The sequence below is a fragment of the Lolium perenne genome, chromosome 3 (genome assembly GCF_019359855.2).
Source record: "Lolium perenne isolate Kyuss_39 chromosome 3, Kyuss_2.0, whole genome shotgun sequence".
Taxonomy (NCBI): Eukaryota; Viridiplantae; Streptophyta; class Magnoliopsida; order Poales; family Poaceae; genus Lolium; species Lolium perenne.
In genome coordinates this window covers 142390838-142462926 of record NC_067246.2, presented here as the reverse complement: position 1 = coordinate 142462926, position 72089 = coordinate 142390838, and the positions used below count along the sequence as shown (strand labels likewise).

At 41.7% G+C, this 72089-nt stretch overlaps 3 protein-coding genes and 2 long non-coding RNA genes across 6 annotated transcripts in view; 4 read left to right on the top strand and 1 right to left on the bottom strand.

Annotated features, from left to right (window-relative positions):
- Nucleotides 1–905, top strand: part of LOC127293469 (dual specificity protein phosphatase PHS1) — a 5638-nt gene extending 4733 nt beyond the window's left edge. For both annotated transcript variants that reach the window (XM_051323102.1, XM_051323101.2), the window contains 2 exons: nt 71–228; nt 315–905. In XM_051323102.1, the coding sequence (XP_051179062.1) occupies nt 71–228; nt 315–684 (528 nt within the window). In that variant the 3' untranslated portion in view covers nt 685–905. The remainder of the gene's footprint in view (nt 1–70; nt 229–314) is intronic.
- A 37998-nt stretch (nt 906–38903) lies between these two features.
- LOC127293470 (phospholipase D zeta 1) lies at nt 38904–48011 on the top strand. Its single transcript, XM_051323104.2, has 20 exons — nt 38904–39343; nt 40061–40162; nt 40535–40653; nt 40818–40959; nt 41114–41281; nt 41370–41543; nt 42043–42282; nt 42368–42484; nt 43124–43263; nt 43347–43496; nt 43607–43763; nt 43837–44376; nt 45163–45273; nt 45463–45609; nt 45685–45882; nt 46036–46137; nt 46433–46564; nt 47058–47123; nt 47334–47395; nt 47520–48011. The coding sequence occupies exons 1-20, from the start codon at nt 39104–39106 to the stop codon at nt 47776–47778; spliced, it is 3366 nt and encodes a 1121-aa protein (XP_051179064.1). The 5' UTR covers nt 38904–39103; the 3' UTR covers nt 47779–48011.
- A 3261-nt stretch (nt 48012–51272) lies between these two features.
- On the bottom strand, nt 51273–56733 carry LOC127293471 (uncharacterized). The gene is made up of 7 exons (XM_051323105.2): nt 56276–56733; nt 55784–55981; nt 55378–55650; nt 53919–54021; nt 53735–53853; nt 52790–52966; nt 51273–52209 (listed from the first exon to the last, which is right to left on the bottom strand). Exons 1-7 carry the CDS (start codon nt 56567–56569, stop codon nt 51460–51462), a joined length of 1914 nt encoding a protein of 637 aa, XP_051179065.1. The 5' UTR covers nt 56570–56733; the 3' UTR covers nt 51273–51459.
- A 6048-nt stretch (nt 56734–62781) lies between these two features.
- On the top strand, nt 62782–63116 carry LOC127293473 (uncharacterized). The gene is made up of 2 exons (XR_007845861.1): nt 62782–62860; nt 63026–63116. It is a non-coding gene; the product is annotated as an uncharacterized lncRNA (long non-coding RNA).
- An 8011-nt stretch (nt 63117–71127) lies between these two features.
- On the top strand, nt 71128–71451 carry LOC127293474 (uncharacterized). The gene is made up of 2 exons (XR_007845862.2): nt 71128–71195; nt 71361–71451. It is a non-coding gene; the product is annotated as an uncharacterized lncRNA (long non-coding RNA).
- Nucleotides 71452–72089: the final 638 nt, after the last annotated feature.

The window sequence follows — 72089 nt, the reverse complement described above, 5'->3', positions numbered from 1 at the left end:
GTTTACTATTTTGTTACATATACTGGTTGTTTTTTCGTGTTGATGGAAAACCATGTTACCACTTGTGCAGATTAGTGATGATGATGATGCAAACATCAGTGATCTTTTTGAAGAAGCATCAGATTTTATCGATCAGGTCGATGTTGTTGGGGGTAAGGTTCTCATTCATTGCTTTGAAGGGAAAAGTCGGAGTGCCACAGTTGTCCTTGCCTACTTGATGCTCAGAAAGTAAGAATCTTAGCTATCTTCATTCATGTCTGATACTTTTTTCACTCTCAAGACAAAAAAAAAAGAATGACATTTATTCTGTCCAGGGGCTTCACTCTCGCGAAAGCCTGGAACTTACTAAAGAAAGTACACCGTCGGGCACAACCAAATGACGGTTTCGCCAAGGCCCTGCTAGCTCTAGACAAGAAACTGCACGGCAAGGTGTCGATGGACTGGCAGCAGAAGCGTCCAGAGATGAAGGTGTGCCCAATATGCAGCAAGAACGTGGGCCTGAGCACAAGCTCACTCAAGCTGCATCTGCAGAAGGCGCACAGGCGGCTATCTCAAGGCAGTGTGGACAGCGCCATGACCATGGAGATCCAGAAATCGATCCAGTCGCTCCGGATCAGCCGTGGTGGGAGCCTGAGCCCTTCTCAGAAGCTGGCTAAGGCATTTGCCGATGAGCTGAGCTTCTGATCATTGGATCTTTTGTACCATCTGCTGTGACAATGTGATGTACACGCGTTGATACACTTGTACTCTAGTGATCAAGCTGTTGAGAAAACGGGAGTCAAGTGTGAGCAAAGAAATGTTCAGGTTTCCAGTGCAAGCGCCCATGTGGTCAGCCCACACAATGTTCATGATTCGGCCCAAACACATAGAAATAAAATTATAGACAATGTCTTCAAACGGGAGTATCATATTTGTAGCCAGCTTTGTCATAGCGTAGGAGTTTGTCCTCACCTGGCGTGTTTCGCCAACAACTCTAAGTGACAAATCAAACGCAAATCATCCACAGAAAAGCAACTTCGCATTGTTAGTCTGGCACAGGATAGAGACATGTCTTCCTCACGTAAAGCCGATCCCCTAATTCGTCAGGCGCATATGCGGAGGCGCTTGATCCGTCGACCAATCATTGCACAGCTTGCGAGGAATGGTCTCGGCACCAAATTCCAGCATATTCTCGCGATGCTTCGTGTGATTCCTGTGGTTCACGCCATGCATACGACACGACAGCACTTATTAATTCCAACATGTTGCATATCAACTTACTTGCTAATTTAAGGTTGACCGAGAATTAGTTCCAGATCAACTCGATAACCGTTAGATTTACATCATGATTCGTGCATATGAGAATTACACATGGATGTGTAATTGCACATGCATGTGCAATTGCATATCCTTTGCTTTAGTTGACCGTGAATTGCATATGAAACCAGGTGGCCCAAAATTAAGCAGGTTGACTGGGAATTAGCCGTGGCCATCAACTTAGACCTTTCACAATGAGTTGGCTGTTGGCACATAATCATAGGCAGTGGTGTATCTTAAGATACAACTATTACATGCATTGTCTCGTTTAATGATTTTTGCGAGATGCATGCATGTGATTGGGTTAGCCATGTATTTTGCCTATGACTAAGTGCAAGTGTTGTTTCTTAGAGCAAGAGCAATAGTGTAGCCGGTAGTCAGCTTATAGCTATGTACAATAGTAAGCTATAAAAGTGTAGTTCTTTTATAATACATGGTCCACCTTTTAGTCTTACATAGTGCCTAGGAGCACGTGCTAGAGCTGACTATTGCATAAGAGCCCACTTTCCTTCTCTCTCCTAATCTCTCTCCTCCAACTAAGCAAACTTATAATATTTTATCTATTATAGCCAGCTGACTGGATTTTATTGTACTTGCTCTTAGCTAAGATACAATAACACCATCTCTCTTCACTAATTATAGTGCCACATAAGCATATTGCCTATGATACCGTGCTAAGATACACCCATTGTGAAAGGCCTTAGAGCATCTTTACTGACGCGCCGCATTGAGGGTTCGGTGTGATTTTTGGACCACATCGACACACCTCAAAAGTAGCCGGCCAGTTTCAAAGCCCAATACTATTGCTGGCATAGGCGAACCTAGCATCCCTTCAGCCCGGGCGGCCGCCCAGGCTTCCGGCCGACCGACAGGCTTATTTTCGTCCCTATTTTACATGTATTTGATACAAAATTAGCACACTAAACCTATTTGCCCAGGCTCCAAAAAAATTCTGGGTCCACTTATGATTGCTGGCAACCCCGTGCCGGACCCTTTGCGTAGGTTGCTGAATGGGCGCTCCGGCGCCTGGCGCTACGTCGGATGGAAGCCTTTGGTTCCGCCTGGCAGCCGTTGAATGAGAGGCTGGCGTAATGACCTAGCCATGCATGTCGTAGATTAATGGCGCCACTGTCCACATACCTTCGCCTAACTCCGGCCAAGCAATAATTGCGCACCACCGCCCCTACGACTGCCTATAAAACAGGGTGCTGGGGCATCGGCTCCTCCTCACACAAACCCTACCACCACCATCTCCCCCCAAGCGCTCCATGGTCGGTTCTACAGGGCGCGATCACGGATGCGGCCGCTGAGGCAGAGGCCGGGGTGCAGGATCCCCACCCCCTGAACGCTCACCGTCGCCGGATTGCTTCCACAAGTTCTTCGAGTCTGTCATCCTCATCAAGGAGGACCCTTTCGGTTCAAAAAGGCTTCTGGAGAAGTTTGCGGAATATCTCGCCAGACGGGAGCCTTCTATCGTGCACTTGCGAGAAGCCAACCACGGCTTTTGCCGGTGTCCTGTCAAGGTGTTGTTCGACGGGGAAGGCCACATGTTCCCCCACACTGCCTGGGAGAAGTTCTCTTGCGCCCACAGACTTGAGATCGGTTGCTTGGTGAACTTCAAGTGTGAAGGCGACAACAAGCTTGATGGTGCTCCGGTGATTGTGCCAGACAATCTTGCTGAGCGTTGTTGTGGAAGCGGTTGGGAAACCCCAAGAGGAAGGTGTGATGAGCACATCAGCAAGTTTTCCCTCAGTACGAAACCAAGGTTTAATCGACCGGTAGGAGAAAGGAGTTATTTCTAAAGGTGTTGCTAGCTGACTAGTGGCAGGGCACACTACCGGTGTTAGCAACAACGTGGAACCTGCACACAACACAACCAAAGTACTTTGCCCCAACTTGCAGTGAGGTTGTTAATGAAGGGATTCGTTGCATAGAAAACAAAAAAATTCTACCGCGAGAACGCAATCCAAGCCAAGATGCAATCTAGAAGACGGGAGCAACGAGGGGATGACCGAGACTCACCCTTGAAGATTTCCAAAGTCTACAAGATGAGGCTCTTGTTGCTGCGGTAGACGATCACTTGCCGCTTGCAAAAGCGCGTAGAAGATCTTGATCACGGTGCCACGATCGGGCAGCACCTCCGTACTCGGTCACACGTTCGGTGTTGATGAAGACGACGTCCTTCTCCCCGTTCTAGCGGGCAGTGGAAGTAGTAGCTCCTCCTTGAATTCGGCAGCATGACGGCGTGGTGGCGGTGGCGATGGAGAACTCCTGCGGAGCTTCGCTAAGCGTTGCGGGAGAGGTGGAGGAGAGGGGGCGGCTAGGGTTTGGGAGAGTGGGTGGCCGGCCACTAAGGGGTGCGGCCAGCTTGAGGGCTTGTGGTGGCCGGCCCCCTCCCCCATGCCCCTCATTATATAGGTGGAACCCCCAAGTGTTGGACTACAAGTCTTCGAATAAGACCCCAACCCAAAACCTTCCATGTAGTAGGGAAACCTACCCAAGGTGGGACTCCCACCCTTCTATGAGGGGGCGGGGGGGGGGTGGTCGGCCCCCTTGGTGGAGTCCACCTTGGACTCCCCCCTCTAGGGTTGGCCGGCCATGGGAGGTGGAGTCTCTTCGGGACTCCGCCTTCCAAAGTGAATTCTTCCGGACTTTTCTAGAAACTTCTAGAACCTTCCATAAATTCACCGGATCATTTTCAAACTTATAAAATGACTTCCTATATATGAATCTTATTCTCCGGACCATTCCGGAACTCCTCGTGATGTCCGGGATCCCATCCGAGACTTCGAACAATATTTCGAACTCCATTCCATATTCAAGTTCTACCATTACAACATCAAACCTTTAGTGTGTCACCCTACGGTTCGTGAACTATGTGGACATGGGTGAGAACTCTCTCCGACCAATAACCAATAGCGGGATCTGGAGATCCATAATGGCTCCCACATATTCAACGATGACTTAGTGATCGAATGAACCATTCACATACGATACCAATTTCCTTTGTCACGCGATATTTTACTTGTCCGAGGTTTGATCATCGGTATCACTCTATACCTTGTTCAACCTCGTCTCCTGACAAGTACTCTTTACTCGTACCGTGGTATTTGGTCTCTTATGAACTTATTCATATGCTTGCAAGACATTAGACGACATTCCACCGAGAGGGCCCAGAGTATATCTATCCGTCATCGGGATGGACAAATCCCACTGTTGATCCATATGCCTCAACTCATACTTTCCGGATACTTAATCCCACCTTTATAACCACCCATTTACGCAGTGGCGTTTGATGTAATCAAAGTACCTTTCCGGTATAAGTGATTTACATGATCTCATGGTCATAAGGACTAGGTAACTATGTATCGAAAGCTTATAGCAAATAACTTAATGACGTGATCTTATGCTACGCTTAATTGGGTGTGTCCATTACATCATTCATATAATGACATAACCTTGTTATTAATAACATCCAATGTTCATGATCACGAAACCATGATCATCTATTAATCAACAAGCTAGTTATACAAGAGGCTTACTAGGGACTCTTTGTTGTTCACATAACACACATGTATCAATGTTTCGGTTAATACAATTATAGCATGGTATGTAAACATTATCATAAACACAAAGATATATTATAATAACCATTTTATTATTGCCTCTTGGGCATATCTCCAACAGTTAATCTCACCGGTTTGCTGAACACAAAGGATTAGACGTATCGACTGGAAAGAGATGTTTGTAGAAAGTTAACAGAACATGATTGCAGTAGATGAATTTATCAGTGTAAAGGAAACAAACCGGATCCACAGTTCACTAGTGGTGTCTCTCCATAAAGATAAATAGCATGTTGGGTGAATAAATTACAGTTGGGCAATTGACAGAATATCGACCATACATGACATGATGATTACTATGATATTTGATTGGGCATTACAACATAATACATAGACCGTAATCCAACTGCGTCTATGACTAATAATCCACCTTCCGGTTATCGTCCGAACCCCTTTCAGTATTAAGTTGCAAGCAACAGATTATCGCCTTAAGCAATGTGTGTAAAGTAAATAATAGAATTACCCTTGGATAAAACATTGTTGTTTTCTCTCTAGTAGCAACAACACATCTACAATCTTAGAAGTTCCTGACACTCTCCTAGATTACTAGAGGCATTAACCTACCATCGAGCATAAATACCCCCTCTTGGAGTCACAAGCATCTACTTGGCTAGAGTATCTACTAGTAACAGAGAGCATGCAAGATCACAAATAACACATGACATGAATATATAATCGACCTCAACATAGTATACAATATTCATCGGATCCCAGCAAACACAACATGTAGGATTACATAAGGATGATCTTGATCATGTAGGACAGCTCACAAGATCTATACACGAAGCACAAATTGGAGAAGACAACCATCTAGCTACTGATATGGACCCATAGTCCAGGGATGAACTACTCACGCATCACTTCGGAGGCGGGCATGGCGATGTAGATGCCTCCGGCGATGATTTCACCCTCCGGTAGTGTGCCGGGAAGAGCTTCAGAACCCCCCTGAGATGGGTTCTGCGATGGCGACCGCGACATAACTTTTCGTGGATGGAGGCTCGGGTATCCAGGGTTTTCTCGAGAAGATGTATAAATAGGTAGAGGATTTAGGTCGGTGGGGTGCCTAGGGGCCCCACACCACCCCTAGGCGCGGGCCACACCCAGGCTGCGCCATGGGACGGTCTGGTCGCCCTGTGGTGCCTCTTCGACCCCCCTTTGGACTTCGTCTTCGTTTCGGTAAAATATTGACTTCGACTTTTGTTTTGTCCAGTTCCGATAATATTTCCTGTACAACTTTTCTGAAATACAAAAATAGCAGAAAATAGGGAACTGGCACTGTGGCATCTTGTTAATAGGTTAGTGCCGAAAATCATGTAAAAGTGCATCGAAATGTAAGCAAAACATATATGAATTGATGTAAAACAAGCAAGGAACATCAAAAATTATAGATACATTTGAGATATATCAAGCATCCCCAAGCTTAACTTCTGCTCGTCCTTGAGTAGGTAAGTGATAACAAAATAATTTTTGAGATGACATGAAGCCAACACAATCTTGATCAAGCGTGTAATGCGTTGTGAGCTGGGATCTAAGTACTCTAATATATTCATGATTGATATAATTCAATAGAACTTAGCAACTATGTTATAACATGAAGAGTAACTCAAACAAAGGATCATGAATAATAGTGCATTGAAAGCAACTGCTTGTTTATGGGCATAGAGTAAACATAACAAAGTGGTACTCAATATGTCATTTATGGAATAGCAAAACATAAATGCAAGGACACCTTTAAAGTTCAGAGGGTGACTAGATACACGTAATTTAAGAACAAGCAACAACACAATCATGAATCAATCAATAATAATTTTGGGACTATGCACATTGCACTAAGAATGACAACTATGCTCTCTTAATTGGTGCATAAAGTAGAAGATGAAGACTCAACATAAAAGTAAAAGAGAGACTCTTTGCAGAGTAAGCAAGATAAACAAGTTTTATAAACCTTCGAAAAAGTATGGTACTTATTAGTTTTGAGCTCTCATTGGCCCTATCATAAGCATCTTGAATGGTTAAAGTTAATGTGAGTCAAATATGAGCTATATGCTTGCAAATCACAAGTTGAAAATCTCATGCCCCTTGAATGCGAGTACCTAAACCTCATGCTACTCAACTTAGGTCCCAAATAAGTTCTTGTCATTGTAAGTATACATGTATCATTGAGAACCGCCAACGGGGTACCTCTTGCCCGACGATATGGAGGTACTCTTGTAAGAACAATCCCATACCAAAATGACAAGACAAACAGACAATGAGCATCTCAACAATTTTTTATTTACTATGAGTATAGCTTTTTATTGCAAATGCTTCATAGAATGCTCACTGTGGCTTAGCTGTAAATTTCCACCATGAATGATGCATGGCTTAGATTAGCTGCCCAAGCATTCCTCTAACTCATATATAAACTCCATGGACTTACAAATTTCCATTTTATTTCGCACCGCTAGGCATCCATAAACAAAAGAACATGACATAAACTAAATATAAGTGTAATGTCGAAAGTGTTTGATGACCCACAAGTATAGGGGATCGCAACAGTCATCGAGGGAAGTAAAACCCAATTTATTGATTCGACACAAGGGGAGCCAAAGAATATTTGTAAGCCTTAACAGCGGAGTTGTCAATTCAGCTGCACCTGGAAACAGACTTGCTCGCAGTAGTTTATCAGTAGCAACAGTTTTATAGCAGTAGTAGTAGTGAAATATAAGCAGCATTGTAATAAAGACAACAGTAGTAATTATAGTAAACAACAAGATTAAAATACTGTAGGCATAGGGATGGATGAACGGGCGCTGCATGGATAAGATAACTCATGTAATAATCAAGACAAGGCATTTGCAGATAATAAAAAAATAGTATCCAAGTACTAAATAACCATAGGCATGTGTTTCGTATATAGTCGTGCGTGCTCGCAATTAGAAACTTGCACAACATCTTTTGTCCTACCAGCCGGTGGCAGCCGGGCCTCTAGGGAAACTACTGGTATTTAAGGTACTCCTTTTAATAGAGTACCGGAGCAAAGCATTAACATTCCGTGAACACATGTGATCCTCATATCACATCCTTCCCCTCCGGTTGTCCCAATTTCTATCACTTTGGGGCCTCGGGTTCCGGACATCAATATGTGTATACAACTTGCAGGTAAGATCATAAAACAATGAATATCATCATGAATCAATAACATGTTCAGATCTGAAATCATGGCACTCGGGCCCTAGTGACAAGCATTAAGCATAACAAGTTGCAACAATATCAGAAAAGTACCAACAACGGATACTAGGCACCATGCCCTAACAATCTTATGGCTATTACATGAACAATCTCATCCAATCCCTACCATCCCCTTCAGCCTACAGCGAGGGATTTACTCACACATGGATAGGGGAAGCATGGATGGTTGATGGAGAAGCGTCGGTGGAGATGATGGCGATGATCTCCTCCAATTCCCCGTCCCGGCAGGGTGCCAGAACGGAGTTTCTGATCCCGAGATTGGGTTTCGCGACGGCGGCGGAGTTCTGGATGTCTTCTGGAAAATTGGTCGAACCCCCGTGCATTTTTAGGTCAAGGGCTTTAAGTAGTCCAGAGGGGAGCGTCAGGGGCTGGCCGAGGCGGCGCCACCATAGGGCGGCGCGGCCCAGGGGCCCACCGCGCCGCCATGTGGTGTGCGCACCTCGTGGCCCCCCTCCGTCTCGTCTTCTGGCTCCGTAAGTCTTCTGTGAAAATAGGCCCATTGCAATTATTTCCTGGGATTTTCCTGAAAGTTGATTTTCTGCACAAAAATAAGACAACAGGGCAATTCTGCTGAAAACAGCGTTAATCCGTGTTAGTTGTATCCAAAATACACAAATTAGAGGCAAAACAATAGCAAAAGTGTTCGGGAAAGTAGATACGTTTTGGACGTATCAACTCTCCCCAAGCTTAGCTTATTGCTTGTCCTCAAGCAATTCAGTTAACAACTGAGTGCGATAAAAGAACTTTCACGAACACATTTGCTCATATGATGTAAATATTCTCATTATATGGACGAGTACTTAGGCAATTCATAATAAGATAAATGCAAGTAAAGTCATCTAATAGTTATGTCAATCATGAAAAAGATACCAACAAACTAATAATAAGCATCATGAAACATATCTATTAGCACGATTGCAATGCTCATAAAAAGATATGATAAAGTGGTATCTCGCTTGCCCGTATTTGTACATCAAAACATAAATGCCCAGGCACCTCTGAAATTCATGGAAAGACTAGAAGTAAAGATTATCAAAGATAAAAGCATCAAAGTTATACCACAGGTAACCATATTCTGGGGCAAACATATTACAGTAAGAATGACAATTATGCTCTCGAGAAGGTGCTCAAAGAAAGGATGGTGACTCAACATAAAAGTAAAAGATTGACCCTTCGCAGAGGGAAGCAGGGATGAACATGTGCTAGAGCTTTTCATTTTTAAAACAGAAGTAAAATTGTTTTGAGAGGTGTTTGTTGTTGTCAACGAATGGTAGTGGGCATGATGACCCACAAGTATAGGGGGTGTATCGTAGTATCTTCGATAAGTAAGAATGTCGATCCCAACGAGGAGCAGAAGGTGTTGACAAGCAGTTTCGATGAAGGATTCACTGTAAATGCTCACAGACAAGTATTCAGGGGGTTTTGATGTAACAGTTGAATAAAGTACGAGTAAGTAAAGTGCGAGAGTAACAATTGCAGCGAGTGGCCCAATCCTTTTTAGCACAAAGGACAAGCCGGTTTGTTTACTTATAATGACCAAACGTTCTCGAGGACACACGGGATTTTAGTCTAGTGCTTTCGCTACATACGGCTAAATAATCTTCATTGTTATGATAAGTGTTGTGTGGGTGAACCTATACTAATGTACCGCCCTTCCTAGGACTAATACATACTTGTGATTATACCCCTTGCAAGCATCCGCAACTACAAGAAAGTAATTAAGAATAAATCTAACCACAGCCTTAAACTCTGAGATCATGCGATCCCTCCTGCATTGATATACCAACGGGGGTTTAGGTTTCTGTCACTCCGGCAACCCCGCAATTGGCAAAAGAATACAAGATGCATTCCCCTAGGCCCATGAATGGTGAAGTGTCATGTAGTCGACGTTCACATGACACCACTAGAAGAATAACACCACAACTTAAACATCATACCATTGAATATTACTCAACCATAGTTCACTACTAACATTTAGACTTCACCCATGTCCTCAAGAACTAAACGAACTACTCACGAGACATCATATGGAACATGATCAGAGGTGATATGATGATGAATAACAATCTGAACATAAACTTGGTTCAATGGTTTCACTCAATAGCATCAACAACAAGTAGAGATCGATACCGGGAGAGTTTCCCCTATCAAACAATCAAGATCAAACCCAAATTGCTACGGCGGTGACGGTGTCCAGCGGTGGAGACGGCGGTGATGATGTTGGAGATGATGATGATGGTGATGGAGATGATGTCCAGCTCGATGACGGTGACGATGGCGTCGATTTCCCCCTCCCGGAGGGAATTTCCCCGGCGGATTCCTGCCCGCCGGAGAGCTCTTTTCTCTCTGGTGTTCTCCGCCCCGCAGAGGCGGCTGTAACTCTTCGCGAGGTACCCTCTGTGGCTTAGGTTTTCGGGACGAAGGATTTCGCGAAGAAAAGGAGGCGAAAGGGGCCGTGGGCCCCCCAAACCACATGGCGGCGCGGCCCAGGCCCACCCTGGGTCCTCCTGGCTCCTCCTTCTGGCTTCCTTCGTCATCTTGAAAATTAGGATTTTTGGTATAATTTCCTTCCACAGTTGATCTTCCGAAATATTGCGTTCTGACGGTGCTTTTTCCCGCAGAATCCTGGCTCCGGTGCTTGATCCTCCAATAATGATGAAACATGCAAAATAGATGAAATAACATAAGTATTGTGTCCCAATATGAAATATATCAATGAATAACAGCAAATTATGATATAAAATAGTGATGCAAATTGGACGTATCAACTCCCCCCAAGCTTAGACTTCGCTTGTCCCCAAGCGAAACTGAGCTCGATAGACAGGACCACATGTTTATGGAGTGAAGAGTCGATAAATAAAATACGGACAAGAAGCATCATATTCATTCACACAAGACATTGTAGTAAACAACCTCTTATAACTCAACTTGAAATAAGTATAAGGTAATCACAAATAAAGGTGCATAAGAAATCATAATTGGTGATGGCAAACTTCGTTCTTGGTCAGAGAACAATTAACAGATTATATTTATCTCATTGAGCAGCGCTCTCATGTTAAAGTTTATAAGGCACAACTTGCATACTCAATCATAATGGTCTTTTCATAATCATTGATAACTTGCAAAGCTATATTCATTCAGATAAAACTTGTACTAAACAAGGAAGAATAAAAGACTTGATGAAGCAAATCACAATATAATGGTTTGATCACAACTACTCAAATGCTTGCTTGAGATGGAGGGAAATAGGTTTACTGACTCAACATAAAGTAAAAGACAGGCCCTTCGCAGAGGGAAGCAGGGATTAAATCATGTGCTAGAGCTTTTTCAGTTTTTGCAATCATATAAAGAGAATAAAAGTAACATTTTGAGAGGTGTTTGTTGTTGTCAACGACTGGTAGTGGGTACTCTAACCCCCTTGCCAGACAACCTCCAAAGAGCGGCTCCCATATTACTTTCATTTTGTGTGGCACTCCTTCCAACCTTTCTTTCACAAACCATGGCTAACCGAATCCTCGGGTGCCTGCCAACAATCTCATACCATGAAGGAGTGCCTTTTTATTTTAGCTTTATTATGATGATGACACTCCCCCCAACCTTTGCTTACACAAGCCATGGCTAACCGAATCCTTCGGGTGCCGTCCATCAATCACATACCATGGAGGAGTGTCTATTTAGTTTAATTAATTTGGGACTGGGAATCCCATTGCCAGCTCTTTTTGCAAAATTATTGGATAAGCAGATGAAGCCACTAGTCCATTGGTGGAAGTTGCCCAACAAGATTGAAAGATAAAACACCACATACTTCCTCATGAGCTATGAAACATTGACACAAATAAGAGATACTAAGTTTTGAATTGTTTAAAGGTAGCACATGAAGTATTTACTTGGAATGGCAGAAAATACCATGTAGTAGGTAGGTATGGTGGACACAAATGGCATAGGTTTGGGTTAAGGTTTGGATGCACGAGAAGTATTCCCTCTCAGTACAGGTCTTTGGCTAGCAAGGTTAATCAGCAAGCATAAGAGTCGAGGGAAACAAACAAATATACATATGATAGAAACAATCATGCATCTTCCTTGTAAGCACAAACAATCTTAACTTCAGAATAATAAGCTATGAGCTAACAAGAAAGACAATGAAACATCTACATGTATTTCTCTTTTCTACTTAAACCTCATAGTGTTGTTGCTATTGACCAATGCTAAGTTTGCCAAAACCAAATAGATTTATTCAATGCTCCCAAAGTGATACCAATACTAACAACAAAGTAAATCATATGATAGAGATTGCAAACTAGAATAAGATGTGCAATATGTAAATGATAAGACTTCTCATTAATATTCCATAACGATAACTCACACCAAGGGATACATAGATAACCAACTAATGGAGAGATACTTCCAACTGCAACCCATCTTATATGATAACTTCCCTACTCATGATATGACACTACTTGACAATAAAAGTAAAAAGTAGTGATAATGTGATACCGCGGCACTCCCCCAAGCTTGGAACAAACCAAGGGGATGCCAATACCGATGATGAATTACTCGTGCAGAGATGGTGGTGATGAACTCCTCCTGCGCTTCTTAATAAGCTCCTTCAATTTCAGTTTCTCAGCTTGACAATTCTGCACTAAGATTCGAAGAGATTCATTGTTATCTGAAGTTGGCGATGACGACCTTGTGATGCGAATCGAGTGGTATTCAATCATTCTTTGGAGATGGCAATTCTCCTCCTGGAGTATCTCCACTTCTCTTCTTAGAGCCCGATATTGATCACAAAACTCATCGGTAATCCGTAGAACTTCTTCCATCATGGGGAAGGAATCGAGGCTAAGAGCGGGTGGTAAAGGTCCCTGCAGGTTATGAGAAAAAGAACGTCGAGTGTCAACAGATCCCACCAAGATTTGCTTGCTCCCTCCGGCTTGCTGCTCTTGTCTTGATGGCACCTCCTTCACTTCTTCCTCCGAAAGCCCCTTGCCCTTGTTGTTGGAGGCCATGGTGCTTCTAGACCGAAAACAGATCCTGGCAGAAACAGCTCGAAACAAAACACGTCGAGAACACGATATACGGACCTCCAGGGGTCTGGGGGATTATATAGCAAAAATTTTCACGACAAACGGAAAGTACCAGATCGAACCAGAGTCGAAAAGGGGCGACGGGGCGGCCAAACCATAGGGCGGCGCGGGCCCAGGCTTGGCCGCGCCGGCCTATGGTGGCGCCCCCTCGTGCGTCCTTTCCACTCCATTTCGAACTCGTAATTTTTCATATTTTCCAAAAACAGCGAAAATATTGTTCGGAAAGTAAATTGCGTACTTTTCATTACCGCATCAAGTTACCTATTCAAAGTCGAAGTTCTCGCGGACTGTCAATTTGCCCTTTGATGAAAGCTTCCGGTGTTTCCACTTGAATAATATCAACATCAACATTATAGGAATCACCTGAGATATAATGCTTGAGTCTTTGTCCATTCACCACTTGCGTAGCATTGCCTTGGAGAGAGCTAATTTTGATTGCTCCTGAACGATACACCTCCTCGACAACATACGGTCCTTCCCATTTCGAGAGTAATTTCCCTGCAAAGAATCTGAGACGAGACCGATACAATAGGACTTTATCCCCAATATTAAATTCTCTTTTGATAATCCTTCTATCATGCCATTTTTTAACTTTCTCTTTAAAGAGTTTAGCATTTTCATAAGCTTCACTTCTCCATTCATCTAGAGAACTTAATTGCAACAACCTCTTATCACCGGCAAGTTTAGGATTTTTATTTAATTCTCTAACAGCCCAATAAGCTTTGTGCTCTAGTTCTAAAGGTAAATGACAAGCTTTCCCATAAACCATTTTATAAGGTGACATTCCCATGGGATTTTTATAAGCAGTTTTATAAGCCCATAGTGCATCCTTCAATTTACTAGCCCAATTCTTTCTAGTTTTATTAACGGTCTTTCCCAAAATAGATTTAATCTCTCTATTTGATAATTCTACTTGACCACTAGTTTGAGGATGATAAGCGGAAGCAATTCTATGATTAATACCATACTTAGCAAGAGTTTTTCTAAAACCTCCATGAATAAAATGAGAACCACCATCAGTCATAATATATCTAGGCACTCAAAATCTAGGAAAAATAATATCTAAAAGCATTCTTAAAGAGGTCTCACCATCAGCACTTTTTGTAGGTATAGCTTCCACCCATTTAGTAACATAATCAACAGCAACAAGTATGTGAGTGTTACCTTCCGAAGACGGAAAAGGTCCCATGAAGTCAAATCCCCAACAATCAAACGGTTCAATAACAAGAGTATAATTCATTGGCATTTCATTGCATCTGGAGATATTACCAACCCTTTGGCATTCATCACAAGATAAAATAAACTTTCTCGCATCTTTGAAGAGAGTTGGCCAATAAAAACCTGATTGTAGAACCTTTTGTGCAGTTCTTTCTCCGGCGTGATGTCCTCCATAAGCGCTACCATGACATTTACTCAATATCTCCTGTTGTTCATATTCGGGAACACATCTTCGCATAATACCATCCACTCCTTCTTTATATAAGTGTGGGTCATCCCAGAAATAATGCCTCAAGTCATAAAAGAATTTCCTCCTTTGCTGAGCTGAAAAGGTTGGAGGCAAGTACTTGGAAACAATAAAGTTAGCATAATCAGCATACCAAGGACTGTCTCGCGAGCTCACCTTTATTACAGCCAATTGTTCATTTGGAAAACTATCATTAACAGGAACAGGATCATGAGCAATATTTTCCAATCTAGACAAATTATCAGCAACAGGATTATCAGCACCTTTCCTATCTACAATATGTAAATCAAATTCTTGCAAAAGAAGTACCCATCTAATAAGCCTCGGCTTAGCATCTTTCTTTGTCATTAGGTATCTAATTGCAGCATGATCAGTATGAATAGTAACTTTTGAATCAACAATATAAGATCTAAATTTATCGCAAGCAAAGACTACAGCTAATAATTCCTTTTCAGTTGTAGCATAATTTCTTTGAGCAGCATCAAGAGTTTTACTAGCATAACGAATAACATTCAGTTTTTTATCTACTCGATGTCCAAGAACAGCGCCTACAGCGAAATCACTAGCATCACACATAATTTCAAATGGTAAGTTCCAATCAGGAGGTTCAACTATAGGAGCAGTTGTTAAGGCTTTCTTAAGAGTTTCAAAAGCTTCCTTACAATCATCATCAAAAACAAATGGTACGTCTTTTTGAAGAAGATTAGTAAGAGGCTTTGAAATCTTGGAGAAATCTTTAATAAATCTCCTATAAAACCCAGCATGACCAAGAACACTACGAATACCTTTAACATCCCTCGGATAGGGCATCTTCTCAATTGCTTCAACTTTAGCTCTATCAACTTCAATACCTCTCTCAGAAATTTTATGTCCCAATACAATTCCTTCATTAACCATAAAGTGGCATTTCTCCCAATTAAGAACAAGGTTAGTTTCTTCACATCTCTGCAAAACTTTATCAAGGTTTCGCAAGCAACTATCAAAAGAATTCCCATAGACGGAAAAATCATCCATGAATACCTCTACAATACTTTCACAAAAACCATGAAAAATAGCAGACATGCATCTTTGAAAAGTAGCAGGAGCATTACATAAACCAAAAGGCATGCGTCTATAAGCATAAGTTCCATAGGGACAAGTAAAAGTGGTTTTCTCTTGATCTTTAGCTTTAACAGCAATTTGTTAAAACCCAGAATAACCATCAAGAAAACAAAAATGAGTATTTTTAGACAATCTTTCTAGCATTTGATCAATAAATGGTAAAGGGTAATGATCTTTCTTAGTAACTTTATTAACTTTTCGAAAATCAATGCACATTCTATACCCTACAACTACTCTTTGAGGGATGAGCTCATCATTATCATTAGGCACAACAGTCATTCCTCCTTTCTTGGGAACGCAATGCACAGGACTAACCCATCTACTATCAGCGATAGGATATATAATACCAGCTTCAAGAAGTCGTAATACCTCATTCCTTACCACTTCCTTCATCTTCGGAATTAGACGACGCTGATGTTCAACAACAGGCTTTGCATCATCTTCCATATTAATAGCATGTTGGCAAATAGAAGGAGAAATCCCTTTCAAATCATCAAGAGTGTAGCCAATAGCTCCTCGGTGCTTCTTCAATATTTCCAATAACCTTTCTTCCTCAATCTCTGAAAGCTTAGAACTAATAATAACAGGATATATTTTCTTATCATCAATATGAGCATATTTAAGATTATCAGGCAAAGGCTTTAAATCGAAAACAGGATCTTCCTTTGGTGGCGGTGTTGTACCCAAGTCTTCCACCGGTAAATCATGCTTGAGAATAGGTTGGCGAAGAAAAATTTCCTCGAGCTCATCTCTTTCTTTCCTAAAAACTTCACTCTCGCTATCCTCCAAATGTTGCTGCAAAGGATTATTAGGAACAAGAACAATAGATGCACACTGCTCCATTTTAAAATCATTACTAGGCAAATCAGCTTTATAAGGAGTTTTAGTAAATTTAGAGAAGTTAAACTCATAAGATTCACCAGCAAATTTAGTCAAAATTTTCTCTTTCTTGCAATCTATAATAGCTCCACAAGTATTTAGAAAAGGTCTACCAAAAATAATAGGACAATAATCACTAGCAGCAGAACCAAGTACCAAAAAGTCAGCAGGATATTTAATCTTACCGCATAAAACTTCCACATCTCGAACAATACCAATTGGAGAAATAGTTTCTCTATTAGCCAGCTGAATAACCACATCAATATCTTCAAGTTCACAAGAATCAATTTCATGCATAATCTCCGTGTAAAGCTCATAAGGAATAGCACTAACACTTGCACCAATATCACATAATCCATAATAACAATGATCACCAATTCTAACAGATAGCATAGGAACGCTAGCTTGTTTGGGTTTATTAGGATGTGAAACAATATTAGAAGCATCTTCACAGAAAATAATATGACCATCCTCCACATTTTCAGTCACAAGATCTTTAACTATTGCAACAAAGAGGTTCAACTTTTATTTGTTCTTCAGGTTCTACAGGTTTCTTTTCACTTTTATGAACCGCACTATTTATAACAGAATACTCCTTCATTTTAGCAGGGAAAGGAGTTTTTTCAATATAAGCTTCAGGAATAACATGATCAGCAGTTTCAACTACAACACATTTATTAATAGATGAATCAATTTTATCTTTATACGGTTCATGATACTTATCGAAATTCTTCTTTGGCAATTCATAATGAGAGGCAAAAGCTTTATAAAGATTTGCAGCAACTTGAGAATCAAGACCATATGTAGCACTCATATTACGAAATTTATCAGTATCCATAAAAGCTTCAATGCATTTATAATCATAAATTATACCTGATTCTCTATCCTTGTCGTTCTCCCAACCTTCGTATTTTCTTGGATCCGATCAAGAAGGTCCCTTTTAAACTCTTCTTTGTTGCGTGTAAATGATCCAGAACAAGAAGTATCCAGAAGGTCTTGTCTTGAAAAGAAAGTCTTGCATAGAAATTATCAATAATAACATTACCAGGAAGCTCATGAATGGGGCATTTGAGCATTAAAGACTTCAATCTCCCCCAAGCTTGGGCAATACTCTCTCCATCATGAGGCCAAAAATTATATATGCGATTCCGATCCTTATGAATTTCACTTGGAGGATAGAACTTAGAATAAAACCTGGGCACAATATCATTCCATTCAAGAGAATCCCCATTATCCAGTAATTTATACCAATGCGCCGCTTTACCAGACAGCGATAAAGAGAATAGTTTCTTCCTCACTTCATCCATAGCAATACCTGCACATTTGAATAACCCGCATAATTCATGCAAAAACAGTAAATGATCACCAGGATGGACAGTTCCATCCCCTTCTTAGCGGTTATCCATAACACGTTCAATAATTTTCATAGGTATTTTATATGGTATCACTTCCTCACCTGGCGCCTCATCCACTACCGTTGCAGTAGTAGTAGATTTCCCAAATAAAAATTGAAGAGAAGATCTCTCCATAATGACTTATAGCAGCAGAAATAAAATCAGCACAACAGTAAAGGTTTTCCTTTCCAATTCCACTTACCAATAGCGCTTCACTCCCCGGCAACGGCGCCAGAAAATAGTCTTGATGACCCACAAGTATAGGGGGTGTATCGTAGTATCTTCGATAAGTAAGAATGTCGATCCCAACGAGGAGAAGAAGGTGTTGACAAGCAGTTTCGATGAAGGATTCACTGTAAATGCTCACAGACAAGTATTCAGGGGGTTTTGATGTAACAGTTGAATAAAGTACGAGTAAGTAAAGTGCGAGAGTAACAATTGCAGCGAGTGGCCCAATCCTTTTTAGCACAAAGGACAAGCCGGTTTGTTTACTTATAATGACCAAACGTTCTCGAGGACACACGGGATTTTAGTCTAGTGCTTTCGCTACATACGGCTAAATAATCTTCATTGTTATGATAAGTGTTGTGTGGGTGAACCTATACTAATGTACCGCCCTTCCTAGGACTAATACATACTTGTGATTATACCCCTTGCAAGCATCCGCAACTACAAGAAAGTAATTAAGAATAAATCTAACCACAGCCTTAAACTCTGAGATCCTGCGATCCCTCCTGCATCGATATACCAACGGGGGTTTAGGTTTCTGTCACTCCGGCAACCCCGCAATTGGCAAACGAATACAAGATGCATTCCCCTAGGCCCATGAATGGTGAAGTGTCATGTAGTCGACGTTCACATGACACCACTAGAAGAATAACACCACAACTTAAACATCATACCATTGAATATTACTCAACCATAGTTCACTACTAACATTTAGACTTCACCCATGTCCTCAAGAACTAAACAAACTACTCACGAGACATCATATGGAACATGATCAGAGGTGATATGATGATGAATAACAATCTGAACATAAACTTGGTTCAATGGTTTCACTCAATAGCATCAACAACAAGTAGAGATCGATACCGGGAGAGTTTCCCCTATCAAACAATCAAGATCAAACCCAAATTGCTACGGCGGTGACGGTGTCCAGCGGTGGAGACGGCGGTGATGATGGTGGAGATGATGATGATGGTGATGGAGATGATGTCCAGCTCGATGACGGTGACGATGGCATCGATTTCCCCCTCCCGGAGGGAATTTCCCCGGTGGATTCCTGCCTGCCGGAGAGCTCTTTTCTCTCTGGTGTTCTCCGCCCCGCAGAGGCGGCTGTAACTCTTCGCGAGGTACCCTCTGTGGCTTAGGTTTTTGGGACGAAGGATTTCGCGAAGAAAAGGAGGCGAAAGGGGCCGTGGGCCCCCCAAACCACATGGCGGCGCGGCCAGGGCATGGGCCGCGCCGCCCTAGGGTGTGGGCCCACCCTGGGTCCTCCTGGCTCCTCCTTCTGGCTTCCTTCGTCATCTTGAAAAATAGGATTTTTGGTATAATTTCCTTCCATAGTTGATCTTCCGAAATATTGCGTTCTGACGGTGCTTTTTCCCGCAGAATCCTGGCTCCGGTGCTTGATCCTCCAATAATGATGAAACATGCAAAATAGATGAAATAACATAAGTATTGTGTCCCAATATGAAATATATCAATGAATAACAGCAAATTATGATATAAAATAGTGATGCAAATTGGACGTATCAGGGCACTCTAACTACCTCGTAAACCAGACTTTCAAGAGCAGCTCCCATGAAGGACGTTATCTCTACCAGCAAGGTAAATCATCCCTCTTCTCTTTTGTTTACACATGTACTTTAGTTTCATTATGGATGACACTCCTCCCAACCTTTGCTTACACAAGCCATGGCTAACCGAATCCTCGGGTGCCTTCCAACATTCACATACAATGGAGGAGTGTCTATTTGCAAATTAAGTTGCTTACTGATAAATCGGGGCAAAACATGTGAAGAGAATTATCGATGAAAGTTAATTAATTGGGGCTGGGCACCCCGTTGCCAGCTCTTTTTGCAAAATTATTGGATAAGCGGATGTGCCACTAGTCCATTGGTGAAAGTCTGTCAGGAGTAAATGACATGGTTGAAAGATGAAACACCACATACTTCCTCATGAGCTATAAAACATTGACACAAATTGAGAAGTACTTTGAAGGTTTTAAAGGTAGCACATGAAAATTTACTTGGAATGGTTTGAAATGTCATGCATAGGTATTTATGGTGGACACTTTGGAATAAATTGGTTTTCAGGGATTTGGAAGCACGAGCAGCATTCCCGCTCAGTACAAGTGAAGGCTAGCAATAGTCTGGGAAGCGACAATCAAGAGAGCAATAACTGTCATAATCATGCTTGCGACAAAATAAAATTAACGGAGGCATAAAAGTGATACGAGAACTCTGAAGCAAAGTAAATCATCGAGGCTTAATTGACTTTTGTTTTTCAGTCATATGCATGCGTGAGCATGTGCCAAGTCAATTCAAATGAATTATTCATAGGAGGATACCACAATGTCATACCTATCTATGAATAAAACAATGAAAGCGAATATTTATGACATGCTACTCATTATTAATAAATTGGAGCTAAACATGAGAGATCATGAACTACTAGACTTTCATTAAATGACATATACCTCACATGAACCAACTAAGCATGCTCACATGAATGAGTATATGTACAAAAGTGAAAACAAATAGAGTTCATACCAGCCTCTCACCACAGTCGAGTTGTCGTAGATCGTCATTATTGCCTTTCACTTGTGTGGCTTGAATAATATGAAATGAAAACCAAGCTCCAACCACCGGAGACCGCTGAACTCCATAATAAACTTTACAAAACCGAAGAAGAACAACAAATATTTTTGGTGTTTTCGAATTGGAAACAAGAACGAAAGTAAAATCTTTTTGGATTTTCTTATAGCAAACCAACAATAGTAAATAAACCAAAATAGGAACAACAAAACCAAATAAACAAATGATAAAAAGAAACAACAGAAATATTTTTGGTCTTTTTTTGTTTTGGAAAAGAAACAAAGCAAAAACAAGAGAATGAAAACTAAAAGAGTCACACAAATACAAGGTGGCAAAAATCCATCAAACTTGACAGCAGTACAGTAATCATTTTTTTAGAAAATCTTCTGCTGTTCAACTCGAAAAGTGCTCAACTAATGAAAGTTAGATGATAACCTGGGGAACATGTAAAAAAATTGGCTGCTCAAAATAACGTTCTGGCTATTTTTAGGAATTTTTTTAGTATCAGTCCAGAATCTGTTTTTTAGACAACACTTCCCCAAATATCATCTTCCTCATATTAGAGGCAACCATCAGCACACAAATGAAAAAAAAGGTAAAAGTAAAGGTTACTACAGTAGTAACAACCTTCAAAAACTAAAATAAGAGCCTACTGAAATAAAAATAACCGAAATAGAAACAACCAAAAGAAGCAAAACAAGTATATACAAATGACCGGCAATTTAATATGCAATGAATGAGTGATGCCGGCATACCTTCCCCCAAGCTTAGGCTTTTTGCCTAAGTGGAGATCAACCCCAGCGAGGGTCAGGGTTCCACGCCGGTGGATCATACATGGCGTGGTCATAATAAGATGGTTGCTTGTGACGGTAAAGCACTCGTCCGTTGGGAACCCCAAGAGGAAGGTGTGATGCGTACAGCAGCGAGTTTTCCCTCAGAAAGAAACCAAGGTTATCGAACCAGTAGGAGTCAAGAAGCACGTTGAAGGTTGATGGTGGCGGAGTGTAGTGCGGCGCAACACCAGGGATTCCGGCGCCAACATGGAACCTGCACAACACAACCAAAGTACTTTGCCCCAACGTGACAGTGAGATTGTCAATCTCACCTGCTTGCTGTAACAAATGATTAGATGTCTAGTGTGGATGATGATGTTTGCAAAGAACAGTAAGAACAATGTTTGCAGTAGATTGTATTCGATGTAAAGAATGGACCGGGGTCCACAGTTCACTAGTGGTGTCTCTCCAATAAGAAATAGCATGTTGGGTGAACAAATTACAGTTGGGCAATTGACAAATAAAGATGGCATGACAATGCACATACATATTATGATGAGTAGTGTGAAATTCAATTGGGCATTACGACAAAGTACATAGACCGCTATCCAGCATGCATCTATGCCTAAAAGTTCACCTTCGGGTTAGCATCCGCACCCCTTCCAGTATTAAGTTGCAAACAACAGACAATTGCATTAAGTATGGTGCGTAATGTAATCAACACAAATATCCTTAGACATAGCATTGATGTTTTATCCCTAGTGGCAACAGCACATCCACAACCTTAGAACTTTCTGTCACTGTCCCAGATTTAATGGAGGCATGAACCCACTATCGAGCATAAATACTCCCTCTTGGAGTTACAAGTATCAACTTGGCCAGAGCATAAACAACACATAGATGATAGATTGATAATCAACATAACATAGTATTCCATATTCATCGGATCCCAACAAACGCAACATGTAGCATTACAAATAGATGATCTTGATCATGTTAGGCAGCTCACAAGATCTATCAATGATGGCACAATGAGGAGAAGACAACCATCTAGCTACTGCTATGGACCCATAGTCTAGGGGTGAACTACTCACACATCACTCCGGAGGCGATCATGGCGATGAAGAGTCCTCCGGGAGATGATTCCCCTCTCCGGCAGGGTGCCGGAGGCGATCTCCTGAATCCCCCGAGATGGGATTGGCGGCGGCGGCGTCTCTGGAAGGTTTTCCGTATCGTGGCTCTCGGTACTGGGGTATTCGCGACGAAGGCTTTAAGTAGGCGGAAGGGTAGGTCAGGGGGCCACGTGAGGGCCCCACACGCCAGGCCGCGCGGCCAAGGGCTGGGCCGCGCCGCCCTGTTGTGTCGGCACCTCGTCGCCCCACTTCGTTTCCCTTTCGGTCTTCTGGAAGCTTCGTGGAAAAATAAGACCCTAGGCGTTGATTTCGTCCAATTCCGAGAATATTTCCTTTGTAGGATTTCTGAAACCAAAAACAGCAGAAACAAAGAATCGGCTCTTCGGCATCTTGTCAATAGGTTAGTGCTGGAAAATGCATAAATATGACATAAAGTGTGTATAAAACATGTGAGTATCATCAATAAAGTAGCATGGAACATAAGAAATTATAGATACGTTTGAGACGTATCAAGCATCCCCAAGCTTAGTTCCTACTCGTCCTCGAGTAGGTAAACGATAACAATGATAATTTCTAAAGTGACATGCTATCATAATCTTGATCAATACTATTGTAAGCATATGTAATGAATGAAGTGATTCGAAGCAATGGTAAAGACAATGGTTAAACAACTGAACCATATAGCAAAGACTTTTCATGAATAGTACTTTCAAGACAAGCATCAATAAGTCTTGCATAAGAGTTAACTCATAAAGCAATAAATTCAAAGTAAAGGCATTGAAGCAACACAAAGGAAGATTTAAGTTTCAGCGGTTGCTTTCAACTTGTAACATGTATATCTCATGGATAGTTGTCAATACAAAGTAATATGATGAATGCAAATATGCAAGTATGTAAGAATCAATGCACAGTTAACACAAGTGTTTGCTTCTAAGATGGAAGGAAGTGGGTAGACTGACTCAACATAAAAGTAGAAGAAAGGCCCTTCGAAGAGGGAAGCATGGATTGCTATATTTGTGCTAGAGCTTTTATTTTGAAAACATAAAGAGAGCAAAAAAGTAAAGTTTTGAGAGGTGTTTGTTGTTGTCAACGAATGGTAGTGGGCACTCTAACCCCCTTGCCAGACAGACTTTCAAAGAGCGGCTCCCATGAAAAAAAAATTATTTTATTTTTGGGTGACACTCCTTCCAACCTTTGCTTTCACAAACCATGGCTAACCGAATCCTCGGGTGCCTTCCAACAATCTCATACCATGAAGGAGTGTCTTTTATTTTAGTTTTATTTTGATGACACTCCTCCCCACCTTTGCTTTCTCAAGCCATGGCTAACCGAATCCTCGGGTGCCGTCCAACAATCACATACCATGGAGGAGTGTCTATTTGTAAAATTATGAAAGTTAATTAATTGGGGCTGGGAACCCCATTGCCAGCTCTTTTTGCAAAATTATTGGATAAGCGGATGAAGCCACTTGTCCATTGGTGAAAGTTGCCCAACAAGATTGAAAGATAAACACCACATAATTCCTCATGAGCTATAAAACATTGACACAAATAAGAGGTAATAACTTTTGAATTGTTTAAAGATAGCACTCAAGCAATTTACTTTGGAATGGCAGAAAATACCATGTAGTAGGTAGGTATGGTGGACACAAATGGCATAGTTTTTGGCTTAAAGATTTTGGATGCACGAGAAGTAATCCCTCTCAATACAAGGCTTAGGCTAGCAAGGTTGTTTGAAGCAAACAGAAGTATGAACCGGTACAGAAAAACTTACATAAGAACATATTGCAAGCATTATAAGACTCTACACTGTCTTCCTTGTTGTTCAAACCCTTACTAGAAAATACCTAGACTTTAGAGAGACCAATCATGCAAACCAAATTTTAGCAAGCTCTATGTATTTCTTCACTAATAGGTGCAAAGTATATGATGCAAGAGCTTAAGCATGACCTATATGAGCACAACCATTGCCAAGTATCAAATTATTCAAGACATTATACCAATTACCACATGAAACATTTCCTGTTTCCAACCATATAACAATTAACGAAGCAGTTTCAATCTTCGCCATGAACATTAAGAATAAAGCTAAGAACATATGTGTTCATATGCAACAGCGGAGCGTGTCTCTCTCCCACATAATGAATGCTAGGATCCAATTTTATTCAAACAAAACAAAAATAAAAATAAACAGACGCTCCAAGTAAAGCACATAAGATGTGATGGAATAAAAATATAGTTTCACTAGAGGAACCTGATAATTTGTCGATGAAGAAGGGGATGCCTTGGGCATCCGCAAGCTTAGATGCTTGAGTCTTCTTGAAATATGCAGGGATGAACCACGGGGGCATACCCAAGCTTAGAGCTTTCACTCTCCTTGATCATATTGTATCATCCTCCTCTCTTGATCCTTGAAAACTTCCTCCACACCAAACTCAAAACAAACTCATTAGAGGGTTAGTGCATAATAAAAAATTCACATGTTCAGAGGTGAAATAATCATTCTCAACACTTCTGGACATTGCACAAAGCTAATGAAAGTTAATGAAACAAAGAAATCCATCAAACATAGCAAAATAGGCAATGCGAAATAAAAGGCAGAATCTGTCAAAACAGAACAGTCTGTAAAGACAAATTTTTATGGGGCACTTAACTTGCTCAAATAAAAATGCTCAAATTGAATGAAAGTTGCGTACATATCTGAGGATTACTCACGTAAATTGGCAGATTTTGCTGAGTTACCTACAGAGAATACTACTCAAATTCGTGACAACAAGAAATCTGTTTCTGCGCAGTAATCCAAATCTACTATGAACCTTACTATCAAAGACTTTACTTGGCACAACTATGCAATAAAATAAAGATAAGGAGATGTTGCTACAGTAGTAACAACTTCCAAGACTCAAATATAAAACAAAAAGTGCAGAAGTAAAATCATGGGTTGTCTCCCATAAGCACTTTTCTTTAACGCCTTTCAGCTAGGCGCAGAAAGTGTGTATCAAGTGTTATCAAAAGATGAAGCATCAACATCGGGGTTTGGAGTTTTCTCAACTATGCATTGTATCTTATCTATGTAAGTTTCAGAGGCTCCTTTTTCATTACTCTTAGGCTTGCTACTCTCATCAAACAAATTTTCAGGAACAATCCAATTAAAATTCTTTTCTAGTGCCTCGCACATTCCTAAGAGCTTGCAAGGTATTGATGTTTTAATATCCCCCTCATAATTAACTTTATTAGTGTACTTTTGTCTATCTTTTTCCATCTTTTCAAGGGTACTAGCAAAGTTGGTATAAGAACCAAGCATCTTATATTTAGTAAAGACTTTTCTAGCTTCTCTTGCTACATCACCAAATTCTTTAAGAAGGGTTACTAAGACAAAATCTTTCTTTTCTCATTTTTCCATATCACAGAGTGTAAGAAACATATGTTGAATTACAGGGTTGAGATTAACAAATCTAGCTTCTAGCATGTGTACTAAAGAGGCAGCAGCAATTTCATAAGTAGGAGCAAGTTCTATCAAGTGTCTATCTTCAAAATCTTCAACCGTACTAATATGAGTGAAAAAATCTTCTATATTATCTTTTCCAATGATAGACCCTCGTCCTACCGGTACATCTTTCAGAGTGAACTTAGGAGGAAACATGATAAAATAAGTAAAGTAAATGCAAGTAACTAATTTTTTTTGTGTTTTTAATATGGAGAACGCAAACAAGATAGTAAATAAAGTAAAGCAAGTAACTAATTTTTTTGTATTTTGATATAATAAAGCAAACAGAGCAGTAAATAAAATAAAGTAAAGCAAGACAAAAACAAAGTAAAGAGATTGGAAGTGGAGACTCCCCTTGCAGCGTGTCTTGATCTCCCCGGCAACGGCGTCAGACAAAGCGTTGCTTGTGACGGTAAAGCACTCGTCCGTTGGGAACCCCAAGAGGAAGGTGTGATGCGTACAACAGCGAGTTTTCCCTCAGAAAGAAACCAAGGTTATCGAACCAGTAGGAGTCAAGAAGCACGTTGAAGGTTGATGGTGGCGGAGTGTAGTGCGGCGCAACACCAGGGATTCCGGCGCCAACGTGGAACCTGCACAACACAACCAAAGTACTTTGCCCCAACGTGACAGTGAGGTTGTCAATCTCACCGGCTTGCTATAACAAATGATTAGATGTATAGTGTGGATGATGATGTTTGCGAAGAACAGTAAGAACAATGTTTGCAGTAGATTGTATTCGATGTAAAGAATGGACCGGGGTCCACAGTTCACTAGTGGTGTCTCTCCAATAAGAAATAGCATGTTGGATGAACAAATTACAGTTGGGCAATTGACAAATAAAGATGGCATGACAATGCACATACATATTATGATGAGTAGTGTGAAATTCAATTGGGCATTACGACAAAGTACATAGACCGCTATCCAGCATGCATCTATGCCTAAAAAGTCCACCTTCGGGTTAGCATCCGCACCCCTTCCAGTATTAAGTTGCAAACAACAAACAATTGCATTAAGTATGGTGCGTAATGTAATCAACACAAATATCCTTAGACATAGCATTGATGTTTTATCCCAAGTGGCAACAGCACATCCACAACCATAGAACTTTCTCACATCGTCCTGCATTTAATGGAGGCATGAACCCACTATCGAGCATAAATACTCCCTCTTGGAGTTACAAGTATCAACTTGGCCAGAGCCTCTACTAGCAACGGAGAGCATGCAAGATCATAAACAACACATAGATGATAGATTGATAATCAACATAACATAGTATTCCATATTCATCGGATCTCAACAAACGCAACATGTAGCATTACAAATAGATGATCTTGATCATGTTAGGCAGCTCACAAGATCTAACAATGATGGCACAATGAGGAGAAGACAACCATCTAGCTACTGCTATGGACCCATAGTCCAGGGGTGAACTACTCACACATCACTCCGGAGGCGATCATGGCGATGAAGAGTCCTCCGGGAGATGATTCCCCTCTCCGGCAGGGTGCCGGAGGCGATCTCCTAAATCCCCCGAGATGGGATTGGCGGCGGTGGCGTCTCTGAAAGGTTTTCCGTATCGTGGCTCTCGGTACTGGGGTATTCGCGACGAAGGCTTTAAGTAGGCGGAAGGGTAGGTCAGGGGGCGACACGAGGGCCCCACACGCAAGGGCCGCGTGGCCAAGGGCTGGGCCGCGCCGCCCTGTTGTGTCGGCGCCTCGTCGCCCCACTTCGTTTCCCTTTCGGTCTTCTGGAAGCTTCGTGGAAAAATAAGACCTTGTGCGTTGATTTCGTCCAATTCCGAGAATATTTCCTTTGTAGGATTTCTGAAACCAAAAACAGCAGAAAACAGCAACTGGCTCTTCGGCATCTTGTCAATAGGTTAGTGCTGGAAAATGCATAAATATGACATAAAGTGTGTATAAAACATGTGAGTATCATCAATAAAGTAGCATGGAACATAAGAAATTATAGATATGTTTGAGACGTATCAATGGTGAATCAAGAGCAGCAGAGGTACTCAGAGTTGTACCTTTTCTTGTGGTGGATGGTAATAAAGCTATGCTCCCCGGCAACGGCGCCAGAAAATAGTCTTGATGACCCACAAGTATAGGGGATCAGAATAGTCTTCGAGGGAAGTAAAACCCAATTTATTGATTCGACACAAGGGGAGCCAAAGAATATTTGTAAGCCTTAACAGCGGAGTTGTCAATTCAGCTGCACCTGGAAACAGACTTGCTCGCAATAGTTTATCAGTAGCAACAGTTTTATAGCAGTAGCAATAGTGAAATATAAGCAACATTGTAATAAAGACAACAGTAGTAATTATAGTAAACAACAAGATTAAAATACTGTAGGCGTAGGGATGGATGAACGGGCGCTGCATGGATAAGATAACTCATGTAATAATCAAGACAAGGCATTTGCAGATAATAATAAAATAGTATCCAAGTACTAAATAACCATAGGCATGTGTTCCGTATATAGTCGTACGTGCTTGCAATGAGAAACTTGCACAACATCTTTTGTCCTACCAGCCGATGGCAGCCGGGCCTCTAGGGAAACTACTGGTAATTAAGGTACTCCTTTTAATAGAGTACCGGAGCAAAGCATTAACATTCCGTGAACACATGTGATCCTCATATCACAGCCTTCCCCTCCGGTTGTCCCAATTTCTGTCACTTTGGGGCCTCGGGTTCCGGACAGCAATATGTGTATACAACTTGCAGGTAAGATCATAAAATAATGAATATCATCATGAATCAATAACTTGTTCAGATCTGAAATCATGGCACTCGGGCAGTAGTGACAAGCATTAAGCATAACAAGTTGCAACAATATCATAAAAGTACCAACAACGGATACTAGGCACCATGCCCTAACAATCTTATGGCTTTTACATGAACAATCTCATCCAATCCCTACCATCCCCTTCAGCCTACAGCGAGGGATTTACTCACACATGGATGGGGGAAGCATGGATGGTTGATGGAGAGGCGTCGGTGGCGATGATCTCCTCCAATTCCCCATCCCGGCAGGGTGCCAGAACGGAGTTTCTGATCCCGAGATTGTGTTTCGCGACGGCGGCGGAGTTCTGGATGTCTTCTAGAAAATTGGTTGAACCCCCGTGCGTTTTTAGGTCAAGGGCTTTAAGTAGTCCAGAGGGGAGCGTCGGGGGCTGGCCGAGGCGGCGCCACCATAGGGCGCCCCTCCGTCTCGTCTTCTGGCTCCGTAAGTCTTCTGTGAAAATAGGTCCATTGCAATTATTTCCGGGGATTTTCCTGAAAGTTGATTTTCTGCATAAAAATAAGACACCAGGGCAATTCTGCTGAAAACAACGTTAATCCGTGTTAGTTGTATCCAAAATACATAAATTAGAGGCAAAACAATAGCAAAAGTGTTCGGGAAAGTAGATACGTTTTGGACGTATCAGTGTTCCCCATGAAAGCATGGTTATACTAACTCCCAACTCGCAATTTGCAAACATATAAACTTCATAAGATAGGCACAATGATCAAGTTTATTAAGTGCAAGAAAGTAAATGTGCCATTAAGTTTGTGATAGATTTACTCACTAATTTTCTCATGCCAAAATTTAATTTGGAAGATAAAAAAACTGATGAATTCCTTGGAATAGCAATAATGCTACTAGGTAGATATGGTGGACACAATTGATAAACTTTGTTTAATGGTGGTTTGATGCATGAGTAGAGTTCATACTCAGCACAGGTGAATGCTAGCAAAAGATTGAGAGCGACTAACTAAGAGAGCAGTAATGGCCATAATCATGCATAGCGACAAAACATTATAAGTCAAAGCATAAAGTGATATTACAAGTCAAAAACTAAATGATCATAGAGGCTTTAGTTGACTGGTTATAGTCATAACATGGTATAAGCATGTGCCGAGTCAACCCAATAAAGCATCAAAGGAGAATACCACAATATTATGCTTTTATGATAGAAACAACACATGATTCTTTCAATGACACATTATGCACTCTCATCTATTTGAGACAAGTCATGATACAACAGTAAATACTAAGCATATGACAAGAATAACATCCAACATGACATGCCAAAGTCTATGCCACAGTCTAGACATGCTTCCTTTTGCATCACTATAGTCATGAAATATTTTACTCGTATCCAACACCAATTAACTTATTTGAAATAACTCTCAGAGATGAAATACATTATGGACCAGAGAGCTAATCATACAAAAATAAAAATACTAACGAGTTCTGAACAAAGTTCAAGTGAAAGAACAAGAGCTAAACGAAGTAGTAGAAAACTAGAACACTCGTAGAATAATAACAATGAAAACTAGAGCGTTCTATGCAATTAAAAGGAAGCGGGTCTTTCTAAAAAAAATGTACCAGGATCCAACATATGCTACAACAAATAAAACAAAAAACAAAAATAAAGACGCTCCAAGAACAACACATAGCGTATGAAGCAATAAAAATATAGCGCATACAGAGATGACCTGTTGTTTTGTTGATGAAGAGGGGATGCCTTGGGCATCCCCAAGCTTTAATGCTTGTACCTCTTGAATATGTATCGGAGTGTAGGGTCATCCTCAAGCTTGAGCTTTTGTCCATTCTTCATCCCATCACATCATTCTTCTCTCCCTACACTTGAAAACTTCCTTCATACAAAACTTCACACAATTCTTTATTAGCAACATTACTACAATCAAAATAAACAAATTCACTTGGGTTCGGTACTAACATATATCAAGCATCTATTAAATAATTAGATACTGTACCAAACTTTCAAAAAGCTCTTTGATCAAAAGAACTCGAAAAGAAAGAGATTTAAGAGGCAAATGCAAATAGTGTAGAAATCTGTCAACACAGAACAGCAGGTAAAATCGATATTTTTGAAAATCCCCTGTTGCTCATCTCGAAAAGTGGTCAACTAAGAAAGTTAGATAATAACCTGGGGCATATGCATAAAAAATGGCAGCTCAAAATTCTGCTCTGGCTATTTCTACGATTTTGTATGGTAACAGCACAGAATCTATTTTCAGTACAGCTACTTCCCCAAATCTTAACTTCCTATTAGAGGCTATTCTTGGCACAAAAACAAAATAAAAATGATAAGAGGAGGTTATTACAGAGGTAATAACTTCCAAGACTCAACAAATAGAAAAATTACAGTAAATAAACATGGGTTATCTTCCAAGAGTGCTTTTCTTTAACGCCTTTCAACTAGACGCAGAAAAAGAGCTGTAAGGGTACATTGCCCCTATGTGTGGTTTTGGTAATTAATGACAACCCCTGTGGACTAATGTTTTCATTGAGTATATATGAAGGAATATTCCATAGGTACTACTTGTATTCCATGTGTTGGATTCAAGTATGGATGCCATGTAAATAAAGATACATCTTGTGTATTGGTATCAAGATCATCGGTTTGAAGATATATATGTGATATGATCAAGAAGAAGAAATGAAGATGGAGTTCTTATGTGGAACTCAATATTAGCCATGCTCTATCTTAAGTAAGAATGTGAAGAACAAGGTTGAGTTGGGCAAGTTCAAGATGAGCATCTCAAGTGGATCACATGCTTGAAGCTTGCCGTCCATTTGGTGATAATGGACATGTGAAGATGTGCATCAATTGGGCTTTCCCATCATAGTGTATGGAGAAGCATTTGTGAGTCTTCACAAAGCAACAATGATCAAGTTGTGGCATTCCGATTTGAGTAGACCTTGAAGAGCTATCATCAAGGTCAAGCGGGATGCGCAAGGCAAAGGTATGGCCTTGCTAGGTTTTCCTTTTACCTGTCTCAAGGTGGTTGATGGGAGACCGGATTATAGGATAGATAGCCGCACTATCAAGAGGGGCTTTCGGTTGGGTAACTTGATCACATCGTCTTAGGGAGCTCAATCCTTTGCATACTTTGCATATCCTTATTGCTTCTTGGTGTTTCTCTGTGTGAGGTTCTTGAGATTGTTGCTAGCTTTACAACAAGCCCAAGTTCATCGAAAACGGAATCCGCATGCATCTTCTATTGCGTTTTCGAGTTTGGACGTCTTCACCGTTTCTTGACGTGGGAGACTCCCTCTCTAAAATCATCTAAAATGTTCTGTGAGAAGTCTCCATATTTCCAACAAAAAAATTTGGGGTTCTATTCGTCATTATCTTTCCAACAAAATTGGTTTCATGTCAATCGGAGTTCGGGAGCATTAGTTATTAAAGAAAAAAGAAAAAGGAGAAAAGAGAAAAGAATAAAAAGAAAAGAAAAAAGGGAGGGGCGGCTGGCCGACCGACCGGCCTGCCGGCCCACACGCCGGCCCACCCGGCCGAAACCGGCCCGGGCGCTCGTGCCGACCGGGCGGCATCTGTGGCACCCCCGACCTGGTCTGCTCAGAGCCGGTCGCCGACCGGCCCACCCGCGCCACCCCCAGCCCAGCCGGGCGCACCGCCGGCCCGGCCTCTCCTCTCCCTGGCGCGCGGCCCACTCGCTGGCTCGCCCCCGCGCGGGCGTTTTCCTCTCTCCGCGCGCTGTTTGCCCCCTGTGAATGGTTTTATTTGCTCCCTAGCTATAAATAGCCCTTCTTCCACCTTGAGCAAGTTAGTTCTTCCCATTCTCTCTCCTCCATTGTTGTCTTTGAAGAACTTGCTCTCTCTCTCTTGTTCCCCCCATGATTCTTGCTCATTCTTGAGGGATCTAAGAGAGGAGATCTAGATCTACACTTTCACCAATCCATTTCTCCTCTTAGTGAGGGGAACTCTTGGGATCTAGATCTTGGAGTTTTTTGTTGACTTTCCCCATTGTTCTTCCTCTCCAATCTCATCCTAGCATTCGTTGCTTTGGTGGGATTTGAGTGTGAAGGACTTGAACACCTCTAGTGTTCTTGCTTTGCATCATTGCATAGTGTTGAGCTCTCCACCACGATTAGTTCGAGTGAGAGACCGTGAGCTTGTTACTCTTGGAGGGAGACCTCCTAGTTGGCTTGGTTGGTGCCCCGGTGATCTCTTCGTGGAAGATTGTGAAGGGGCCCGGGCTTCTCCTTCGTGGAGCTTGTGAAGTGGTTGTGGAGCTTGCCATCTCCGGAGCGGAGGAAAAGCTAGCCATAAGGAAAGGGCCATTATCCTTCGTGGGTGTGGTTCGGAGAATAGGGTGAGCCTTCGTGGCACGGGGAATCCTTCGTGGGACCTCTACTCCTCCAAACGTGACGTACCTTCTTGCAAAGGAAGGGAACACGAGAATACATCCTCGTCTCCGCGTGCCTCGGTTATTTCTATACCCGAGCTCTCTTTCCTTGTGATAGCCATCGTGCTTGAAGTACGTATATCTTGCTATCACTTGCGCTACATATATCTTGTGCCTATCTTGCTTAGCTCTAGTTGCTATTGTTACACTTAGTTGAGCTTAGCATATTTAGTATTTGTGCTTGTAATCCAAACGATAGTTTAATTCCTCATTCTTACAAGACAAATCCGTAAGAGTTTTTAATTGCCTATTCACCCCCCCTCTAGGCGACATCTCGATCTTCCAAGAGCGAACATCAAGTATCAAGTGAATTAAGATCAATGCAAGAAGTATTTTCAACAAGGATTTGTATTTTATCAATATAAGTTTTAGAAGACCCTTTCTGTGCACTTTTAGGTTAACTACTTTCATCAAATGGATTTTCAGGAACAATCCAATCAAAATTCTTTTCCCAAGCATCATGCGTTGTTACTAATTTGAAAGGTATTGATATTTTACCTTCTTTCCTATTTTTGGTTTGGTCTATTTTTTTAAGTGTACCAAATATATCTATACATGAGGCTAGCATCTCAAACCGATCAAAAACTTTCCTAGCTTCTATAACAACATCTTTAAATACTCTAAGAAAAGTTTCTAGGATAAAGTCTTTCTTTTCATCATCATCAATTTCATGGAGTTTAAGAAACATTTGCTGCATAAAAGGATTAAGGCTAACAAATCTAGCCTCAAACATTTGAACTAAACATGCTACATCAGTTTCATAATTAGGAGCAAGTTCTACCAGAGATTTATCCTCAATATCTTTATGCTTACTAACATGATTGAAGAATTCTTCAATGTTACCTTTTCAATTGTAGAACCACTACCTACTGACAGGTCCTTCAGATCGTACTTAGGGAACAACATAATGAACTAGAACAAAATTACAACTATAAAAGAAACTATTTTTTTGTGTTTTTGATATAAAGACAACTATAAAAGGAAACTAATTTTTTTGTGTTTTTTATTTAATAAAGCAAACAAAACGAAATACAGTAAACTAACTATAACAAAGTAAAGAAATTGGAGATGAGAGACTCCCCTTGCAGAAATCCTCTTTATCCCCGGCAACGCCGCCAGAAAATCTTGATGGTGCTCCGGTGATGGCGCCAGACAATCTTGCTGAGCGTTGTTGTGGAAGCGGTTGGGAAACCCCAAGAGGAAGGTGTGATGAGCACAACAACAAGTTTTCCCTCAGTACGAAACAAAGGTTTAATCGACCAGTAGGAGAAAGGCGTGATTTTTGAAAGTGTTGCTAGCTGACTAGTGGCAGGGCGCACTACCGGCGTCAGCAACAACGTGGAACCTGCACACAACACAACCAAAGTACTTTGCCGTAACTTGCAGTGAGGTTGTCAATCTTACCGGTTTGCTGAACACAAAGGATTAGACGTATCAAGTGGAAAGTGATGTTTGCAGAAAGTAAACAGAAAAAGATTGCAATAGATAAATTTATCAGTGTAAAGGAAATGAACCGGGGTCCATATTTCACTAGAGGTGTCTCTCCATAAAGATAAATAGCATGTTGGGTGAACAAATTACAACTGGTTAATTGACAGAATATCGACCATACATGACAAGATGATTACTATGATATTTGATTGGGCATTACAACATAATACATAGACAGTAATCCAACTGCGTCTATAACTAATAATCCACCTTCCGGTTATCGTCTGAACCCCTTTCAGTATTAAGTCGCAAGCAACAAATTATCGCATTAAGCAATGTGTGTAAAGTAAACAATATAACTATCCTTGGATAAAACATTGTTGTTTTCTCTCTAGTAGCAACAACACATCTACAATCTTAGAAGTTCTTGTCACTCTCCCAGATTACTAGAGGCATGAACCTACTATCGAGCATAAATACCCCCTATTGGAGTCACGGGCATCTACTTGGCTAGAGTATCTACTAGCAAACAGAGAGTATGCAAGATTACAAATAACATATGACATGAATATATAATCAACCTCAACATAATATACAATATTCATCAGATCCCAGCAAACACAACATGTAGGATTACATAAGGATGATCTTGATCATGTAGGGCAGCTCACAAGATCTATACATGAAGCACAAATTGGAGAAGACAACCATCTAGCTACTGATATGGACCCATAGTCCAGGGATGAACTACTCACGCATCACTTCGGAGGCGGGCATGGCGATGTAGATGCCTCCGGCGATGATTTTACCCTCCGACAGGGTGCCGGGAAGAGCTTCAGAATCCCTCGTGATGGGTTCTGTGATGGCGACCGCGATGAAACTTTTCGTGGATGGAGGTTCGGGTATCCAAGGTTTTCTCGAGAAGATGTATAAATAGGTAGAGGATTTAGGTCGGTGGGGTGCCTGGGGGGCCCACACCACCCCTAGGCGTGGGCCACACCCAGGTCGCGCCATGGGATGGTCTAGCCGCCCTGTGGCGCCTCTTCGACCCCCCTCTGGACTTCGTCTTCATTTCGGTAAAATATTAACTTCGGCTTTTGTTTCATTCAGTTCCGAGAATATTTCCTGTACAACTTTTCTGAAATACAAAAATAGCAGAAAACAGGAAACTGACACTGTGGCATCTTGTTAATAAGTTAGTGCCGGAAACCATGTAAAAGTGCATCGAAGTGTAAGAAAAAACATATATGAATTAGTGTAAAACAAGCATGCAGCATCAAAAATTATAGATATGTTTGAGACGTATCAAAGCTCAGCCGCTCAGGGTGAAGGTGTTTGATGACACATCCTGTCATAGGCACTACTATGGTGACAAACAGCGATGAAGGCGGCGACGACGCCGATGACGACGCCAACGACGATGAGCATAAGCTTGTAGTTTAGGCTTCTGGATGTTATTTCTTTGCAGCGAAGATGGAGATTGCCAATTGAAGCCACTAGGGTAGGTTTCTGTACCTTGTTCCTCTGCATTCCTCTGCATGCAGCGATGAAGACGCAAACGATAACCATAACCCTCTAGTTTGGGTGAATGGGTGTTCTTTTTCACATCGAAGACGGCGGAGACCATCACTAGCCTCTAGTATAGGTTTCATTGATATTTCACATTTTGCAACTATGTAAAATGAAGCCTATGTAATATTTCTATCTCATTTAAAATTTGTTTTATTCCTTTTTATGGTTTCTTTTAGGGGTCACCGATGTGTGCAGCCTCTCACAAATTGAGGAGCAGGTGTCGGCGCTCCTATAGTGTGTCGCCGGCGCACCTTCTGGCGCTTCCTAAAGATGCTCTTAGAGTAATATCCAATTTAGTACCCAGTCCGTTTTTCTTGATTCTTATCGTGATTTTAGTTTAAATTTAAATTTAAACCATAAAAACGTTATAAAACGGAGGGTAGTATAATTCTACACTAAGATGGACTAGATAAAAGCCATCACTCTATAAGAAAAAAAAACGAGTGGAACTAGTGCCTGGATTTTTGTACCATGATGGCTTCTACTTGCCCATGGGACATGCTCAGTAGCACGACTCTCCTGAGCTAGCCGTTGTTGCTCCGGTATATTTGAATCTTCGTTATCTTAAAAAGAAGAGCCAAAGAAAAATCTAGTCGGGCACTACACTAGTTAGTCATATTGCAAAAGTTCCTAAAAGGAGCAGACTTACATACACACATAAGAGAATCCTGTACCTTGTGCTGATTTTATCGGCATCAATTATAAATCTTAAAAGTCAATATATATTATTTTTATGGCTCGTTTGATTCATGGGATTTCTAAAAGATTTATGTAGGATTGAGATTCTATGAAAATCATCGCAGGAGAATCTTGTACTCGTAGTGTAAATTTTATAAGAAATAAGCATTAGGTTAGACCTCATGATTTTTCCCTCTCTACTCTGGCCACCACTCCTACCTCCTCACACACAATTGACACCACCACCACTCGTCCCCAGCACGTCGCCCAGCACGCCGCCACTCGGTATCGAGCTAGGGATTTGGTCAAAAGAGACCCAATTTGGGAATTGGGGGTTTTCCCATTCCAGTCACGTGGTGGGGCGTTTTTTGCAAAGTGGAATGAAGTTAGGGGGTTCTGCAAAACGTGGCACTACCAAATGTCGTTGGTGGTCGTTTTGCACTAAAATGCACCCGAAACGCACGTACCGCGCTGCCACAATTGGCAAATTTTTGTTTAAAATGCACCCGAAACGAAGCGTACCGCGCTACCACAATTGGCAAGTTTTTTGTTTAAGATGCACACTGAAGTACAAGTTTGTGTACCACGGATGCAATTACCTTAATAATTAAATATTAAGTTGGAGATCTGGAAATCCTATCATGATTTCAGTTTAACTTTAAATTAAAACCACGACAAGCGTTTTTGAGTAGTATACATCTGTACTAAGATGGACTAGATAAAAGCCATCACTGTAGTAAAAAAAAACGAGTGGAACTAGCGCCTGGATTTTTGTACCATGATGGCTTCTACTTGCCCATGGAACATACTACGCACTCAGTAGCACGGCTCTCCTGAGCTACCCATTGTTGCTATGGTTTATTTGAATCTTCATTATCATAAGCCAAAAAAGATTTAGTCGAGCCACGACGCCAGTTCTTTTTTTGATGGCGAAAGTTTGTAAAAGAAACAGACTTACATACACACATAAGAGAATCCGGTACCTTGTGCTGATTTTATCGGCATCAATTGTAAATCTGAAAAACCAGCATATATTATCTTTTATGGCTCGTCTGATTCGTGTGATTGTTGAAAGATTTATGTAGGATTGAGATCCTATGAAAATTATCTCAGAAGAATCATGTAGTGTAAATTTTATAAGAAATAAGCATTAGGTTAGACCTCACAATTTTCCCCTCCCTAGTGTGGCCGCCAACTCCTACCTCCTCACACACACTTGACGCCACCGCCACTCGCGCCTAGCACGTCGCTAGGGATTTGGTCAGAAGAGACGGAATTAGGGGTTTCCCCCTCTCTAGTCACGTGGCCTGCCCTTTTGCAAAGTGGAATGAAGTTAGGGGGTTTTGCAAAACTCGCAACGGTCGAGCTCGCGACCTTTTCCAGCGTGGCACTGTCAAATGTCGTTTTGTGGTTGTTTTGCATTAAAATGCACCCGGAATCGCACATACCGCGCTACCACAATTGGCAAGTGTTTGTATAAAATGCATCCGAAGTAGTACAAAATTATGTACCGCGGATGCAATTACCTTACAATTAAACAAAGTCGGAGATCTTGAAATCCTAGGAGGATGTAGAAGTGCAAACACACATCCCACACTTGCCATGTAGGAGTAGGAGGGTGAGCCCGCTGGCCCACCAGCCAACCGGAAACGAGTGGGGTAAAAGCTAAACACGTCCATATGCCCATCCATGCACTTCCGACTCCGAGCCGAGCAGTCCTGAATACCGACCTCGACGCAGGCAGATCATGAGAGCACAAAAGAAAGAAAGAAAATCCCAAATCTGTCTTTGCGACAACCATCGTCAGTCGGTCACCTCTTACCTTCCATCAGATTCCTGTTCCTGCTTCGCGTTCCGCACCTCAACTCCCAACAGAAACACCGTGCGGAAATCGCACTAGGATTCTTCTATGAACAGGGAGCAGCCCGAGGAGGAGGAGGAGGACCTGCATCACGCCCAAAGGTACGTGCGGATGCCGCCCGAGCCGGAGCCGGGCCCGGAGGCCTCGTCGGCGTCCTTCCGGCTGCCGGACTCCGCGCGGGTGTTCGACGAGCTGCCGCGCGCCAGGATCGTCGCGGTCTCGCGCCCAGACGCCGGGGACATCACGCCCATGCTGCTCTCATACACCGTCGAGGTCCAGTACAAGCAGGTCCGTCCGTGCGCTCCTCCTCCTCCTCTTCAGATTCGAGGCCTTGTTTCCGACCCTGTGGATGTCTATCGCTGCGTGCGTGATTCGGTGCTATGGGGTTGGATTGGGCGGCGTCCATTGTGCCGGGCATTATTATTATTATTTTTCTATTAACAGATGTGATGTGCTGGGCATTGTTGTTGGTGCCCAGTAGAATTAATTATCTCCTCAATTGCCTGCCTCTTCGGTGATCTGTTTCTTCGATGCCTGCGCGGTACCACTCGGAGTGGAATCCCCTGGCTTAAGGTTCGGGGATTCTCTACTTACAAGTGCTCCAAACGCAGGACCCAAAAGTGGGCTGCATTATGCTGTGTTGTCGTTGGCACATTGCAATAATGTCAGTGGGCAATACAGCGATTGCACGGATGGGTGTCCGTTTCCTTGAATTCTGGTCTGAATTCCACCGGTTTCATGCAAATGCTTGCAAACTCTCCGCATTCAGGCCTCCATCGTTAGATTCCATGCTTATGAGATTCAGCTTTTTTTTTGTCCTTCATGGGCAATTGTAAGGCCGACATAATTCAGAATGCCTTGAACGGGTATATAGTTGGATGTTAATGTAATAATGTGGGTATTGTTCTTGTTTTTTTTGCTCATGAACATGGTTTCTAACCATGTCTAACCAATGTTATATTATCTTTATGTGCCATTCTGTAATTTAACTTGTTCTTCTATCAGTTTAGGTGGCCCCTATACAAGAAGGCTTCACAGGTTCTATATCTCCATTTTACGTTGAAGAGACGTGCATTTCTTGAAGAATTCCATGAGAAGCAGGAACAGGTTGGTCAAGTAACAATCAAGATTAATTTGAGCTGTAGCTACTTTATCCGTCTTTTATGGTGAAGCGTTTTATGCTGTAATTCAACATCACAGCCGTTTTAAAACATTTACGAAATAAATGTACAAAAACAACAGAAAATTTTAGAATTGCCTCTGATTTACTGTTTCACACTTCCTTGTCCATGTTTTGCAATTTTTTCACTTACTTCGGCAAGCAAACGAAGATTTGTTCCAAAAATGGCATTCCATGCCTGCGTGAAAATATGCATTCTAAACACAAGCGTTTCTTCTCATATTTCCACTGCCTGTATTTGACTGCCAGTTTATACCCGCATGACACTGAAGAATTCCTTCTCTTCTTTGTTACTGAAGGTCAAAGAATGGCTTCAAAATCTGGGAATAGGTGAGCATATGCCAGTTGTGCATGATGATGAAGAAGCAGATGATGTGCATGTTCTTCCCCACCATGATGATCACTCTGCCAAAGCTAGGTAAATTGCTGTCCTTATTAATGATATTGGCCTCAGTGGACTAAGGAAAATATGGACACTTCAATGATAGTCTTTGCAAACATTGTGCTGAGGTGTTTGGAGTAGATACCCATAAGTTTGCGTAAGCATATTTTCATTACAAGATATCTTAAACTATGGTGCAGAAATGTTCCCTCAAGTGCTGTTCTGCCTGTCATTCGACCAGCGCTTGGTCGTCAGCAGTCCATTTCTGATCGTGCAAAGGTTGCCATGCAAGAATATCTGAACCATTTCTTAGGGAATTTGGATATTGTCAACCTACGAGAGGTACCCAGAGGCATTTGTGTTGGTAGTTTTATATCCTGTCTATTTTGGTTGAAATAGTGAAATCTATACATCACGATGACATTGTGTATCTCAACTGTTTAGACTCAATCCTGCTGCTGCTTGTTCTCGACCATAATATCTTTTAAAAATGCAGGTTTGCAAATTTTTGGAAGTCTCTCTGTTATCGTTTTTGCCAGAGTATGGCCCTAAGCTAAAGGAAGATTATGTTACAGTTGGACACTTGCCAAAAATTGACACAAATAGTACAGAGGGATGCTGTTCATCTAGCTGTTTTCGTTTCTGCAGTAGTAGCTGGCAAAAGGTACTTAGCAGTATGGTATAATTTTATTCACATATTGCCATGATTCCATCCTTGTATTTGAGCTGGGAAGTTGAACACTTATTAATAGGTCTGGGCTGTACTGAAGCCAGGATTCTTGGCTTTGCTCCAAGATCCTTTTGATCCAAAGCTGCTGGATATAATTATCTTTGATGTGTCACATCACCTGGCTAGAAATGGAGATGGTCAAATCACTCTAGCAAAGGAGATCAAAGAACGCAATCCATTGCATTTTGGATTTGAGGTACCTCTTTCCCTTTTATAAACGTACAACAGCTTTACAGCTCCCTCAGTGGAAGACCCAATATAATAACAAAAAAGGTCAAGTGCTTATCTGATATTGCCTTCCATTTTTCTATGGCAAGCAACATAGTGTACAAAATAGACAAGTTATCGATCTTTTCAGTCTGATTTTGGTAACACTGTTCCTTGTAGACTGAAAACTGTAGATTGCATTTATTTTGATATTGCATTTATGTAGCTCAAATATAATACTACCTCTGTCTATTTTTAGATGTCCAAAGTTTGTCTAAATTCGAATGTATCTGGACACTCTAGTGCATAGATACATCCGAATTTAGACGAACCTTCCGACATCTATTGATGGACGGAGGGAGTATAAAAAAGGTCAAGGATATCTGATATTGCCTTCTATTTTTCTATGGGAAGCAACATAGTGGTACAAAATAGACAAGGCATCGGTCTTTTCAGTCTGATTTTGCTAACACTGTTCCTTGTGGAAGGTATCTTCTGGGGGGAGGACAATGAAATTGAGAACAAGAAGTTCTGCCAAAGTAAAAGATTGGGTAGCTGCAATAAATGCTGCTCGGCGCCTTCCAGAGGGGTGGTGTCACCCTCATCGTTTTGGTTCATTTGCACCACCTAGGGGCTTGACTGAAGATGGTAGTACCGTACAATGGTTTATAGATGGGCAATCAGCATTTGACGCTATTGCTTCTTCCATTGAGCAAGCCAAATCAGAGGTCAGTTTTTCATCAATTTCATTGTGGTTTCTGCAGAAAATTGTATTGTTGGCATGTCATGTAAAATAAATTAAATTTAGTGCAGATATTTATTACTGATTGGTGGCTCTGCCCAGAATTGTACCTTCGACGCCCTTTCCAGTATCATGGGTCTTCCAGGCTTGATATTCTTCTGGAATCGAGGGCAAAGCGAGGTGTACAGGTAATTATTGTTTTACAGTGTTTTGTATCAGATAAAGTGTTAGAACTTTGTCGCTGTATGCCCTTTGTGTCTAGACTGTAGAGTACTGAGTTAAGAGAGAAGGGTGACAGTACAAGCAAGATACCTTCCTCTCACCATCTCTGCTATTGGGATCACTCTTCTGGTCAATTATCTGGTCGCAATGCACGGAATGACATGGCTTTTTGCACTTTCTGGAACATGTGTGGGAGCAAGAGGTCTGATGCAGTTATTGTGGCTAGTATAGGCCCACTCCCAGTAAGACAGGAGGAAGGAGGGCCAATATTGGCGGGTGTCACTTTTACAGTCTGTTAGTTTCTTATAAGAAAGTAGGTATCTGGTGGCATACATGTAATAAGTAATTATTAGGTGTCAAATCGGGGATTGCAAAGCCTATACCATGGCATAGAGGGGATTTTAAGATGTGAAAATGGCCACATCTGTAAAAAAGAAAAAAAACGTAATACTGCACACTGAACAGTGTTTGCTTGTAGTTATCTCCTATGTAAGTAGTCAATGTTTACTACTGCGTTAGCACAAATTAGTTTCTAATTTTTGTCAGTATTCAGTTTTACCAAATATAAATTTGACTAATAAATGTAGTATTGTTTGTTTTTGCAGATTTACATTCTTCTATACAAGGAAGTTTCTCTTGCATTGAAAATTAACAGCATGTACAGTAAACAAAGGCTGCTTAACATTCATGAAAATGTTAAAGTTCTGCGCTACCCTGATCATTTCTCAACTGGCATATACTTATGGTACTATGAAAAGCTTAGACTTGCTATCTGTTTGTAGGAGTTGATTAAATTCTTACATTTCAACTCTTTTATATGTCTTTAAGGTCCCACCATGAGAAAATTGTTATTGTTGACAATCAAGTTTGCTACATCGGAGGTCTTGATTTATGCTTTGGCCGTTATGATACCCCTGAGCACAAAGTTGTGGATTTCCCTCCTTCAACGTGGCCAGGAAAGGATTATTACAACCCGAGGTAATTTCTTGCGCTGATTGTATTTTTAGCTTTGATTTAAGCATAAGTTTTCTGTAAGGTCTTTGGGTTTGTTTCTCATTCTTATTGTTGTTGCTTTTACCCTGTTTTAGAGAATCAGAGCCGAATTCTTGGGAGGACACAATGAAAGATGAGCTTGATCGTACTAAGTACCCTCGCATGCCCTGGCATGATGTTCAGTGTGCTGTTTATGGTCCAGCATGTCGAGATGTAGCAAGACATTTTGTTCAGCGCTGGAACTATGCAAAGGTCGGTTTGATGACTATATAAATAGTTTGCAACCCTATATTTTTTGGAACTTGATGATTCCACTTTTATGCAGAGGAATAAAGCACCAAACGAGCAGGCAATTCCCTTACTTATGCCTCATCATCATATGGTAATTCCCCATTACATGGGCAATAGCAAAGACACAAATTGTGAGACAGAGAGTAAACAAACTCAAGATAAAGATATCAAAGTGAGGAGGCAAAGCACCTTGACTGCACCAGCATCATACCAGGACATTCCGTTGCTCTTGCCTCAAGAGCCTGATCACCTGGATTTGCGTAATGGCGATCTAGGCCTGAAGTTAGACATCAATCATGGTCATTTAGATCACCCAAATCAAACCAATTTCAAGCAGCCACTGTCAAACCGAAAGGCGAAACAAGATCTTTGTTCTCAGGATTTACAGATGAAAGGTTTTGTGGACAATCTTGGCTCTCCTGAGGTTTCAGTTGTTATACATCATAATAACACATCTAAAGCAAATGTACGCCACATAGACAAGGAGTGGTGGGAGACACAGGAGAGAGGAAGCCAGGTTGCCTCTGTGCTTGATGTAGGAGAGGTTGGTCCTCAAGCAACTTGCCGTTGTCAGGTCAGTTCATGCTAGTTGCAACGAAGAATTGATCAATTTAATAATTTATCAATTCCTACCATGTTTTACCTTATAGATTATTTTTTGTTCACAAATTTATCCATGGAAGACTGTCTTCTTACCGCATGCAGCTCAGAATTATTCACCATGATATTATCACTTCAAGAAGTAACGTTCAAAAGGAAGAAGCTTAACTGTTTATCCAAAAATAATATTTTTCATTAGTAACCGCATATTAGATAGGAATAAATTGGCTGGCTACTTTTGTGTCTGTTTGGGGGCATATGGCGGTATTATAGCTTGATTTAACAACATATAAACACCATAATCAAGACATGTATATACTTTCCACTTGGTATGAGAGGAACAGTATAGTCTTGCAGTTAGAGGTTCGTGATTTTGTGTCAGTTGCCCATGGCATCATAGCCGAAGCTTAGCGTTCATAGAATGCTTACGACTGCAGGTTGCTAGATGTCCATTCTGTGCTTTGTTGGGTTTGTGTGGGCTTTTTTTCATTGGGCTCAGAAGACTCATGGCTTAAAACCTTGTAATTACACTTAGGGGCATGCAAGTACAGTTTGAGCTCAACCCGCCAGAACCGTTAGTTCATTTCTTTGTACTAGGTCCGTAGGTCAAGTTGCAGTTTGTGAAGGAAAATAAACTAGCTGATTTATCGTTGTTTTGTACAGGTTGACCTCATACCGTACTTGCACACCCCTAATTACACTCTGTTTTTCTGCTTAATGAAAAGATGTAAGCTTTTGTGTGTCCTCTCCTTTGATTCAGGTTATTAGAAGTGTTGGTCCATGGTCGGCTGGAACAACTCAAATTGAAGGAAGCATTCACAACGCCTATTTTTCTCTCATTGAGAAGGCAGAACATTTTGTATATATTGAGGTGTTGTATATCTTCTGCTTTTTCTCTTATTATTTTATTTTGAAATGTTCAAAATTTCAAATAATAATTGATTGGGTGTATTATGGTCATAAGTTTGAGAATCTATGGAGTACTGAAATTCCAACATGCACATAATTACAGTTCATACTCGCGCCATTTTTCTGAACTTCTTTCTGCTGGTCTTTGCAGAATCAATTTTTCATATCAGGTCTTTCAGGAGATGACACAATTAAAAACCGAGTATTAGAGGCATTATACAGAAGGATACTTAGAGCAGAAAAGGAGAAAAGGTGCTTTCGGGTTATCATCGTCATACCACTTTTACCTGGTTTTCAGGTAATGTGCCGTGTAGCAATTACTGATTTTTCTTAATGTTTTCTCTTGGCTACTTGTTTATATATTTAATTACAGGGAGGTATTGATGATGGTGGCGCTGCATCTGTGAGGGCAATTATGCATTGGCAATACCGGACTATTTGTAGAGGGTCTAATTCAATACTTAAGAATCTATATGATGTAGTTGGCTCAAAAGCACATGATTATATCTCGTTTTATGGGCTTAGAGCACATGGTAGACTAGGTGATGGAGGGCCCTTGGTCACCAATCAGGTAAAGAAGCACCTCAATTAATGAACCATGTTTTCTATTCAGAAGTCTTCTGTTACCTTCCTAGGTCCTGGCTATAGGCTAATGATCAATTTTCTTCCTCCCCCTTTCTAGTTTTTTCTCTTCTTTGTTTTGCTAACAATCTGAATGCTGCAGATATATGTACACAGTAAGTTGATGATCATTGATGATCGCATGACACTGATTGGCTCAGCAAATATAAACGATAGAAGCTTGCTTGGATCAAGGGATTCTGAGGTATGGCTTAATTATAATTCTGCATGCTTGTATGTTTGCATATTACTCAAATGCTATTTTGAGTAAAGTATAGAAGGGATCCTATCAGTTTAGTCCTAAAGTTCTGCAATATATAATGCGTGCCTTACACTACATGCAGAACTACTAGTTTCCTGAATAGAGAATTATCTTTCCGAAGATTACCCTTTTTCTTGGTCAGCTGCAAATAGTCAAATATTAAGTGACATGCTTAGTGGGTTAGGTTACTTGGGTAATCTGCTCTGAACCTCTTCTTGACTTTACAATGTTTTATTAGATTGGTATGATTATTGAAGATAAAGAGATGGTCAGTTCAACAATGGATGGAAGTCCTTGGGAAGCTGGGAAGTTCTCTCTTAGCTTGCGCCTTTCTCTGTGGGCAGAACACCTTGGTCTTCATGCAGGAGAGGTTTGGACACTATCGTCAGTCAACTTAATCACGATGTGATACTTGAGTCTACAATAAAGATATAAGCAGTTGGATGGGCGAAAAGCAAGACTTATAGCCTGTGTTTTTGTCTTTGTTTGTTGTACTAGTTTGTGTGACATCTGAGTCTTGTTCAAATGCCGAAGCGCTGAAGTGGAAACTTTTGCTTCATTTTTTCTCTCATATATATGCACCATCCTAACTAGTATTTTGCCAAATCGTAATATGCTTGAACCTGTGATCTCAATTTTTTCTATTATATCAGACTTAAGTGAACATAATTGATGAGCGGTTCCATATGAAGGAAACTTTTATGTTTTGAGTTTTGATGAGTGGTTTCAATAATTGATACTGGTTACATATAAAGGAAGCTTTTATGTTTTCAGTTTTGATGAGTGGTTCCTCACTTTGTGGTGCATGTGGAAAACAGAGCCGTGAAAGTCTCATTCTGCTCATTGTTTGTTCTCACCAACAGGTTAATCAAATCATGGATCCTGTGGCTGATTCGACATACAAAAACATCTGGACGGCGACTGCTAAGGTCAGTGAAATGGATATATTGTATCTTTAAGTACTAGTTTGCTCTGTACTAACCTCTCAAGTCTCAACCTGGGAACCCTGTGAATGTTACTAGGAGTATTTGTTTTTTAATCATTGCACTGTTATTCCTGAACGTTGCGACCTTCAACAGCTGAGAATTTTCCATCCAATGATCTACTCACAGCATGTCTAACAAATTGTTACATGACAGGCGAACACTGCCATCTACCAAGATGTCTTCTTGTGTGTTCCCAATGATCACATCCACTCCAGGTAAAACGAATGAAGGAAATATTTCCTAGTTTAGTTGCTATTATTTCTTGAACGAAAATTTGGGTGGCATTTTGACTGAAATGTCTATTATTTGGTCGCTGATATGATGTACGGCCTCTTGCAGGGCCCAGTTTCGGCAAAGCCTTGCTCACCGGAAGGAGAAAATTGGCCACACGACCATCGACCTAGGTGTTGCCCTTGAGAAAGCGGAAATCATCCAGGAAGATGGGGACATGGTAGTGGTAGGAACCGACCCCGCAGGGAGACTGCAGGCCGTCAGAGGCAACCTAGTTTCCTTCCCTTTGGAGTTCATGTGCCAAGAGGACTTGAGGCCATTCTTCAGTGAGAGCGAGTACTATACGTCCCCACAAGTTTTCCATTAGCTTTTACGATTTTTTTAGATGCATTAGCTTCTCCTTGGACAAAAGTATATTTCATAGGATCTTAGGCTTGTTACAGGTGTTCCACAACTGTACATGTGCATCATGTCTATAATAAGAAAATAGGAAGAGAAAGCCAGACGAAGAATTAGATTTCCAAATCGATGTATGTATAGACAACTATTATCGGAATGAATGTTATATACCTTTCAATTCATTTTTGCCGGTGCAAAAGAGATGACACTTGCGTAAAGCAAATGATGTGGATAAATGATGCTGAAATTTGTCCAGGTTTCTTCTTTGGAACCTCAAGTCCTACAAGTTTTGTTTGTTAACTTCATGTAACCTTTATTATCATGTAAAATGGTTAAATCCTTAACTACAATTCGTTGAAGTCCTCTAACCAAACCTGACATTGATCCCTGTAAACCGATCTAGCTAGTGCGTGGAATTTATTTGCCTCACGCGGGCTGTGATTACAGGTATTCTTAGTGAACATTGAAGTCAATTGGTTATTTACCCAAAAGTTCATCAGCCTTGGATCATCTACCCAAAGTTGATTGCATCTTGATTAATTACCCATCAAAAGGCTAATTGTGTTTATGATCTACCCAGAAGGGGTTTTGTGTAAACTGAACAAATTGCCCTTTAATTGGTCATGAAAATGATTACTTTGGGGCTAGTCTGATGTAGTCGTTGTTTGTACTACAGCCTGGGGAATACATGAGGCAGTCTGGGTCCACGTGCGGTGGTATTTCTCAACCACAGACGTCTTTTATCGCAGAAGCTTTTTATCTTGCCATTTTTTTTCTTCGCTCGATTGCAGAAAACCAAAACCTGGTTAAATCAATGCGCACGACAGAGTTTGACTGTAAACCTGAAGGAATGCACACGACTGCACAAGCAAATGTATTTTAACTTCATTATGGTGCGAGCCAACGTGAACTTAAGCTGCTGATCCAAGTAAGCAATGGAATCATGTGTTGGGATAAGTGTACATCACAAAAAAAATTAAAATATAATCAAGTTCACACATCACAAAACGTCTGAAGAACAACAAGTTTTAATCTGTTCTCCTCTTCTTCCTAGGAGTAATCTTCTTCACAGTTTGTGTCTTTACTTTTGTCGGAGTCCTTGCTGGAGATGTTGTGGGCGCTAGCTGGGATTCCCCATCTCCAAAAAGAGTGGATTGGCTTCAAAAAGCAGGAAAATGTCACAAATAATATGAAGGCTACAGAAAAGATGAGTTGGCAATGCAATATATCACCTTCTTGTAACACGTCTAGGGCTTATTGATGGTTGAGCAGATGTATACGTCCTCGTAGGTGTAAAAGGACTATGTGCAGCTTGGCTATAAAAATAGGATAAGATGTCACAAAATTCATGCATGCTTAAAATGACACGACCGTGTTGCCTGTAACATCAATATTTGTGCCATGAGCACTTGTGCCATCAACACTTGTGCCATCAGCAGTTTTATCCATTGGTCGCTCATCCTCGTCCCTCATACCAATAAAGGTGAACAGATGATCCTCGGCCACAGGAACATTAAATCCAGCATCATCATTTTCTTCAATGACAAGACTCGACCAGTCCACGGTCCCAAAGCCTGTTGTCGATCCATTAGCATCATTGTCTCCAACATTGTCATTCGCATCCGACATGTCCTAAGCAACACAAAAGATTTCAAAAGAAAGAAAGACTAACTGTTGTTTTATGTGCTGATAGTACATATGATCCATTTAAACGCAGCCCTAAATTAGATCTTCATGTATGTGGAAATATGCATGCACGTGTGAGATGGCATTTATATGAATGCATGCAACTTTCCACGGTTTTGCTGCATCTGATCACAAGCAAGTATATGGCTTCCATGATTCTTCAAACAATACGAATCAGTTCCTCAACTACCACGGATTGTAGAACACTAATCAAGTGCCCGCTTACCCTGTGTACTGACGGACCAACAAATTTTTGGAGGCGCTGGTCTGGCCGTACAACAACATTAGACGGATCCAACATTAGAAATAGCAGAAGTAAGATGCAATCGGGACATACAGGCCTACGGCAGCGATCCGTATGATTGAAGGTCGGACGGCGTCGAACTGCGTCGGACGTACGACATCGGACTGCGTCGGACGGCTGCAAGGCGCCTCTCTCAATGGGGGACTCCCAGGTGATTCATCAGCCGCCGGGAATGGCCTTGAGTGGAGGCGCACGTATGTTGATCGAGGAGGGTTTCAATCTTATCGATCAGAGCTTACCCGTGACCTGTCCGTGACAACTCTAATTCGGGTCCTGTTATAATTATACTTTTTACTTTAAAGTCCTTGTTAGGTAATTAGCCAAGGTGCAATCAACTTTGGGTAGATGATCCAAGGCTGATGAACTTTTGGGTAATCCTGATAGTGGGCCAAGTCCTGGTTCATCAGGCCCATTTAGCTACAAGCTGCACACGCCGACTCACACAGCCCAGATGTTAGTGCATTCGGTAGCAAAACGTTTAGTCCCACCTCGGCAAGCGATGGAGGAGCGACGGAGTGAGTGCGCTATAAGAAGAGGTCGGGGTGCGGCATTGGAAAAGTTAACCCGGCCCTGCGGGGGGTGAGAGGCGACTCGTTGATGATCGTATAGTGACTGACGTGTCGCGCCGACACCCGTATACCGAACACGTTTGCCAAGGTGCGAGCGATGTCCCGCCCCTACTTTGGGCGGGCTCGCGCGCCAATTTTTGCAAGGCCCTGTCCAACGGGGCCTACATGACACCAATACATGTCGAAAAACATTTAGTAAATCATTGGGGATTTTTGCACATTTTTGAGTTCCAAAATTCTAAATCCGACTTACATTTCTGATTTGAATTTTCAGCATTCATATACCATGGAGAACACAGTTATAAAACCAACATCACAGTTATAAAACCAACATGATGACATAAGACTAGCCACAATGGAGGAATATTATAAATATATCATGCCATGTTAGCAAAAATCTGATGCGGCACACCAATTAATGTATTAATGTGGTGAGAGATGAGAGTGATATCATAATATGAGAGATGATACTGTATCATAGCACGTAAAATTAGAAAACTTAATATCAAACACATCTTGTACAACAATTTGCATTGAGATTCTACAAAACATTAAATATGATGATATTATGATACTATCTTATGATACTATGCATTGTGGGGGTAGTATCATAAATTAGTATCATGTGCATGATACTAGTGTATGATACTTCCCATTGTGATAGTCTAACAGCTACTCACATGCTTTAAGTCAAAATTTATTAATTTAACCAACTCTCTAAATTAATAATTTATGATACTAAATTAATACTGACATGTAGTTTAATAGATTTATCCTGACATGTAATACACTGTAGTAATTTGATGTCACGGATGTTGTTATTTATGTACAGTACGAATTTAGTCAAATATAAAAATGTCTTTTAGATAAAGAAAACGTACGCTTATTACTGGACAGAGGGAGTAGGATGTCAAATGACTAATATCATATTCCTTTACAATTTGCATATCCACTCACACAACCCTAACTAAAATCTATTTGCACGGATCAGGACATCTTATCTGTTGTATATTTGCACTGCCAAATAATCGCTAACGGCAGCTAAACAGAAAAGGAAACTATTTTACACTTGATGTATAAGTCAACCCAGCTATTCTACTGTAGAATCTGCACACAAGTTGTCATCATTGTTTGCAAACTTCTCAATCAATATTTCCATAATTTTCTTGTACATTGGCATATAATGGTCATTGATCATGGTATTAGACAGTCGGATCTTGCTGTAGAGATGTCTCGGTGTTTCGTATATTCCAACAGTGCACTCGTCAGCCACAACAGGATCATCCGGACCAGCATCGGGAGGAGGCATCGCAACCATGTGCATGATTCTACCAGGGGGGTAGAATTGCTGCCTCTCCAAGCTATCTGATGAGAACGACTGCCTATCCTCTACATTCATTAGGACAGCACATTCCTCCTCCATTATTTCCTTGGCAGCAGCTGCCTCTTCCTCCCGGGTCTGTGCTTCCACTTCAGCCAGCCGATCCCGGTCCTTCTCAAACTCAAACCACAACTCGCCTTCGGTTATTTCTTCTTCCGTATGCTCCCTAGAGGTTTCATGGTCACTCAGAAGAGCCTCTTCTTCTGTTTCCTCATGAACTGAAATACTAGTTGCACTATACTGCAGCTCCTCCACGACCTCGGTGCCATGTTGTTCTACAACAAAAGACTCTGAATCCACTGTACTTGTAACATGAGTTTCTGCAGTCATTTCATCCTTGGGACTTGCAGCTACTACACTAACAGCTCGTCGGCGTGCACCCATGCATGACCATGAAGACAGTGCTGACCGACTTCTAGCAACAGCCTGTGCAACAGTCTGTGCTTGTTTCATCACAACCTGCATCGAATTATACATCAACAAGGTTGCAGTGACTCTTTGTCATTTGGTGCATAAAACATTTATAGATATTACTCCCTCCGTTCCTTTCTATAGTGCCTATAGATTTTTGGTATTTGTTTCAGAACATAAGGTTTGTAGCTTGGCTTTTTTTCAATTACCCCCTCCCCCGTTCAGCTCCCACACACTATGCGTGAGAAAAAATCCATACAAAATTGGAAACAATTAATTGAGATTCCTAATGCATGGCCCAACGATTCCTTAAAATTAGGCAGCAATGTTTTACTTTCCTTAATTGAAGTTGGCTGCACATATATGGATAATCAACAAGACAGATTTGTGGGATTTGTTATGGTAAGTTAGGAAGATATTAGGCAGAAGGCTATCACGGAATACATTAAATACTTAAATGGTATCCTTAAGCACTTCTAGCTATTTAGTTGAAGCAGCCAATCAGAATTCAAATTGTGTAATAGAGAATGCTTAACATGGTAGTAGAAATCTAATAGGGAATGTGGTGCACGGTATTAATTCATCTACAAATTACAGCTTAACAGCTTTTAGAGTTTAGATATGTTACCAGGGTTTTGCTTGAAACAGGTCGAAGCAGTGCCCCAGCACCAGCGACCCTGGCTCTAGCACCAGAGAAAGATTGCAGACGAGTTCCTAAAGCAGTAGCAGACCGGTAAACGACATTTAGGAAGCGTGTCTGCTGTATTTGATCCCTCAGATCATTCAACCATGAAGATGCTGTTACCTGTATAAGGGATAAGATGTGTGAAGAGAAGGATTAGAGGCAGTGAAATCCATAGCTGCTAAATTTTGCAAAATGAGATCATCATAGTGTATTTTCCCCATTTCTGCGATGTATGTCAAACAAACCATAATATAACAAGCAGACCGCGAATAATAATACTATAGCATGCATGAAAACACCATTAGCACAGGGGCTACCAGGCCCTGGGCTGCACTTGACAAACCTACAGTAGCCCTACATAGCATCTCCCGATTCACACAGCCCACTGACACTCCCGAATCTCAGCATCTCGGTCACAGGGTGATGAAGAGGATCTCGCCTTTGCCCAAGGAAGGCCACATCTTCAGAGTCTTATGAGGCATTGCCATCCTGCCCAGGATCTTCGAAGTCTTAGCAACACGCCCACAACTGCTGGGCTGTGCCAACACCACCTCACAGTTTCAAGCTAGGGATTTTTAAGCATTTAATTTAGTGTGGGTTTGACATGTAAGATATTAACCTTTAAAAAATAAAAGTCTAGTTTTGCCTTGTTTTTAATTTTTATGTTGACTAGGGATTTAGAGATGCAACACAAGTACAACATATGAAATAAAATGAAGAGGTTGTGATCTCTTTCTGAAGTCCAAAGAAGATTGTCCACAAACAGTACAAACTGAAGGTAGTATAACAACAGCTCGAGTTGATGGCTAGTTTTAGAAGGTTAGAATTCCACCTAGAACGAGAATTAACATGGAGAGGAATAGTAAATCATACAAATAATGGAGCTACCTCAGAACGAAGATCATCAATAGATGTAGTAGATACTGTAGGAACCAGATCAGCACCATTGACAATAGTCGTTACAAAGTGCTTGCCTGATTCTGCTAACTCCCATGTCATGCATGAAGCTGACAACAAAAATTCAACTGTTACCAAATTGTGTACTAAATTTAAATGCATACAGTAGACATACCAGGCGCAAATGCAACACAAGTTGTTGTGGAGAACTCGGTGTGTTCTCTCAGGATGTAGGTCAGTAATGCAGCAGTGCCACCACCCAATGAATGGCCAACAATCTAACAAAAAAAAGACAATAAAACAATTATATAGTTGAGGATGTTTTATTTAAACAAAGTGACATGAAAATTTACACCATCCACCACATATCTATGTGTGTTTCGAAGCCAAGGATACAAGACTTAATCAGCTAATTGACAGGTGCATTGCTATGCTCACAGGCTGGGAACAACATACTCATCAGAAGGAGGGGAACTGTCATTCATTAACTTAGTCCTGTTTGAAGTATCTATGTTTTACTTTTACACCACTAAATTATTACTCTCAATTGAATAAAGTTCAATCGTGATATAGCTAGACCTTACAAGGGCTTTCTTGTTGAAGGGCAACTAATTTGTTCCAAAGGTATTCTTTGCGGGTAACTGGGGATATGCTCCCAACTCTCAATCTAGCGCAAGATCAGCACTATGAAATGGGTTCAAAACTATTGTAAGGTCATCACTATAAAATACTTGGGGGGAGGGGCAGGGATTCTGGTTAAATTCAAATAGAAAAAAAAAAGCTGTTCACAGTTGCATTCTTGCGTCATTCATAAAAACACTCTTCCCGAGTTTTCTACTTCTCAATTTCTGAAATTGCAGGACCGAGCTGCTGCTCAGTTGGTTAGTTCGTGGAGGTGGCAAGCAGTCCAACTACGCGAAAAGAACCAGCAACAAGCCAGCGAATGCTGGGTTCTACATGGTGGTGCCCAGGTTAAAAATTGTTTCTCTATTAAGTAAATAAATAAACAAGGAATTTTCTGGTACCAATTTGTCCAGATTTATAAGCTTGTTGTCATTTGGGAGGCAATATGTTCAGAATAAAGAAGGCATCCCTAAGCACAATAGGCATATGCAGTATCCACATATGTATGACTGGGTCTAGATAAATAGTTCCTCAAATGTGAGTTTTAGATTTTTCCTGCTGCCTTTGATTCCCATGGAACCTTGATATTTTTCTGTAAACTACTCTCTTTATTATTATATTTCAGTACACATGTTTCCTACTGTCCTGAACACAATAATAACACAAGTACACACGTACACAACCAGGTATTAAGGATTTGGGTTTTCTTATTTTGCTACAGATCAAATAGGCAGGCATCTTATACATGGAAATAGAGTACTTGGAACGCCAGATTCAATTAATTTGCATGCTAAATAAATATCTATGATGAATATTTTGCTTCTGAAGTCTTCCAATGCCAACATAAAAACCAACAGTAAACTGACTAATGTTGTTACATAACCAACAAAAGAATTATTGGGAGGCCAATGTTTTTAATACTAGTAAGATAGCATTCTGAGATAGGATCAAACTAAGTATGACTTAAGTTCTGAAACTATAACTAGAAGTGAGAAGTAAGAAATTTGCACCTTTATTTGGTACTCTGGGCATTGACTGAGTGCTTGAAGGAGGCATGGTGTTATACCTCTTGCAATCCAGCGCGCTGCAGCAACCATTCCACAGTGTGCATACCCTAAGACTAACTTGCTGACACCACCTTCGTCTAATAATGAGTGGTGAAATGGTACTACAGCACCACTAGCAGCAGTCAATGTGTCTTTCATGCTATGGGTGCCTCGAATCAAAACAAGAAAGGATTTGGTGCACTCATCACGTAGAATTGTATGAGCAGGCTTTAAAATCTGTAAGACTGGAGCAAGTTAGGAATTGAGAAATATACCAAGCAATTATGTTCCTGTAACAAGATAACCAGTGGAAACTAATCACATCTTAATAAATGGAGAGAAGAACAAAATACTACCAATACTTACTTACCCCCGCCTTAGGTTCCTCAATGAAAACATCCTCTTGGGAAAATCCAGCTAATTCCAAGAAGAGTGGGAATGACTTCTTAGAGAAAAGAAAACACAAGTCAATTAAACGTCGCAGAATAATCAACTCTTCCATGACTTCAGGTCCTTTAAGTTCAATGCAATCACTTCCAGCATATACACTGGCCACATGTAAATTGCCCTGAAAAAGAAACGATGAACCATTTGTTGGATTACACGCGAAAGGCATGGATATTTTTTTCTGGGGTCAAAGGGGAAAATCTAGTGCTGATCAATCGCTAGAAGCCGCTATTCGAATCTCCTCATACCAGCAACGCAGCACGCAACATCGGAGACGTAATTACAGCGAAAGAAATCCCCCATTTCGGATCCAGAACACAAGGTTGTGACCACATTTTAAAAAACTTGAACCACGGCAATCGTATCGGATCCGAGCAGCAAGGTGCCGGTGGCTGGTTAGGTAGGGCGGTCTCACCTGGCGTCGCATGAGGTACTTGATCCCGAAGGCGAGGTCCCCGATTGGCCACTTCCCGAGCGTCTCCGCGTAGGTGAATCGCAGCGTCTCGGCGAGCGTTCCCACCGCCTCGATCCACGTCGCAGGCGGCTGCGCCGGGCGCCGGACCGCACGCCCCCTCCGCCGCTTCCCCCCTCCGCCCGCGCCCCCGCCCGGGCTGCCGGCGGAGTCCTCATGCTGCGCCAGCCGGCGGCTCAGCACGAAGTAGAGCAACATGGCCGCGCCCAACGCCGTGGCCATCGTCGCCGTCCCCATGGCGGCGAACCCCTGGATGGATCTCAACGCTGCGAGGCGAGGGGGGCCTTTCCGCCACACCCAAGGTACTTTTAGGGGCTAAAGTGCAAATATTTGCCTTCGGTTTCTTCCCCGCGTTGCAGATGTGATGAACTGATGATGATGACGGTTGACCGGTTTGGTTTGGTGTGGTTGGGTTGGGTTTGCTCGCCGCGTCTTCTCCTTGCTTGCTAGGTCTTTTTCTGCTCTACCCGAGCCTCGTATTAATAGTCGTTATAATAATTGTGGGTTGGATATATGCTTTGAAGATAAATAAGAAGTTTGGAAGCCATGATTTCCTTTCATTTATAGCATTAATATTCATTTCATTTACATTGTAATTTCAGAAATGAACATTTATTTGGTTGCCACAAGAATTGTAAATGACAATAGAATTCAATATTGAATTTGTAAATGGCTTCCATGGAGAAAGACGAATGACAAGTCGTGTTTACCCATTGCATCATTTTGCTGGATTTCCTAAATGAAATAACTGCCTAATTCTGTGGCAACCAAACAGCCCATCTATGGAATTCCAAAATGAATTCCAGGATTTCAGGCCCAAATAATGGATACCAAACGACTTCTAAGAGATATCCGCTATTATTTCTTTTTAAAGGCAGCAATGCACTATTTCTCTAGGAGCATGTGCATAGTATTTTAGAACGTTTTTATAGGGAAAAACTAAAACTTAGGACCATGGAGGACGGGTGAATCTTGGGCTTGTCGGCGAGAGGGCTCTGTTTCTCTGATTTTAGGGTGAAAGTTTGGTGTGGCGGCGTTAGGGTGGTGGTGGCGGCAGTGTCTTCTCCAATAAATTCTCCCTAGCTTTAGCCCCATCTCGGTGGCGACATTGAGAAGTTCGTGGGAGTGGTGTGGTTCTCGAGGAGTGTTGTGGGTATACTTTATGGGTGTATCAACAGCGTGGCCTAGATCCGGCAAGCCCGGGTGGCCCATAGACGGTGACGGTGGCATGTGGCCCATCGGGCGGCCCAGTTGCTGTAGATCAAGATGGATGAAGTCCAACCCAGGTAACAGGAGCCGGATCTCAACCGACCTATGAAGATAGTCGGATCCGTGAAGGCCCATGAAGTATCCGGATCCAATATGGCGCATAAGGAAAGGTGGATCCTTGATGTGCACGGCAATGTAATATTCTGTAGTTAGGCATCTTGTATTCCGGCTAGGACTCCCCATGTAACCCTAGATTCGGACGTCTTTATAAGCCGGATCCTGGGAGCCCTAGAGGCACAACCATAACTCATTGTAACAACGCGAAAGCGCCTGGATAATTCCAAACAAGCAGCAGTAGGCCCTGTCATCGTGTAGGTGTTCTGAAGCTGGGTAAATCGCGTACCACCGTCCCGACGACTCTCCGCCCAATGGCCCCTACTTCTTCTTCCCTCCATGAGGATCCCTCCTCTGGAGTACCGTCGAATAGGCAACGACAGTTGGCGTCCACCATGGGGCCAGCGGCATCTAGAGGCCGGAACCGGGAGGGTTCCGTCATGGGAAGCTACGACGACTCCATCGTTGTGGGACGTGTTCTTTACGACTGGAACTTTCCGATCGTCTATCAGGACGAGTGCTGGATTCCGGCTAAGACCGACCCCGTCAAGCTCTCCATCATCCCAATCGGCGACATTCACATCTTCATCGACGAGATCGTCGACTCCGACGGAAACTGGTAAGTCACGCTGACGCGACCGCCGATGAGCTGGACGCTGTCGCGAAAATCCGATCTGAGACGCAGGAACTTCCTAAGGAAGATTCCGCCTTGGATCTGGAAATTTCAAAACCGACCCAATCCGCCCCTGAGCAGGAAATTACGGTGGAAGACCAATGCAGATCCGCCTGGATCTCCCAGGTGTTAGATAAGCAAAGGTGCCACTTCGTGCACTTCCTCGCACACACCGCAGGAACCGCCTCTCCCGAGGAAGGAGCCGGACCCATGCAGGTTGAGGCTACCGGAGACAGCGATGCTCCGGATCAGCAGGATGATCACGGAGACAGCAACGTTCCGGATCAACAAGAGGATGCCGGAGACAAGGAGGAATCAATCCTGGGCAATCTAAGCCCAACCTCAGACGATGTTTCCACCATGAACACAGAAAAGTACAATCGCGCTATGAAGGAGTTGGAAGATGAGGAGGCAACCGAAGCAGAATCCGCTCTGCCTAAGCAGGTCCTTGCTACCATAACTGGGCTAGATCAGGAAGCTGACAAAGAAGCAACTCCGACCGATGTCGGACTCTTAGGCCCGTCCACTTCGGAGACTCCGCCTTCGCGTTCACGCTACCGCGTCGCGTCGGATTCCGGAGAGGGGCATATCTCCGGGCATAGGGGAAACTTGTCCGCAGAAGAGCTCGTCGAACAAGCAGGCCGGGGTGCTATCGTGCACTCGGAAATCCTCAACAAACCAATAATTCTGGATGATGTTGCAGATCCTGAAGCTCTAGAAGCAAAGATAAAGGAGATGCTGGCCACAGCCAAAGTATTTGCCAACACCGCAGCAGCAATGCTAGAGGAGAGGCAAGAAGCAGAAGAAGTGATGGAAAGTTTCCTCAACAGAGAACGCGAAGCCACAAAATGTTTGGCAGAAGCTAAGAAACTCCGAGCACAATGGGAAACCATGATGGCAGATGCTGGTAAGGAAGCAGATAGAATCCGCCGGGAGGCCATTGGCCCCCGAAAGATCAACTTTGCAACCCCCACAAACTAGCAGCCACTCGCCACTCCAAAGGACAATATGAAGAAAGCCGCGGAGATCTTGGCCAAGCAAGATGAGGAAGTCGACATCGCACACCTCCGCACACTGGTAGCTTCGGAGCAATGAAGCAACAGAGTAAGGCAGACACTTCGCGTAGGTTGGAATCCAACCCGGAATTGTGTGTATCCACAGCGCAGAAGGACACCTCCGGAAGGTAGCATCGTGACGATGAATCGCGCACCGAATCCATGGAGCATAGAAGAAGAACCAGAGAACATCCAAATTAAATCCCGGTACCCTCAAAAACACCTCCGACGGATCCAAGGAAGGGAAAGGATCCGATGTACACTGGAAGGGACAAGTACCGGAACCCATCACCTCCGCCGCGGCCCCAGCCACCTCCTCTGCCTCCTCCCCGCCGTAGTCCAGTCGAAAACACCAGACTCCATGGGCCTGGCGGAATCAACTCCGTGACAACGTGGTTCCTCAGAGGAATCGGAACACGGAGCGTGCGCCGGAACCTCGTTGGAGCCGGAATGAAGAACGTGAGCCTGAGCCCCGCAGAAGCTGGAATGATGGAGGCGACCGCCATCATGGGGAAGCTAGCCACCGAAGCCGGAGCCAGCCGCGTGAAGGACGCGGTGAATCTGAAGGCGGAAGCAAAAGGTCCCACGGGCCCCTCGTAGATCTCCCTCCCCACCACCCAGTGGAGGAGGTGGAGGCGGAGGCGAAGGCCGGAGATCTCGATCCCGTTCAAAATCTCCCTGCAACAGCCCACGCGACGCAAGGGAACGTCCCAACGAGTAGAGATCTGAATACATTGGCCCAAAATGCTTTGGCAGGATGATCTGAGAGGAGCCCTTTCCAAAAGGCTTGAACCTTAAGCTACCCGGAAATCTGAAGCACTATGATGGCAGCGAAAGGCCCGATACCTGGATCGAAGACTACTTAAATGCAGTAAGCTTCACTGGAGGGAACCAGAGAATAGCCTGTCGCATGCTTCAGTTGTACCTTACTGGTCCAGCTCGTACCTGGCTCGGCGACCTCCCGGAGAACTCCATCTTTTGTTGGTTCGACATGAAAATCGCCTTCGAAAAACACTTCAGGGGCACCTACAAGAGACCTGCTACAATAAGCGACCTGCAAGCATGTATCCAGAAAAAGGCTAAACTGTAACACCCCAACTTTTGCAACCTTGATTGGTTGTCCTTATTGCAAAAATTGGGGGGAACAAAAACTTTTTCCATAGACTAATTAAGATGAATTGCCTTGATCTGTTTGTTATGATGAATTGCCTTGATCTGTTGGTAGATGAATTATCTTGATTTTCTTGTGAGTTTTGTCTTGAGCTACCTCATAGAACAACACCCCTGGTGGTTAAACAAGCAACTCACCAAATAAAACACATGTGTGGCTTAGGAAGAATTGTTTTCCTTTTTACTACATCAAACCTCTCTCTTGATGACAACATGGGTGTGCCATCTTAATTTTCCTCTTTGTGGTACAAGATAGCTCAATCATACTTAATTCAAAACTTGGGATCATCTACCCCTAGCTACATCCCTCTCTTATACCCACTCATCCTTGTTGGTTTTGAGGCCATGTCGACCATCTGTGTTGACAAGCTTAAAATGTCCAGACTTTGGCAGTTAATTTCTAAGCAACCACAACTGTTATTGGTAGCCTCAATGCATGGATCCCATCTATGCAACACCCTCTTCAACCTCCACGTCTTGCATGTCTCAGTCAATCCTTGCAGCTCATATATTCAACTCGATCTTGTATCCTATTCAATGATTCAACACTAGATCACATCCTTCGATTTTACCGCTTGTTTTTAATCCAAGTTTAATCTTCACAAAACCAAGAGTGGAAATGATGGGTACATTTTGTAGCCACCATCTACCCTTGAGAACACTTCTCCCTAAATTAAGTTTCCTCTCTCCTAAAATCTTATTGATTTTCCTTCTCTAGTTTTGATCACAAAACTACTTCTAGTTTTGTTAAATCTTTTCAAGATATTTCTTTAAAGAAAACAAGAAACTGAAATGGGTTTTGTTTTTCATACCATTTCTACCAAGCACTGATTTCTAAAACATTACTCTCTATTTTGCTTTGTTTTTAACAAAAGGCTTGTTTATGGTACCTATATCATTTCTTGTTTACTTTAAAATTGAGAAAACTCTACTTTACTTGAGAAAGTAAGTAGAATATTTTGAACTCCTATGTTCCAACTAGTTTTCACCCAACATCTTCAAGATTCCATTTCACTTGAGTTCATTCCCAATTGTCTCTATACAATTGAGGTGTGTCCCATACCTTTCAACTAAACTCTTTTCAAATGGCAACTCTTGCACATCTCTCGATCCACCACATTGTATTCCCTCATTCTCCAATTCTTGATCATGTAGATGATCATTTGATACTTTCAAATCACTTCCCAATTGACCTCTTATTTGAAGAGCAACTTATATTTCCTCGTACCTATCTCACCCCTCTATTCTCTTCCATCATCATTCTTGACCTCATGAATTGATGTCACCATATTCATCATTGTTATTGTATCATTATATCCATCACTATCCTTCTAAACCTTAGACTCTTTACCACTTGAAGGAACCAATTTTCTTTGCATAACACAAGTGGTGTCGTGTGTCTTGCTTAGGCACTTGGGTACCATGTGTCTCATCTTGTTTGGAATGGCCAAGTCTCAAAATCTTGTGGCGGCCATCTCCAAAATAGCTTGCACATGAAAACTTGTACACCCCCATCACCATCACGCTCTTCCTCCATCTCTAGCTATTTTATATTTTCCTACACATCATCTAAGCCACCATCTCGGCAAGGAATTATGTAGCTCCTCCATGATCTACATGCATGATGGGAACTCCCTTTTGATGACTCATTTTTGCATGACATAAGAATGGATCCGGCCATTGTATGTGCATGCAAATTTCGGCCAGCCCTCTTTTCCTCACTTCCTTCCTCCACAAGTCTTACCTCCCAACTACCCCAATCACTAAATGGGCAGCCACCCACCATAGCCAATGAAAAAAAGGAGGCAGCCACCCCTCTCCCTCTATAAATTGGCCCTAGCCGGCCACCACCTCCCCTTTGGCTTCATTTCCTTCACTCTCCACTCCCTCACACTCTCCTCCTGCCCTCCACCACGAAATGCTGCTGCCCCTTGCTCCCATGGCCGGCCATGGCCATGGAAAGCCACCAAGATGGAGCTCCCCTCCTTCCCCAAGCTTCCCCTCACCATGAGAGCATCCCTCTCACTCTCTTCTCCCCTAATCTTTGATGAGTCCAGCTCACTTTCTCCTTTCTCCTCTCACTAGATTGGATCTTGATGCAGGTGCATGTTGGTCCAAGCATGGAGAAGGTTGAGCTATCCTCAGATCTGAAGTTCTAGAGCAAAGTTCGTCCAAAACCTTGCAGTAATTTCTGTATCTTGCTGTTTCAGATTCTGGTACGAACTTGTAAAGTTCCGCAGATAGGTATTGAAAAGATCTACAACTTGGCGTTGGTCTCATCCTCAAATTCGTTACGGATTTTGCATGGTAAATAAAGTTCTGCAAACATGCAGAATCACTGTTTGTTAGATTTCTTCCGTTTTACAAAACCTTTTTGAGCAAACTCAACTGTGGGTGAAAGCCCTCTCCAGTACCTTCATTTTGGCGTTGGTTTCACTTCGAATGACCTCCTGAAATTGAAATGGTTCACAGATCAAGATCTGGTCAGATCTGACTTTGTCGAATTAAACCAGGAGCCTGGAGACGAATTTTTGAATGAAAACAATTGGGTAAGAACCACCTATTCAATACCTTTCAGATGCAGCTGACCTCATATTTTTATGATTTGTGTATGATTTTTGATGAATTAAACTTGTTCTGTGTGTTCTGCAGGCATGGCTGTTAACTTTTAAATCATCAAAAATCCATTTTTGAACCTAATTGTGTGATTCCAATTCGGTAGGATTACTGAATGTTTTCTTAATCATCTCAAACAAGTTTCAAACATTTATCTGTTGTGTAAATCCAGAGAGGAAGAAAATGGTACAGACATGCATTAAACTTGTAAATCCATTTGTGAGAGTTTCAGAAACAATTTGAACCCAAATCCAATTGTGTATGCATCTCTGTTTAATTACCTTTCAAATGAAAGTGGCCCCATATTTTTAGGATTTTTCTATGATTTATGGCTTACAGATCTTGTTTTCAGACAAATCGATTCAAGGAAATTCCTAAAATTGTAGGTTTAATATTTTTGGGTGATTCCAATTGGGTTAGTCTTGTATTAGTACTGGCTATCTAGGAAAAATATTATTAGTCTCTGTTCATACATATTTGTTGCTGTTAGTGATGTTTATGTGTGGCATGCATTGTTGAAGCAAAACTTTTCGGTTTATTTAAAACCCTTGACCAACTCTTTTTAGTAGAGGTGGGCAACCTTTGTTTTATGCTTGCAAAACAAAACCTCTGCAACCTAACTTTAGCTCTTTTGTTTTGCTTAAGTTTTCAAATGATGTGGTATATGGTTTGCTTCCTATTTTTGTATAGTGTTAAGTGAGCAAATTAAATTAGGAAAACTGTTTTCTACTTTTCCAAAAATGTTTGAAAATGTTTTGTGAATGTATTTGATGTCAAACTAATGCTCTTGTCCTCTTTATGATGTTATATACCAGGGGGTACTTAGCTTGTTCCATGGTGGTACCTAGAGAGGCAATTGCTTAGTCGTGGCACTCTCATACCTTTACTAGGTAAATAAATGGGGTTTTCTAAATTAAAAATCTTAAAGTTGTTTTGTGGTATCTATAGGTCCTTAGTATGTTATACCTTGGCTGCATGGTTAGTTGTTGATTGTTGAATGTTGTCTTGTTAATGCAATGTGATTGATTGCGTTCCTTTTATATTTTCCGGCGATAGATGCGAACAATTCCGGAGAAGAAGAAGAAGTGGAATCGGATGAGAAGATTATTTATATTGTTGGAATTCTTATATTGATGGAATTGAAGAAGTACAGGGACAAATAAGCCAAGGCAAGCCATCTTTTGATCTCTTGCTATTTATCCTTCTTGTTGTGCTCATTGCTCCATTATATACTTGGTTCCTTGTATCATGTGTGATTTTTGGTCCTCTACTCTATGCATACTTATTCCCAAAGTATGTTGAACCCCTTGTTGATGCTTTGCATACTTGCTCCCAAGTATGTGAACCCCCTTGTTGATGTTATGCATGCTTACCCTAAGCATGTATGCCCCCTTGACCATATCCATGTTGTCATCTTCTTAGTGGTATGATGATTAACATCATGACCCTTGTTTGAATCATCTTAATTATGTTGTCCCTATACATGCTTATCCTAAGTATGTATGATCCCCTTAACACCTCAATTATCATCCCCTTAGTGGTATGATGGCTAGCATCATGTCATTGTGACTCTTAGTTCCTTCATAAAACTATAGGTTGGGAACCCCCTTGGAAAAATACCTTGTTGAAAAGAATTTTTGAAAACCTTGGGTGAGTTGGACTTACCCAAGTGTATGTTTATGAAAGGAAAGGATCTTGGCAAAGATGGTTGGAAAGAAAATCTTGTTTTCGAAAAACTTTGGCGTCTAAGTATTCACCCGTGACAATTAACCCGCGCAACCACATTACCCTGGAGTGGGACGAGGCTTAGCTCGTAGTTTGTTCTTCTTAACATGGGACACCGCACAACTATATAAGGGTAAGGTTACCCCTGAATCCGGATTGTCGTTGGTGGAGACAATAGTATAACGGGAGGCCTTCGGGGCTGACCCGTCCGGAAGGCACTATGGGTCTCCTGGCTTGGCGGTGGAGCCACGCTCAAAGTGAGGTGAGCTGCCACGGTGCCGGGGAGGTACATACTCCATAGGGTAGGATCCCGTGCTAAGACGAATAGGCGAAAGGCTATGTCCGAGTTTTTGTCATGGCATAGTTGATATGCAGGGATGATGCCCACATGATGAACTCGCGGATCTTGTGGGGAAAGTGTGCAAACTCTGCAGAGTCAAATCTATTCGAATAGCCGTGTCCGCGGTCATGGACGGTTGGAATGGCTGTTGCTTAGCCTAAAGAGTTTTGTTTTATGAAAGTGTTTGACAAAGGAAAGGAAGGAACTTGTTTTCGGAGTACCGGGAAGGTACGGGAAAATTGTGATGACCATATGGAAATGGTCGGAAGGGAAATAAACCGGGTTACTCCCTTCCTAGTGTTTTATGTTGCAGAACTCTTTTGAAGTATCTTATTCAACAAAGATATAGAGATGTCATAGGATCTCCTTAGTGTCCCCCTTCAACTGTGATGTTGGGATGCTACATCCACAAGAGAAACTATTTCTCTTTCTCATGCTACATCCACAAGAGAAACTATTTCTCTTTCTCATGCTACATCCACAAGAGAAACTACTTCTCTTCTACATGCTATTTCCACAAGAGAAATTAGCTCTTCCCTCTTGTCATCTAGATTAGCACTTGTTATCTTGCACTCTTGCAAAGTACCTTCTTGATGGTTTGCGAGTACAATTCCAAATGTACTCACGGCTTTGTCCCTGGCTATTTACTTGGCCAGACTTGGAGGAATTCGACAAATGAAGAAGGATTGGACGACGTCTATGCGAGCTAGGAACGTTCTCCCAGTCAGTTGCCTGTAGGGTTAAGGCAGATGACTCGGGCTTTACGCTGCTGATGTGATTCCGCTACTCTGATGATTAAGTTAGGCCCATCGAGGCTATTATGTAAAGATTGGTCATGTAACCTTATTGTAATTTTCTTATTCCATTTTGTAAAGGATGATGTAATTTGATATCAGTTCGGTTATGTGTTCACAGCGCACTGATCATGGGATCGTGAACTGTATACATAACAGGGTATTTCGGACAGTTAGTCCGGGGTCCCCACAGAGCTGGTATCAGAGCTATCCTGACTGTTGGAGACCTTAGTTAGCATGGACGTTAGTTAGGAAACAAGTACTTGGGGAAAATATTTACGAAACAAATTCTTTCTTTAGTCGGAAGTATAGCTTCTATTCCTCTTATTTATTCAAAGCTTCTAAATTCTTATCTCTCCGCTTTATAAAAAGGTTTGAAAATTCTTGCTCTACTGTCTCAACCACTTCAAACCTACATGTTGGACGATGTCCCCGACTCAGACCGGAGACTCGAAGTCGAAGATGGATCAACCTTTTACGAAGTCTCACGTATCTCCAACGACAACTATTGAAGATTGGATGCCGACATAGCCGTATGCGGAGGGATAAAAAGAAGAATTCCTTTGGTTGTCACCAAAGTCTGTCAAGGAGCTGACCTTCTTCCTCCGTGGACTTGCACCTTTTTGCAGTCGTCCGGGATCAAGTCCTCAGTTTCTTGACTAGTAATTTTTAGGCCAGCCACGAGAAGATCTCGACTTCGGGAGCACCTCAACAGCTACCTCTTCAAAGACCTCATGTTTCCGGGATGTCGAGACTAGAAGTTCCACAAAGTTTTCTCCTCCGCCTCAACATCAACGACTCACCACCCGGCCCCTTCACCACCAACTGCGACAAGGATCCAAGTTGAAGCTGATGCTGACGATATGAAGACGGCAACATATGTGACCAGCCCCCAAACCTATAGGATGGATAGGACAAACTCAATCGCTTTGATTGAGCTACCCCTGCGCATTAGGAATTTCTGGGTACTTAGAGTACCATGTCTGGTTTGATGATTGCTTGTAGTTCCCTCGTGTGCTGCCTTGAGTGTTTGTATCTGTTTGTTGTGTGCATGTATGTCTTGCTATTTAGATGTTCCCGCCCTTTTTAATTGTTTGAAAATTTGTAAAACAGAAATTAAAAATGGAAATCTACCAGTGTACTGTTTTGCTAATAGAAATAGTTTGGTAGCTCCGATTGATGTGATTCCAATTGCACTAGAACCAGTATGAAATTATCTTTCAGATGCCACTGACCTTGTATTTTTAGGATTTGTGTGCGATTTTTAGTAAATAAAACTTGATCACTGTTTCTGGTTAGTATTTTGAGTCTCAAAAATTGAAAAATAAATATTTTTGAATGATTCCAATTGTGATGATCTTGTTTTGTTACTGTGCATCTAGGAAAAATACCAGTAGCCTCTGTTAGTGGTATTTTGTTTCTGGTTATGGTTGTATGGGTGTCACATGCAATGATAGGATTAAAGTTTGCCTCGCCGACGTTAGATTGATGAAAGACTCTAACTCTAAACCCGTTAGCAGTTGTTTTCAACCGTCATGGAAACTAACTCAGACCCCTATCTACGCCGACTACTTTCAACGTCATCTGAAGCATCTCTACTACGCCAACCAAGCAAAAGCCAATACCTTCAAGAAACGCTGAAGCATCTCCACTCCATCAAGATAGCAGAAGCCCCTACCTTCAAGAGTGACTGCACCTCTACCAGAAGACTTACTAACTTGGTCTAACCTTGGTATATAATCATGCTAACCTCGAGGATATCTTTTTGAAAACCACCCCCCTAACACACCGTCTAACTAGATGAGAGAACATTAGCGTCAAAGACAAGCTACATCACATGGTTCATCTGGTCCTCCTCAAGTGAAGCTCCTGAAGATACCTCAAGAACTCAAGACTAGGTGCGACTTACCCGCTCACCAACTGGTATAAGTCAGCACCGACCCGCCAGCTGATGATTGTCTTCGACGCCCTCTGTTGCTGTTTCATATGGATACCGACTAGGTGTTTCATCAACTTAGTAACTCACCGCGCATCCCCTATGGTTTAGTTAACACGTGAGTGCCTCTTGAAGATGTCGTCTGCACGTTGCCCCGAAGATTCTTCAACTGAACAAGGAAGACCGACGACTTCTTCAGAAGCCCCAACAGGACCGCAAGGCAGACTCTCTGAGTTTTTCCGAAAGCCCGATGAAAAATCTTAAGGGTGGAAGACTTCGTCTTCCACTAAAAGTTGGAGCTACCCCTAACTTTTTTTAACCTTTCTAACATACCGTTGGAAACGTAGGATGCACTAACCCCTCTTGAAGCCGTGGACTACACAACGCCCTCTGAAGATGTTTGACTCAAGATGGGAGATAAATAGCTTCTCCAAGGAGCGCCCGACAAGACCCGTGGCCGAAGCTTATCGTTTTTAACGCCCCCTCCCCGAGGAACAATTTTAAGGGTAGAAGACTTCGTCTTCCACTAAATTTTAGCTAACTCTAAAAAGTTTTCAACCCTGCTAAGGCACCATTGGAGTGCACTAAATTTCCGAAGTCGTGAGCTCCACTAGGGTCGTTAAGAAGCTACAGGTCTAACATCTGCAGGGAGTAGTCAACCTCTTCATGAAGCTCGCCGTCGGCAGGAATCCATCATGTCTGCTAGAAGATGAAGCAACAACCTTCTCTACAACTGCACATCTACAGAAGAATGGAGTCTAACTTTAGTTAAGTTTTACAACTCCTCTAGTTCTACACTCAGTAATCTCGGGACGAGATTATTTTAAGGGTGGAAGATCTGTAACACCCCAACTTTTGCAACCTTGATTGGTTGTCCTTATTGCAAAAATTGGGGGGAACAAAAACTTTTTCCATAGACTAATTAAGATGAATTGCCTTGATCTGTTTGTTATGATGAATTGCCTTGATTTGTTGGTAGATGAATTATCTTGATTTTCTTGTGAGCTTTGTCTTGAGCTACCTCATAGAACAACACCCCTGGTGGTTAAACAAGCAACTCACCAAATAAAACACATGTGTGGCTTAGGAAGAATTGTTTTCCTTTTTACTACATCAAACCTCTCTCTTGATGACAACATGGGTGTGCCATCTTAATTTTCCTCTTTGTGGTACAAGATAGCTCAATCATACTTAATTCAAAACTTGGGATCATCTACCCCTAGCTACATCCCTCTCTTATACCCACTCATCCTTGTTGGTTTTGAGGCCATGTCGACCATCTGTGTTGACAAGCTTAAAATGTCCAGACTTTGGCAGTTAATTTCTAAGCAACCACAACTGTTATTGGTAGCCTCAATGCATGGATCCCATCTATGCAACACCCTCTTCAACCTCCACGTCTTGCATGTCTCAGTCAATCCTTGCAGCTCATATATTCAACTCGATCTTGTATCCTATTCAATGATTCAACACTAGATCACATCCTTCGATTTTACCGCTTGTTTTTAATCCAAGTTTAATCTTCACAAAACCAAGAGTGGAAATGATGGGTACATTTTGTAGCCACCATCTACCCTTGAGAACACTTCTCCCTAAATTAAGTTTCCTCTCTCCTAAAATCTTATTGATTTTCCTTCTCTAGTTTTGATCACAAAACTACTTCTAGTTTTGTTAAATCTTTTCAAGATATTTCTTTAAAGAAAACAAGAAACTGAAATGGGTTTTGTTTTTCATACCATTTCTACCAAGCACTGATTTCTAAAACATTACTCTCTATTTTGCTTTGTTTTTAACAAAAGGCTTGTTTATGGTACCTATATCATTTCTTGTTTACTTTAAAATTGAGAAAACTCTACTTTACTTGAGAAAGTAAGTAGAATATTTTGAACTCCTATGTTCCAACTAGTTTTCACCCAACATCTTCAAGATTCCATTTCACTTGAGTTCATTCCCAATTGTCTCTATACAATTGAGGTGTGTCCCATACCTTTCAACTAAACTCTTTTTCAAATGGCAACTCTTGCACATCTCTGATCCACCACATTGTATTCCCTCATTCTCCAATTCTTGATCATGTAGATGATCATTTGATACTTTCAAATCACTTCCCAATTGACCTCTTATTTGAAGAGCAACTTATATTTCCTCGTACCTATCTCACCCCTCTATTCTCTTCCATCATCATTCTTGACCTCATGAATTGATGTCACCATATTCATCATTGTTATTGTATCATTATATCCATCACTATCCTTCTAAACCTTAGACTCTTTACCACTTGAAGGAACCAATTTTCTTTGCATAACACAAGTGGTGTCGTGTGTCTTGCTTAGGCACTTGGGTACCATGTGTCTCATCTTGTTTGGAATGGCCAAGTCTCAAAATCTTGTGGCGGCCATCTCCAAAATAGCTTGCACATGAAAACTTGTACACCCCCATCACCATCACGCTCTTCCTCCATCTCTAGCTATTTTATATTTTCCTACACATCATCTAAGCCACCATCTCGGCAAGGAATTATGTAGCTCCTCCATGATCTACATGCATGATGGGAACTCCCTTTTGATGACTCATTTTTGCATGACATAAGAATGGAGCCGGCCATTGTATGTGCATGCAAATTTCGGCCAGCCCTCTTTTCCTCACTTCCTTCCTCCACAAGTCTTACCTCCCAACTACCCCAATCACTAAATGGGCAGCCACCCACCATAGCCAATGAAAAAAAGGAGGCAGCCACCCCTCTCCCTCTATAAATTGGCCCTAGCCGGCCACCACCTCCCCTTTGGCTTCATTTCCTTCACTCTCCACTCCCTCACACTCTCCTCCTGCCCTCCACCACGAAATGCTGCTGCCCCTTGCTCCCATGGCCGGCCATGGCCATGGAAAGCCACCAAGATGGAGCTCCCCTCCTTCCCCAAGCTTCCCCTCACCATGAGAGCATCCCTCTCACTCTCTTCTCCCCTAATCTTTGATGAGTCCAGCTCACTTTCTCCTTTCTCCTCTCACTAGATTGGATCTTGATGCAGGTGCATGTTGGTCCAAGCATGGAGAAGGTTGAGCTATCCTCAGATCTGAAGTTCTAGAGCAAAGTTCGTCCAAAACCTTGCAGTAATTTCTGTATCTTGCTGTTTCAGATTCTGGTACGAACTTGTAAAGTTCCGTAGATAGGTATTGAAAAGATCTACAACTTGGCGTTGGTCTCATCCTCAAATTCGTTACGGATTTTGCATGGTAAATAAAGTTCTGCAAACATGCAGAATCACTGTTTGTTAGATTTCTTCCGTTTTACAAAACCTTTTTGAGCAAACTCAACTGTGGGTGAAAGCCCTCTCCAGTACCTTCATTTTGGCGTTGGTTTCACTTCGAATGACCTCCTGAAATTGAAATGGTTCACAGATCAAGATCTGGTCAGATCTGACTTTGTCGAATTAAACCAGGAGCCTGGAGACGAATTTTTGAATGAAAACAATTGGGTAAGAACCACCTATTCAATACCTTTCAGATGCAGCTGACCTCATATTTTTATGATTTGTGTATGATTTTTGATGAATTAAACTTGTTCTGTGTGTTCTGCAGACATGGCTGTTAGCTTTTAAATCATCAAAAATCCATTTTTGAACCTAATTGTGTGATTCCAATTCGGTAGGATTACTGAATGTTTTCTTAATCATCTCAAACAAGTTTCAAACATTTATCTGTTGTGTAAATCCAGAGAGGAAGAAAATGGTACAGACATGCATTAAACTTGTAAATCCATTTGTGAGAGTTTCAGAAACAATTTGAACCCAAATCCAATTGTGTATGCATCTCTGTTTAATTACCTTTCAAATGAAAGTGGCCCCATATTTTTAGGATTTTTCTACGATTTATGGCTTACAGATCTTGTTTTCTGTACAGTCAGATTCAAGGAAATTCCTAAAATTGTAGGTTTAATATTTTTGGGTGATTCCAATTGGGTTAGTCTTGTACTAGTACTGGCTATCTAGGAAAAATATTATTAGTCTCTGTTCATACATATTTGTTGCTGTTAGTGATGTTTATGTGTGGCATGCATTGTTGAAGCAAAACTTTTCGGTTTATTTAAAACCCTTGACCAACTCTTTTTAGTAGAGGTGGGCAACCTTT

What these genes read in the sequence shown, in the direction of transcription:
- LOC127293470 (XM_051323104.2), top strand. Translation starts at nt 39,104, where the DNA reads ATGAACAGGGAGCAGCCCGAGGAGGAGGAGGAGGACCTGCATCACGCC. An exon ending in TCCATGAGAAGCAGGAACAG is followed by an intron (nt 40,163 to 40,534) that starts GTTGGTCAAGTA and finishes TTGTTACTGAAG; the next exon opens with GTCAAAGAATGGCTTCAAAA. An exon ending in AATGATCACATCCACTCCAG is followed by an intron (nt 47,396 to 47,519) that starts GTAAAACGAATG and finishes GGCCTCTTGCAG; the next exon opens with GGCCCAGTTTCGGCAAAGCC.
- LOC127293471 (XM_051323105.2), bottom strand. Translation starts at nt 56,569, where the DNA reads ATGGGGACGGCGACGATGGCCACGGCGTTGGGCGCGGCCATGTTGCTC. An exon ending in AGTACCTCATGCGACGCCAG is followed by an intron (nt 55,982 to 56,275) that starts GTGAGACCGCCC and finishes TTTCTTTTTCAG; the next exon opens with GGCAATTTACATGTGGCCAG. An exon ending in GCCCAGAGTACCAAATAAAG is followed by an intron (nt 54,022 to 55,377) that starts GTGCAAATTTCT and finishes TTTTTTTGTTAG; the next exon opens with ATTGTTGGCCATTCATTGGG.